A 72,089-nucleotide genomic window follows, 5' to 3' on the forward strand; every position below is an offset into this window, starting at 1 on the left:
TTTTCCCACATTGTAATTCATTGTTGGCCTTTTCTACAGTGAATTGTTGGAATTAACCAATAAATCAGCAAGAAAAGACATGCCAATTTCCTTCCCAGTTGATAAATTACAGGGTGGGCATGGCATAGTATATTTTATTTTGTGTTTGTATATATGTGTGTGTGTGCTTGTGCAGGTGTGTTACTTTCCCCACCTAAATTTACTTTTTAAGAAATATTGAAATCTTGGTGCTTCTAAATTACTTGCCAGTTTTAATAGGTAACATAAATATAGTATTACATTCTAACATGTGTTATAAAAGTCTACTTTATCAACTGACAATTTGAAAATATTATCCCAGATTTGCTCATGTGCATTTACCATAGAAGGCTTTGCTTTTCGTTCCTATATTCAATTTGTGTTTGTTCATCAGGATTTCTCTACCTCCCAGTTTTCAGTTTTCTTAGTAATTAATATGTTAACTGTATATTTAAAGAGCAATGTTTCTCATTAATCTATACATCGGTAACTCCCATAAATAATGCTGTAATAGTCTTTCTTTCTTTAACAAAATATTAATGTGGTAAAAATAGAAGTCCCTTTAAGGTGGGGAATATTTAATTATCCACTCTTATGAAATATAAGAAATGGGCCCTCTCTCCAGTAAGCTTACCATTAAGGCACTCTGACAAATATAAAATGACTATGCTGGTCAGTAGTAACTACACAGGTGGCTTAGTGTCTTGTTGGGAAGCCACCATACCATCCATGTGTACAACATGCTTCCTTCAATTCATCTCAGCAGTGTGGGCAGGAAGGCTGTCCAAGATCCCCCAGGGCAATCTACCTAAATGTTACTGAACCAAACTTGGGTCCACTTGCCCACGTGCAGTAAAGCCAATCTACTGACACTGGGTTGTGGTGAAGGAAAGTGCAGCATTTATTGCAGGGCACCAAGCAGGGAGTCCAGGTAGCTAGTGTTTAAAAGACCCAAACTCCCTGAAGGCTTTCAGGGAAAGGTTTTTAAAGACAGGGTGAGGGAGGGGATTGTGGCATATGTGATCAGCTCATGGACATTCTTCTGATTGGCTAGTGGTGAGGTAATTGGGAGTCAACATCATCAACCTTCTGGTTCCAACCAGTCTGTGGTCTATGTGCTTGTGGGCAGCATACAGTTAACTTCTTCCACCTGGTGGGGGTTTCACTATCTGCAAAACAACTCAAAGGACATGGCTCAGAATATTATCTATAGCCCTTGAGGAGGAACTAAAGGTCCTTGACTTTGTTTAATGGCTAAACTATTACTATTTTGTCTTGCTTGACTGTTTTCCTTTGTTTCTGCATTTTCTCACTTCTATGATTAAACTTATTCTTTGACTAAAGTTTTTCTACAGACAAAAGGCAGGCAGAGGACTTGGGGTGGAAGGGTCCTGTCCTGGGAAGGCCCCATAGGGTCCTGCTTGGTTACATTAAGGTACTACCTTCTACATGTTCTGGCCTGTCTCTAAAAGGCAGAACTTCCCCTTGCTTAACTTCTTTAGTGTGTATATGTCCAGTTCTTCATTGATCCAATAAGGCCACAGATATTTCAAAAGGGTTTTGTGAGGATTGATTGCAAAGTGACTTACACAATGGTTAGCCCAGAATAGGCCTTCAGTAGATGTGTCTTCACTGATTTGCAAAGAAAGAAATGATAAAGGCCTTAGAGAGAACCTTGCAAGACACTTAAAACTAGAAGAGGAGAAAAAGAAAAACTAGTCAACAGAAATGAAGAGCATCAGGAAAAGGCAGGTAGTGGCCAGGACAAATAAGGCCATGGAACCCAAAGGAAGTTAAGGTTCATGAAAGTTTTATGATGCAGTCTCTGAGAGCAAATAGCATCTAGGACAAGATAATCTAAAATGTTCTTTTCTAACAGTGTTTTTAAAATATTGTGCCCTGTGCTCTGTGTCCGTTTGGGAACAACATGTTAATACCACAGCCAGGTCTATTCAATAATTCAGTCTCCTGACAAGGAGTAAATTATATAAGATGAGGGAGACCTGGCTTAAGAGAAAAAGCACGTGGAAAAAAAATCTAGGAGTTTACTTGAATGAAAACTCCACGTGAAGCACCAGAGTAATATAGCTGCCAAAAGAAACAGACAAAAGGAATCACAGAAAAATACAGCATGGATCAACAGAGAGAAGGTACCATTAACAGGGGTGGTTAACGTGATGAACTAACAGGTTAAATCTGGATTGTTCTGGCCAGCTAGGGGTTAAACTCTTTAGGATAGACTTGACCAACTAGAGTGTATCCAGAGAAAAGCAACCAAAATAATGAGAGTGTCAGAAAAGTATATTAATTGAGGAGAAGTTCAAGAAACAGAGGCTGTTTCTTTAACCTGGGTATTAACAAAAGTCCAAGCAGGGAAGAGAATCCAGATGGCTCAGATGGCCCAAGGACTTTAATGAAGTGACTGAATACAGAGGTGTGGATGGAGTTAGGGGATTCATACAGGAGGGGCAGTTGGACAGGAGTTGTAGTCACAAAGCATGTAAACACAACCAAAAATGTAGGTCAGGAAGGTACAGGAAAGAAATTGCTAACCTCTCTTTCCTTCTGACCTCCAGGTTCCTCTTGGTCCTTCCCTTTGACCAACCCAAATGGGAATCAACTGGTAAGAAAGCCCTGCATTGCATTCTGTAGGGTTCAGCTTCCCAGGACCCAAACTAGGGTATGTAAGGCAGAGAAAGGATCTTTGACAGGTGGGAAAAGGGAAAACCAATAGAGAAAACTCAGCACACCCTGGAAAATAACAAACCTCAAATATGTGTAGGGCTGACCTATGAAACAACAACTATACAATGATCATATTGGCACACTATACTGATGAACATTCCAATAATCCAACTTGTGTGACAATGAAAGTCTTGCCACATATATCAGTGTGCTTCCTGTTCCTATGAAATTCGATCAGTAGTTGGATGATTATCTGTTGGGGGGGTTGGTGTTGTAGATGGAACTTCTGCTTATGGTTGTTTGGTTCCAAAGACACTTTTATTCATGATCTTTTCCCCAAGATCATACCAGTGTTTCACTAAATATTACAATCTGTTACCCTTTTTTTTTTCCCACTTGACTATTTTCTGGGGTTTTTTTTGATGGCTGAATAAGTGGGAATTGATATCTCATACTGAATCATTGATAAATAATATGATCCCAGTAAATTCTCAGTCACCCAAAGCTGAATTATTCTTCTTCTGGATTATCCATGATGTTTGGTTGCCTTCCTCCATTGCTTAGTGTATGCAAGAGGCCATTTTTAAAAACCATTATCACTCCCCCAAGGAAGTTCCAGCAATTGTGCCCATTGTTTCATGTTGGTCATAGAAACAAACCTGACTTCTCATTTCTCTAGAAAATACTTTCAGCCAGTACAGTATTAGAAGAAAACAGCCAAAGTGTCCATGAGGTTTTATAGCAGAGCTACAAGAATTGGGAAGGAGAGAGTCATTGGCTCCTGTCTTGGACCTGACACGAATTAGCTTAACTTGTTCAAGTCATTTTAGTTCTCTAAATGGAGTGGAATTTGATGATCCAGGAGGAAAAATGTTAAAGTCTAGGGTTCCAATTCTATTGTAAAATGTCAGACTGTGGGGAATTGTCTTTCCAATTCCCTAACCTCATCACATTTGAACCCCCTCTCAATTCAGGGTTTGCTAAAACAAGAAAATATCCCTCAGTTTACTGTCCTTGTATTATTCATGCTAATTAATCAACCCTTCAGTTCACAGGGTAGATGACAGAAATTTCCTTTTTACTTCCATAAAGTCAATCTATTATTGAAAATTATCACTGAGAATTTATTTTTAATTTGCAACGATTTGCCTTCTGAGCAAAGAAATATATCTAGGCAACACATTGCTCACAGTATGGTACCCAAAGTGAAGTGACTCTTTTCTCCCTACTTTCAACCCCAAGAAGGATCTGAATAACCTGTAATATAAAACCTTAGTTTTTGAATCTGTACCATGACTACCTCCTCTGTCCCAAAAACTACCAAAAAGATGTTTGGATTTCCACGAAGCATAACAACTTCTTTTGTTGAAACAAAGGCACTCATTCCACAAGCCATGTCTGTCTGTGACACGCAGTGGTATAATGAGGACAAAGCAATAAGAAGAGGCTCAAATGAGCTGTGAAGGGGAATATTTCAGCAGAGATTAGGAAACATCAAACTGTGGTCACTTTGTTTTGAGATCAGAGTTAATTCAAGAAGTTTGAGCTAAGGAGCATGTCTTCTTTGCATACTTTGCCCCAAATCCTGGGGCCTCTACCCAGGATGGCAGTCTGCCTGGGATGCTGATTTATTCCTCTTTTCTATCCAGCTCCCTTAAACTGTACTATGTACATTTAGAATTCTCGATGGCTATCAGTGAGTTAATCTAATAAATCACACCTGTGAGGCTTAATTAATGTTTCTAAAATTCCTCAGGATCTCAGGATGAAAGGAACTAAATACTCAAATTGGAAAGTATAACTATTATTATTGTGAATTTTTTTTCCATTGAACCCAGTCCTCAGTTATAAGGTATTGATGGCCGTGAGACTCTTGAGATTCATTAATTTCAGTTCATTCTTAGGAGGACTTTTCGAGACTTTGTAAATGATCCCGGGAACACCTCATTTCAATGTCTGAACAGTACATTATCTTTACTAATTAAAAAATTATCACAGTGATGGATTCTGCTTAATTTAAATTGACTTCTTTGTGGGGTAAAAAGGCAATTAAAGTTAAGAATATTTGAAAGGATTCCTAAGTGGGGGACATTATTTCAGTGGGAAAATAAAAATGGCACCTGAAACACACAACATGATTCTTGTTTTCTCTGATTAGAGAAAACACAGTCCCTCTGAACATTCTCTCTGAAGCCTTTGAGGCCAAAATTGGTGAACTTGAACCATCTGGAAAAGCTGTTTTACCAGCCATATGAAAATAACCAAAATAAATACTTCTCAAAGGGGGAAATCAACAGATAATGTCTAAAATTGATAAATTAAGCAAAAATAAGGGATATTATTTACAGAGATAAAAATGTCTCTGAAGTAAGATATAACATGACCAATGAGTAGTCCCAGTTTGTTTGGAACTGTCCTTGTTTATTTTTACCGAAAATACCAAGTCCTTCAAAATCCCTCAGTTCTGGGAAAACAGGGCCAACTGGTCACCTTAGAAATAGATGCCAAGTTTAAAAGTGGCTCCTGAAAGGAGTGAACCAAGAGGTGGAGAAAAAGACAACAGCTTTTATTTTTATATATAAACCTTTGGTAATCTTTGAGTTTTAAATCACCTACATTTATGGCTTTGATTTAAAATTTAAAACAAATACAGTTCTATGTTAGTAAAGAAGAAAAAGGTAACTGTGCATGTCAGAGAAATAAGCAGTGGAGAGGAGCTTCAAGATGGCGGGAAAGTAAGTTGCGAGATCACCTTCCTCCCTACAAATACATCAGAGCTGCATCTACATGTGGAGCAACTCCTACAGAACACCTACTGAACACTGGCAGAAGACCTCAGACCTCCCCAAAGGCAAGAAACTCCCCACTTACCTGGGTAGGGCAAAAGAAAAAACAGAGACGAAAGAATAGGGATGGGACCTGCACCAGTGGGAGAGAGCTGTGAAGGAGGAAAGGTTTCCACACACTAGGAAGCCCCTTCGTGGGTGGAGACTGCGGGTGGCAGAGTGGGGGAGCTTCGGAGCCGCGGAAGAGAATGCAGTAACAGGGGTGTGGAGGGCAAAGTGGAGAGATTCCCGCACAGAGGATCGGTGCCAACCAGCACTCACCAGCCCGAGAGGCTTGTCTGCTCACCAGGCAGGGCTGGCAGGGGCTGGGAGCTGAGGCTTGGGCTTCAGTCGGATGCAGGGAGAGGACTGGGGTTGGCGGCGTGAACACAGCCTGAAGGGGGCTAGTGCACCACGGCTAGCTGGGAGGGAGTCCGGGAAAAAGTCTGGAGCTGCCGAAGAGGCAAGAGACCATTGTTTCAGGGTGCACAAGGAGAGGGGATTCAGAGCGCCGCTTAAAGGAGCTCCAGAGGCGGGTGCCAGCCGCGGCTAACAGCGCGGACCCCAGAGACGGGCATGGGACGCTAAGGCTGCTGCTGCAGCCACCAAGAAGCCTGTGCACGAGCACAGGTCACTATACACACCTCCCCTCCCGGGAGCCTGTGCAGCCTGCCACTGCCAGGGTCACGTGATCCAGGGACAACTTCCCCAGGAGAGCACGTGGTGTACCTCAGGCTGGTGCAACGTCATGCCAGCCTCTACCACCACAGGCTCGCCCCGCATCCGTACCCCTCCCTCCCCTCGGCCTGAGTGAGCCAGAGCCCCCGAATCAGCTGCTCCTTTAACCCCGTCCTGTCTGAGCGAAGAACAGACGCGCTCAGGCGACTGACATGTGGAGGCGGGGTCAAATCCAAAGCTGAACCCTGGGAGCTGTGCGAACAAAGAAGAGAAAGGGAAATCTCTCCCAGCAGCCTCAGGAGCAGTGGATTAAAGCTCGACAATCAACTTGATGTACCCTGCACCTGTGGAATACCTGAATAGACAACGAATCATCTCAAATTGAGGAGGTGGACTTTGGGAGCAACGAAATATATATATTTTTCCCTGTTTCTCTTTTTGTGAGTGTGTATGTGTATGCTTCTGTGTGATTTTGTCTGTATAACTTTGCTTTTACCATTTGTCCTAGGGTTCTGTCTGTCCTTTTTTTAATTACTTAAAAAAACTTTTTTTCTTAATAATTATTTTTTATTTTATTTTAATAACTTTATTTTACTTTATTTTATTTTATCTTCTTCTTTCTTTCTTTTTTTTCTCCCTTTTATTCTGAGCCATGTGGAGGACAGGCTCTTGATGCTCCAGCCAGGCATCAGGGCTGTGCCAATGAGGTGGGAGAGCCAAGTTCAGGACACTGGTCCCCAAGAGACCTCCCAGCTCCACGCAATATCAAATGGTGAAAATCTCCCAGAGATCTCCATCTCAATGCCAAGACCCAGCTCCACTCAATGACCAGCAAGCTACAGTGCAGGACACCCTATGCCAAACAATTAGCAAGACAGGAACACAACCCCATCCAGTAGCACAGAGGCTGCCTAAAATCATAATAAGGTCACAGACACCCCAAAACATACCACCAGACGTGGATCTGCCCACCAGAAAGGCAAGATGCAGCCTTATCCACCAGAACACAGGCACTAGTCTCCTCCACCAGGAAGCCTACACAACCCACTGAAACAACCTTAGCCACTGGGGACAGACAACAAAAACAACGGAAACTATGAACCTGATGCCTGCGAAAAGGAGACCCTAAACACAGTAAGTTAAGCAAAATGAGAAGACAGAGAAACACACAGCAGATGAAGGAGAAAGGCAAAAACCCAACAGGCCTAACAAATGAAGAGGAAATAGGCAGTCTACCTGAAAAAGGATTCAGAATAATGATAGTAAAGATGATCCAAAATCTTGGAAATAGAGTGGAGAAAATATAAAAAACGTTTAACAAGGAACTAGAAGAACTAAAGAGCAAACAAACAGTGATGAACAACACAATAAATGAAATTAAAAATTCTCTGGAAGGGATCAATAGCAGAATAACTGAGGCAGAAGAATGGATAAGTGACCTGGAAGATAAAATAGTGGAAATAACTACTGCAAAGCAGAATAAAGAAAAAAGAATGAAAAGAATTGAGGACAGTCTCAGAGACCTCTGGGACAACATTAAACGCATCAACATTCGAATTATAGGGGTTCCAGAAGAAGAAGAGAAAAAGAAAGGGACTGAGAAAATATTTGAAGTGATTATAGTTGATAACTTCCCTAACATGGGAAAGGAAATAGTTAATCAAGTCCAGGAAGCACAGACAGTCCCATAGAGGACAAATCCCAGGAGAAACACAACAAGACACATATTAATCAAACTATTAAAAATTAAATACAAAAAACAAATATTAAAAGCAGCAAGGGAAAAGCAACAAATAACACACAAGGGAATCCCCATAAGTTTAACAGCTGATCTTTCAGGAGAAACTCTGCAAGCCTGAAGGGAGTGACAGGACATATTTAGAGTGATGAAGGAGAAAAACCTACAACTAAGATTACTCTACCCAGCAAGGATCTCATTCAGATTTGACGGAGAAATTAAAAGCTTTACAGACAAGCAAAAGCTAAGAGAATTCAGCACGACTGAACCAGCTTTAAAGCAAATACTAAAGGAACTTCTCTAGGCAAGAAACACAAGAGAAGGAAAAGACCTACAATAGTAAACCCAAAACTATTAAGAAAATGGTAATACAATTATCAACATACATATAGATAATTACCTTAAATGTAAATGTATTAAATGCTCTAACCAAAAAACATAAACTAGCTGAATGGATACAGAAACAAGACCTGTATATATGCTGTCTACAAGAGACCCACTTTAAACCTAGGGACACATACAGACTGAAAGTGAGGGGATGGAAAAAGATATTCCACGCAAATGGAAATCAAAAGAAAGCTGGAGTAGCAATGCTCATATCAGACAAAATAGACTTTAAAACAAAGACTATTACAAGAGACAAAGAAGGACACTACACAATGATCAAGGGATCAATCTAAGAAGAAGATATAACAATTGTAAATATTTATGCACCCAACATAGGAGCACCTCAGTACATAAGGCAAATACTAAAAGCTAAAAAAGGGGAAATCAACAGTAACACAATCATAGTAGGGGACTTTAACACCCCACTTTCACTAATGGACACATCAAGAAAATGAAAATAAATAAGGAAGCACAAGCTTTAAATGATACATTAAACAGGATGGAAATAGGACATTCCATCCAAAAACAACAGAATACACATTCTTCTCAAGTGCTTATGGAACATTCTCCAGGATAGATCATATCTTGGTTCACAAAATAAGCTTTGGTAAATTTAAGAAAATTGAAACCATGTCAAGTATCTTTTCTGACCACAACTCTATGAGACTAAATATCAATTACAGGAAAGAATCTGTATGAAATACAAACACATGCAGGCTAAACAACACACTAGTTAATAACCAAGAGATCACTGAAGAAATCAAAGAGGAAATCAAAAAATACCTAGAAACAAATGACAATGAAAACACAATGACCCAAAACCTATGGGATGCAGCAAAAGCAGTTCTAAGAGGGAAGTTTATAGCAATAAAATCCTACCTTAAGAAACAAGAAACATGTCAAATAAACAACCTAACCTTACACCTAAAGCAATTAGAGAAAGAACAAGAAACACCAAGTTAGAAGAAGGGAAGAAATCATAAAGATCAGATCAGAAATAAATGCAAAAGAAATGAAGGAAGCAATAGCAAAGATCAGTAAAACTAAAAGCTGGTTCTTTGAGAAGATAAACAAAATTGATAAACCAATAGCCAGACTTATCAGGAAAAAAAGGGAGAAGACTCAAATCAATAGAATTAGAAATGAAAAAGGAGAGGTAACAACTGACACTGTAGAAATACAAAGGATCCTGAGATTACTACAAGGAACTGTATGCCAATAAAATGGACAACCTGGAAGAAATGGACAAATTCTTAGAAATGCACAGTCTTCTGAGACTGAACCAGGAAGAAATAGAAAATATGAACACACCAATCACAAGCACTGAAATTGAAACTGCGATTAAAAAGCTTCCAGCAAACAAAAGCCCAGGACCAGGTGGCTTCACAGGCAAATTCTATCAAACATTTAGAGAAGAGCTGACACTTACCCTTCTCAAACTCTTCCAAAATATAGCAGAAGGAGGAACACTCCCAAACTCATTCTATGATGCTACCATCACCCTGATACCAAAACCAGACAAAGATGTCACAAAAAAGAAAACTACAGGCCAATATCACTGATGAACATAGATGCAAAAATCCTCAACAAAATACTAGCAAACAGAATCCAACAGCACATTAAAAGGATCATACACTATGATCATGTGGGGTTTATCCCAGGAATGCAAGGATTCTTCAATATACGCAAATCAATCAACGTGATACACCATATTAACAAATTGAAGGAGAAAAACCATGTGATCATCTCAATAGCTGCAGAGAAAGCTTTTGACAAAATTCAACACACATTTATGATAAAAACCCTCCAGAAAGTAGGCATAGAGGGAACTTACCTCAACATAATAAAGACCATATATGACAAACCCACAGCCAACATCGTCCTCAAGGGTGAAAAAATGAAACCATTTTCACTAAGATCAGGAACAGAACAAGGTTGTCCACTCTCACCACTATTATTCAACATTGTTTTGGAAGTTTTAGCCACAGCAGTCAGAGAAGACAAAGAAATAAAAGGAATCCAAATCAGAAAAGAAGTAAATTTGTCACTGTTTGCAGATGACATGATACTATACATAGAGAATCCTAAAGATGCTACCAGAAAACTACTAAAGCTAATCAATGAATTTGGTAAAGTAGCAGGATACAAAATTAATGCACAGAAATCTCTTGCATTCCTAGATATTTATGATGAAAAGTCTGAAAATGAAATTAAGAAAACTCTCCCATTTGCCACTGCAACAAAAAAAGTAAAATATCTAGGAATAAACCTACCTAAGGAGACAAAAGACGTGTATGCAGAAAATTATAAGACACTGATGAAAGGATTTAAAGATGATACAAATAGATGGAGAGATATACCATGTTCTTGGATTGGAAGAATCAGCATTGTGAAAATGACTCTACTACCCAAAGCAATGTACAGATTCAATGCAATCCCTCTGAAACTACCACTGGCATTTTTCACAGAACTATATCAAAAAACTTCACAATTTGTTTGGAAACACAAAAGACCCCAAATAGCCAAAGCAATCTTGAGAACGAAAAATGGAGCTGGAGCAATCAGGCTCCCTGACTTCAGAGTATACTACAAAGCTACAGTAAACAAGACAGTATGGTACTGGCACAAAAACAGACATATAGATCAATGGAACAGGATAGAAAGCCCAGAGATAAACCCATGCACATATGGTCACCTTATGTTTGATAAGCAGGCAAGACTATACAGTGGAAAACACAGCCTCTTCAATAAGTGAAACTGGGAAAACTGGACAACTACATGTAAAAGAATGAAATTAGAACACTCCCTAACACTATACACAAAAGTAAACTCAAAATGGACTAAAGACCTAAATGTAAGGCCAGACACCATCAAACTCTTAGAGGAAAACATAAGCAGAACACTCTATGACATAAATCACAGCAAGATTCTTTTTGACCCACCTCCTAGAGAAATGGAAGTAAAAACAAAAATAAACAAATGGGACCTAATGAAACTTAAAAGCTTTTGCACAACAAAGGAAACCATAAACACGATGAAAAGACAGCCCTCAGAATGGGAGAAAATATTTGCAAATGAAGCAACTGACAAAGGATTCATCTCCAAAACATACAAGCAACTCATGCCGCTCAATATCAAAAAAGCAAACAGGGCTTCCCTGGTGGCGCAGTGGTTGAGAGTCCGCCTGCCGATGCAGGGGACACGGGTTCGTGCCCCGGTCCAGGAAGATCCCACATGCCGCGGAGCGGCTGGACCTGTGGGCCATGGCCGCTGAGCCTGTGTGTCCGGAGCCTGTGCTCCGCAACGGGAGAGGCCACAACAGTGAGAGGCCCGCGTACCGCAAAAAAAAAAAAAAAAAAAGAAGTGGAGATTCTTAATGGAATCCCATTTAAAAAAAAAAAAAAGCAAACAACACAATCCAAAAATGGGCAGAAGACCTAAATAAACATTTCTCCAAAGAAGACATACAGATTGCCAACAAACACATGAAAGAATGCTCAACACCATTAATCATTAGAGAAATGCAAATCAAAACTACAATGAGATATCATCTCACACTGGTCAGAATGACCATCATCAAAAAATCTACAAACAATAAATGCTGGAGAGGGCATGGAGAAAAGGGAACCCTCTTGCACTGTTGGTGGGAATGTAAATTGATACAGCCACTATGGAGCACAGTATGGAGGTTGCTTAAAAAACTAAACATAGAACTACCATACCACAGAGCAATCCCACTACTGTGCATACACCCTGAGAAAACCATAATTCAAAAAGAGTCATGTACCACAATGTTCATTGCAGCTCTATTTACAATAGCCAGGACATGGAAGCAACCTAAGTGTCCATCAACAGATGAATGGATAAAGAAGATGTGGCACATATATACAATGGAATATTACTCAGCCACAAAATGAAATGAAATTGAGTTATTTGTAGTGAGGTGGATGGACCTAGAGTCTGTCATACAGAGTGAAGTAAGTCAGAAAGAGAAAAACAAATACCGTATGCTAACACATATATATGGAACCTCAAAAGAAAAGAAAAGAAAAAAAATGGTCAGAAGAACCTAGGGGCAAGACAGGAATAAAGATGCAGACCTACTAGAGAATGGACTTGAGGATATGGGGAGGGGAAAGGGTAAGCTGGGACAAAGTGAGAGAGTGGCATGGACATATATACACTACCAAATGTAAAATAGATAGCCAGTGGGAAGCACCCGCATAGCACTGGGAGAGCAGCTCGGTGCTTTGTGACCACCTAGAGGGGTGGGATAGGGAGGGTGGGAGGAAAGGAAACGCAAGGGCGAAGAGGTATGGGGACATATATATATATGTATATATATATATGTATATATATATACATATATATATATATATGTAACTGATTCACTTTGTTATAAAACAGAAACTAACACACCATTGTAAAAGAATTATACTCCAATAAAGATGTTAAAATAAATAAGCAGTGGAGTAGGAAGGGCAGGTGGTGAATGGGACAAAGGAGGAAAAGACAGTGAGCTGAGCATTATTTTGCAGAGCTCACACGGAGAGAGGAGAGACTTCCACACTTAGAGTCTTGTCTTTCTGCCTCCCACTCTTCGTTTCTTCCGTTCGCATCTTTCTTTCTTTCTCTCCTTCCTGGTTCTTAAGCTTCATGTTACTTCTTTGCTAGCCAGATTTCTAACTGAACACTTTCAAATCTTTTTCAGAAGGTAGAAATTTTAGCATTGTTTGATTTAGGCTAGGTTTGCCAGTTAAAATCCAGGATGCTCATTTCGATTTGAATTTTTTGATAAAGAATGATTATTTAGTGTAACTATCTGTCCCAAATATTGTCCTAAATATCACATGGGATATATTTATACTAAAAAGTATTTATTTACCTGAAACTCAACTATAACTGGGTATCTTGTGTTTTTATTTGCTAAATCTGGCAACCCTAAGTTAGACTTTTTTCCTCCAAAATTACAGGTGGTGTGGGGAAAGGGTCAGAGACTAGAATTAAGAGGAGCTGGGCTTGTTAGTAACAGCTCTGGGTTTGAGTTTTCACATTTGCAAAATGAGGGGGTCAATCCAGATCATCTCTCTACTCATCTCCAGCTGTAGTATTCATAAGTTAAATTCATCTTGTTTGAGAATGTCCTTGACATAACCAAAGACATGTCATGAGCCACATTTGGGAACTGTTGATCTGATCTTCTCCTGCCTCTGTGGAGAAAGCAGTAGTCAAGAAAGTGGGCCTGTTTCCACCCCATCTGTCTATGGCCAGACCCTATGAGGTAATGGAGAGATTCCTGAGAGGCTAAGAGTGCAGATCACATTTTATGGCTGTTTCGGAATTTGGCAGCAAGAGAATCTGAACTAGACTTAAAAGGTCAACAGTATGTCCCACAGTGTCAGTGTGAGGAGGAAAGACAAATCAAGTATTCCACGGCAGCTTCAGCCACAAGGTATACCTGATATGTCGTGTTTACTTCCAGAAACCTGCACCCAATTCCATGGCCCAACACGGGGGATCCACCTCATGTGACTAGGCTTGGAAATTTTGTATTTTAATAGATTGGGCAATTTCCATACATGAGCTAAACACCACCATTTCGAATTTATAGCTGGGGGTCAGTCTAATGCCATGGAAAGTTCACAAGCTTTGAGGTCAGTCAGGCTGCAGTGTAAATCCTAGTTCCACCCCATCCTACGGTATGACCTTCAGCAAGTCACTGCATCATCAGTGTAAAACATGGCAGGGCTCACGTTTAATGAGTTCTTACCATGTTCTTGTGTTACATGCTTTCTTTGCTCACTTCAATAAACCCTCACAATGTCTCTGAAATGTAGGTGATGTTATCAAAAATAATTACAATATAATTTCATCATATTTTATATGTTCAATTATAAGTGAGGAAATTAAAGTTGAAAGGGACATGAGATCTAGCCAAGGTCACATGGAATATTGTGGTGAAGTCAGGACTTAATATCAAGTCTATCCATCCAAAACTCACTGCCTCACATCTATAAATTTTCTCTTTCTCACTAAGCTCTTCTATCTCTAAACATGTATCTTTCTTAGGGTTATAGGGAGAACTGAAGACTGCCGTATAAATAAAGCACATGTGGTACTCATTAAATTGTTATCTTCATACTCTCTTCATTTGACAAGGAAGAATAATTAGAGTCAATACGAGCCAGAGAAATAGTCCATAGGACTCAAGATATTTGCTTTTTTATGCCCCAATCAAATGATCTGACCACTTAAAACCACTCAAACCTAGGCAACAGAAATCTCACAGGTTTGAGATGTCTGCCCAGCACCTTAAAATATCATTATTTTAGGCAAGCAGTTGACAAACCACAGCTTATGAGCCAAACCAGCCAAGGCTGCTCCGGTAAGTAAACTTTTATTGAAACGCAGCCATGCCCATTGGTCTACCTGTTGTCTGTGGTTGCTTTCACGCTACAACACTATTGAGTAGTTATGACAGAGATCATATGGCTCACAAAGCTGAAAATATTTATTACCTGGACTTTACAGACAAAGTTGCCGATCCCTGTTGTAGACAATCACGATTCAACAACTGGGATAACTGGAAAGCTGGGCAAGAATTTGGGCTTCAGCATCAGTTGGGGAGGGGGGTGTTTATAGAGTTAGCTCCTGGATTTGAGAATCTGTACATGAGGCAAGCTTTGCCATGAACTAAGCCAGTACATTTATATGTGACTATTTTCCAAACGCACATGAATGCCGTGTGATAGATAAAATAAAACTTTATTTAAAAGCTTTATTAAATTCATAGGAGCTTTGGGTCATCCAACCAACACATAATAAATATAACTTCTGTCCTGAAAAGGCCCCCAGAATTACTTTTTTAAAAGGGAAGCCTAATGATATAACAGAATACATTTTAGCCATCCTAAGGAGTAAATCTAACAAATTCTTGAAACTGCATTGAGCAGGGCCCTTTGTACTACAACAATGACTAATGGTGTCAGTTATAAGTGATTCTTAGTCATTTGCTTAAAAACGAAATAGACATAAGTTACTTAAGATCCACAGGATGTCTCCCTTTGCCATTAAATACTTTTTTAGTGTATCCCCAAAGTTAATGAAATGGAGTTCCTGCTGTTCTGTTATTGTTCTCGCTGTTGAATAATGATAAATTCAGCCTTTTAAAAATATTTATTCAAGTATACTTGATTTACAATATTGTGTTAGTTTCAGGTGAATTCAGTCATTTTACTAATTCAGATTGGCCATCACCCCTTGAGTAGAAATAAATAGGTTATACCTCTTATAGAACATAGTGTATTTTATTGTTGCTTTTGTTTGTTCTGTTTACTTTTGTATGAGTTAAGAATCTTTTTTTGCTGCAAGTGACAGAAAAACCAACTCAAAATGGATTAAGGTGAAAAGAGGAATTAATTGGTTCAGGGAACTCAAAAGTCCACAGGTACCTCTGCCTGCAGGTATGGCTTGATCATGGTCCAAGCAAAGACAGGATCATCTGACTCATTGGCTTTGCTTCCTGTGGGTTGGTTCCATTTCAGGCTTTATGAATTTCAGTCCTGACCCAAGGAGTGTTAAGGTGGCTGCAGATCCAGGCTTCACATCCTTACTCTGCCAATTAGAGTGGTAAACAAAGAATCCTTCTTTCCCCAGAAACACCAGCTAACTTCTCCTCACACTGACTCCAATCCCCAAACCGATCCAAGGGAGAAGACAGGCTAGCTAATTTAAGGCAATCTGGATGTATTTTTAAAGCAGGCCCAGGTCAACCCCAATTCAAACCATGTTGGTTGAAGGTGAAGTACCTGGCGGAACCAAAGTACCATTGCTGAAAGCAAGAGAGTGTGAGGGACACCTTGCATGATCAGGAGGTGAGAAATCCATGTCCTCTACAACTCTGAAGTAGATTTTGTGTTGTCTAAATTGGTTTAAATTTTGAATTACCCAGAGGAAGTAGAGCTTTGTAGTTAAAAATAAGCATTTTGGAATCAGACTCCTAGAGTTCAAATCCCAGCTCACTGACTAGCAATGTGAGCTTGGGTAAGGTATTCAAACTCTCTGTGCTTAGTTTGCACTTCCTCTCACTCTCCTGCTGGGAGGCAGTGGTGGTAACAACAGAGGTGCTAGCTTCAGGAAGCACCTAAAAGCAGAGAGCAACCAGTACTTATTTGTCCCCAGAGAGAGCAGGCTCTTTCCTGGGGCCTTGGGGTCACAGCGGGTTGGAGGGAGTAGCTGATTTCAGACATTGCTAATAGGGCCTCTCCTGCTTCATCCACCTGGGAAATGTGGTCCAGTCTTGGAGCAAATGGCAGTGTGTCTGCCTAATGGAAGGGACAAGGGTAGTACACAGTTAGAACACTTGGGGCCTAAAGCAATTAGTTTCTGCTACAAATTGCTCTTCTGGGAGTGAAACTGAGAGATTAGTACCTTCCTTCCACCTAGGAAAACTATTACGGGGTTCTGTAGAAGCAGCAAGAATCAGGACCAACTGTAGGTTCCTAATTCAGGAGCCTAAGCTGGTTGAGGGTGGGAGGTGAGAGGCAAAGGGTCCAGGGCAACCGGCAGGGCAATTGGGATACCTACAGCTTGGCGTCTGGGTGTCTCACATGGGAGGGACATGAGACAAACGGCCAAAACACTCTTCGATTTCTAGGGCTTGTTACAGACCAGGGACCTCAGGACAAAAGAAAGACATTCTTTAAGGTTTTATCCTTATAAAATATGTGAAACTCAGAAATGTGCACAAAAGAATTTAAAAGACACACCATGTACCCATAATCCAGATTTAATACATTCTGACATTTTGACATATTTGCTTTACATCTTTGACAAAATAAAGAAAGAAAACATATCAAGTCAATAAAAGCCTATGTCTTTCCCTTCCTTCTCTCCCTAGATGAAGTGGTGCTGTAGCTTCTATATTTACTACAAATTCAGATGTTCATATAAAGTATGTAGTAATATTTTCTAGATTTTCATACTTTACATGAATGACATCATACAATATACATCCTCTGGCCACCTGATATTTTTATGTACGTTTGTGATGTATCCACATTGATAGATAAAGATCTAGTGCATTTATTTTAAGTGATGAATAACATTTCAATGAATGAATGAATGAAGGAGTGAATGAATGAAGAGATTATAATTTATTTATTCCCTGCCATATCAGAGATTATGGGCATCCTTGTTTCTTTCCTCACTTTAAAGGGATTATTTCTAAAGGGAACCCTCATACACTGTTGGTGGGAATGTAAATTGATACAGCCACTGTGGAGAACAGTTTAGAGGTTCCTTAAAAAACTAAAAATAGAAATACCATACGACCCAGCAATCCCACTACTGGGCATATACCCTGAGAAAACCATAATTCAAAAAGAGTCATGTACCACAATGTTCATTGCAGCTCTATTTACAATAGCCAGGACATGGAAGCAACCTAAGTGTCCATCAACAGATGAATGGATAAAGAAGATGTGGCACATGTATACAATGGAATATTACTCAGCCACAAAATGAAATGAAATTGAGTTATTTGTAGTGAGGTGGATGGACCTAGAGTCTGTCATACAGAGTGAAGTAAGTCAGAAAGAGAAAAACAAATACCGTATGCTAACACATATATATGGAATCTAAAAGAAAAAAAAATCGTCATGAAGAACCTAGGGGCAAGACGAGAATAAAGACGCAGACCTACTAGAGAATGGACTTGAGGACACGGTGAGTGGGAAGGGTAAGCTGGGACGAAGTGAGACAGTGGCATGGACATATATACACTACCAAATGTAAAATAGATAGCTAGTGGGAAGCAGTCGCATAGCACAGGGAGATCAGCTCGGTGCTTTGTGACCAGCTAGAAGGGTGGGATAGGGAGGGTGGGAGGGAGATGCAAGGGGGAAGAGATATGGGAATATATGTATATGTATAACTGATTCATTTTGTTATAAAGCAGAAACTAACACAGCATTGTAAAAGAATTATACTCCAATAAAAATGTTTTTTAAAAAAGATTATTTCTAAAATTTCAGCATAAGTATGATGTTGGCTAAAGGTTTTTGACATGTGCCCTTTATCGTGTTAAAGAAATTTCCTAACATTTCAAGTTCACTAAGAGTTTTTATTACTTTACCAAATGATTTTTTTGCACTAATGAGATGATCATATGTATTTTTTTCATTTAATTGTTAATATAATGAATTAATTTAAGGCAGACACAGCTAGTTGTCTACTCAGTATTCATTCTTCTTTTTCTTCCACACAGAATCCTGGTTCTGTTCAAGGTAGCAGTGATGGAGGCTAATTCTGATTATACCTTTCAGTGTTTGTTTTTTCATGCACCTAAAGTTTGTTTGTTTGCTTTAATTTTTATTGGAGTATAGTTGACTTACAATGTTGTGTTAGTCTCAGGTGTACAGCAAAGTGAATCAGTTATACATATGTATATATCCATCCTTTCTCAGATTCTTTTCCCATATATGTTATTACAGAATATCGAGTAGAGTGCTATACAGTAGGTCCTTATTAGTTATCTATTTTATATATAGTAGTGTATATATGTTAATCCGAATCTCCTAATTTATCACTTCCCCCCACATTTCCCCTTTGGTAACCGTAAGTTTGATTTCGAGATCTGTGAGTCTGTTTCTGTTTGGTAAATAAGTTCATTTGTATCATTTTTTAAATTAGATTCCACATATAAGTGGTATCATTATGATATTTGTCTTCCTCTGTCTGAAGTATTATCATACTTCACTTAGTATGATAATCTCTAGGTTCATCCATGTTGCTGCAAATGGCATTATTTCATTCTTTTTTATGGCTAATATTCCATTGTAAATATGTACCACATCTTCTTTATCCATTCCTCTGTCGATGGACATTTAGGTTGCTTACTCTTCACTGTTTTAGCATCCTCCCTTTCAGCTACAAGTGGACTTCTGGCCAGTCTGGCTGGCCTGGATGTGGAATTCTGCCAGGAAAACTCCGGGAAAATAAAAGGAGAAAACATGGCAGACCGATCCCTTCACTTTTCCTTCCCTTTCCTTTCTTGGACCTGGGTCCAGTGCTGGAGCTGGCAGCAGTACTCATATGACCATGAAAAAAAAAGGCTAAAGGATCACAGATCATCAATCCTGATATCGATGAGCCACTGATCCAATACTAGCAACCGTCTAACTCCAGATTCTCACAGCATGAGTAAAGAAAATGCGTATTTGTTTGAGCCATTCTAGACAAGTTGACAAGTTTCCTATTCTTTGAACCTGAATACACTTCTAACTGACAAAGTTTCAATTATAACCATTTTTGTATTCTTGAAACAGATTCTGCTTGGCCATTATGTATTTTTAATACAATAATGTATTTATTCTGCTAATATATTATTTAAGTTTTTTGCATCTGTGTTCATTGGTGAGATAGGTCTATAATTTTCCCATTAAATACTATTTCTGTCCAGTTTTGATAGACCCAAAAGAAATGGGTGGGCAGCTTTCCCTCTCATTCTAATATTTGGAATAATTCTATAAGATGATGCTTATATGTCAATATTGAAGACACCTGTCTGGGTCTGATACTTTATTTTGGTGAATAAAGTTCCCATTAATTTAGTTTCTTCAATAATTGTATGTACATTACAATAGTCTGTTTCTTCTTGATTTCACTTTGGTAATTCCTGTTTTTGGGGTGGTATATTATATGCTACATCTAAAATTTCAAAGCTCATGATTTTTTTTTTTGTTTAACCATCTTCAATGTCTAAAATTATCCTCTTTTTGTTCCTAATATTGTTTGTCTACGTGTTATTTCTTTTTCCCTTGATAAATCTTGTCAGTTTATATAGTGTGTTAGTCTTTACAAAGACACAGCATTTAACTTTCAGATCTCAAGTCTTTTTTTGTTTTCTGTGTTATTTTCTGCACTTATCGTTTCCTTTCACTTGACTTAAATGTATGTTGCTCTTTTCTTTTACCTTCTTGAGCTCAATGCTTTACTTATTTTCAATGTTTCTTATTTTAAAATTTGTGTATTTAGGGTTATAATGTCCTTTTTAAGTCCTTCTCTAGCTGCATGCTGGCAGTTTAGATATGGAACGATTTCACTATCATTCAGTTCCAAATATTTCATGAATCCCACTGTGATTTCTGCTTTAACTCATGAATTATTTAGAACCATATTTTCCAGTTTCCAAATACTGGGTTTTTTCCCTCATTTTCCTAATTGATTTCTGATTTTATTACATCACTGAGTGTAGTCTACAGTAAAATGACTCATTAATACATGTTTACATGCCTTTGCCAAGGATTACTGATTAATTTTTATATGTGCAAATGGCCTTGAGAGGAGTACATAATCTATGTTTGGTGAGTACAGGATCTACATATGTCCGTTAGATCAAAGTTGTTAATTGTGTTGTTCAAATTTTCTGTATCCTTAATTGATTTTTGTTTATTTCACTTAGTAATTTCTAGAAGTATAATTTAAAAATCTATTATGACAATGTATTTGGGTTTTTTGTTATGTATTTTGAAACTATATTTTGGGGGCACCCAGAAACAGGATGGTCATATTCCCCTTGGTAAGAAGAATTTATCAGAAATGATCATCTTTTTTCCCTGAAACTCCACTTTGCTTAATAATAATATTGTTACACCAGACTGTTTTATAAAAGGTGCATTTTTTAAAAGACACATGCCATAAAAATCCAAATATTGTTAAAAGATAGCGTGCATAACATAAGTGTCCTTTCCACTCCCACCCCCGTTCCCTAGGTTTCCCTTCTCAGAAACAGACTGTTGCCAGATTTCCATGGATTCTTTCACAAATATTCTATGAGCATTTGATTTCAATGAAAATATATTTATATATTAGGAGTTTTGTGAATTTATCTGTTCTTTTCTAAGTGCTGATTCTTTTGTTTGTTCCATTTACTGTCTCTATAATACTTTCATCTCATTTTAAATTTATGTTTTATCATTTTTAATTTATTTTTTAATTTTTATTTTTATAAATAAAATAAATTTTATTTATTTATTTTTTATTTTTCATCTTTTGAGGGAATATTTTTGTTGCTTGGTTGTGTAAATAGGCATCTGTGAATTCTGTGTTGTGAAAACGTCTGTAAAAAGATTTTATAATCACGTCTGCCAGAGCCCTAGTAATCTTAACATTCCTGGAATTAAAAAATTTTTAATTTCCATCTGGTTTTCCTTCACGGTGAAGGCACTGTGTATGTGTTCAACATACCAGGGTGAGGTGCAGAACTCGGGTTTTCCATCACACATGTAACATTTTTTTCTCACCCAAGTAAACCTTCTTGATCTAGAGATATAGAAACTATATTCTTAAGCTACATTCTTTTTCCTGAATGGAAGATTCTTTAGGACTCCAGGAATTCTTCAGGAAATGCAATTCTAGCTTCCATGACCTATGTCTCCATTATCCCCTAGAACATCAGAATCCCAGTCCTCAGCATTCAGGAACAATAAATGCATCCAAAGCTTCTGTTGATTGCTGCTGCATCAAAAAACTTATTATTGGGCTTCCCTGGTGGCGCAGTGGTTGGGAGTCCGCCTACCGATGCAGGGGACACGGGTTCGTGCCCCGGTCCGGGAAGATCCCACATGCCGTGGAGCGGCTGGGCCCGTGAGCCGTGGCCGCTGAGCCTGCGCGTCCGGAGTCTGTGCTCCGCAACGGGAGAGGCCACAACAGTGAGAGGCCCGCGTACCCCCTCCCCCCCAAAAAAGAAAACTTATTATTTGGCCTTTATTTCTTTTTTTCTGGCACCTAGGAATTTCCCTTCTTTCTTTCAAAATCAGCTATGAGATATTTAATTCTTCATTTATAAGTATTTTTAATAGGAAGGGGATTCTTTGTCCCTCGGTCAGTCTACCATGTTTCCTTGAAGTCTAGAATTGTGCGATTTGAATATTAAAATAAATCAATTACATTATAAGTATTATTAAATCTTTAAAACCATGACTATTTTTTAATGTGAACAGGCGACAACTGAGCTAAAAGTAAGCCTGTCTTGGACAGGGTTGAGTGTGTTTAGGATATGATTCACACCATGAAAACTCAGGTAAGCAAGAACTATCACATTCATTTTCTATAATTATACCTAAGTTTTCATCTCAGGCAAAGATTTAACCTCTATCCTACTGTTTTTCTTTCTCCTCTTCCTCTTCACTTTTTCAACGACCTACCTACTCCTCTCTAAACCCCAAACTGGGTTCCACAGTTCTACAATGCCTTGCAGTGCCAAGACTTTGGGGGAAGTGTGTGCCATGCTAATAGGTCATATATCCACACAGATTACCACTGAGATGTTCTTCACACCAGGCAGCATAATTCTTCAGATCTGGAAATTCTCTGATTTTATTTTTTTGGCCACAGGAACCTTTTTTTATAAGGCTGTCCATGGTTCCCTCTACTTACACCATAGCTGTTGCCTCTGTGATGATGTGTTGCCCATTTGGTGATATTTCTAGAAAGAAGGAGACAAGTTATTTCTTATATTGAGTTCCACAAACCTTTCTGAGGACTTGCACTATCTCTACCTCTCATAGGAGGTGAAGTGGAGTTCCACTTTACCCTGAGTCTTCCAGACCTCCCTCAATCTTTCTCTTTCTCTCTCCCACCTTCTGTTCTCTTAGCATGGAAAGTCATAGGGGCAAGAGGACAGGATGGGGAGACTGGAGTAAGGCGTTTCTTTTGAGACTTAGAGAACTTCTCCCTCATATCATTATATCTTGTCCATTTGCTTTTGGTCTAAGCCTATGGATATTTTTAGAGTCTTGATCTTCTAGAAATAAAATCTACGATGAAAAGTGTTTGAAAAGCAATTTACCTCATCCCTCTCCTGAAACAATAAACAGAATTGGTGAATACCTGCCTGAAACAGGGAGCAGGGAAAGAAGGTAAAGTGGAGAAAAGGAAAATGTAAGTAGTTTTTCAAACCAAGAACTCATCACAAATGACAGGATATATTTGTGACTGTCAGGATCTTGGGATCTCCCTTAGAAATCTTTCTGCAAGTTGCCCATAGTTCCTTCAATTGGTCTAATCATCACTGACTGCTGCCTACGAGGATCCTACTGCTCTCAACTTCCATCCCCCTGCCTGCCCCATGATCTTGCCAGAGAGCAAGTCCCTATATCCTACTTAAATGATAAATAAACTGAGTATAGAATTCTAGGTTGATGGTTATTTTCCCTTAGCACTTTGAATACATTATCCCATTGTCGCCTATGGAATTTACCCTTCAGAAAAACTTTCTAGAGAAATAAATTTCTCCTTATGTCCCTGTGTTATCTTTCCTGAACCACATAGTCTCTTAAAAAATGAACATATATACACTACCAAACGTAAAATAGATAGCTAGTGGGAAGCAGCCACATAGCACAGGGAGATCAGCTCAGTGCTTTTTGACCACCTAGAGGGGTGGGATAGGGAGGGTGGAAGGGAGACACAAAAGGGAGGAGATATGGGGATATATGTATATGTATAGCTGATTCATTTTGTTATACAGCAGAAATTAACACACCATTGTAAAGCAATTATACTCCAATAAAGATATTTTTAAAAATAGAAAAAAAATTCTCTACATGCTAAGATCTTTGAGTCTATAATTGACAAAATTTTTTAAAACATATGTATGGAACTTAGCCATTTAAAGCACTGGTTGATGACTTTTTAATTGGGAAGCAGTAACATTTTCCTTGCTCAAGCCATTTTAGAGACTCCTCTTCCAACACGAGGGCCTACATCTCATTCTTTTAAAACATTGCATCAGTGCCAAGTCTTGGTCCTTTTAGGAATTTTGCAAGTTGCAGTCATCTTAAAAGCTCTTGTCAAAAAGATAGATGGTCAAGTTGTGTGCAAAGAGGACCATAAACTACTGAAACATTATTTTGTGAATTTCATAAATAGATTCCAAATGTAGGATTCAAAGACAACTTCTAAAAATTATTCTAAACAATGGCATAACTGTTGGAAAAGTTAACAAACTCTGATTTGGTAAACAAGTTGTTTGTCAGACAAGCGTTGTCCCTATGATAACAAGATTTGAGAGCATTAGCTTTTGGAGTCTGACAGAAAAAGTTTGTACCCCAACTGTACTACTTACACAGATATATGACCTTTTGCAGATCATTAAAATTATTTGTGATTTAGTTTCTCGTATGGAAAAATGAGGATAATTATTCTCAACTTAAGTATTTGTGCCTGGAAAACCCCCTTCAAGGGTTAATTACCTGAAATAAAAATGAAATTCCTATTGATTTCCAACAAATTAAGTTTTATATGTTCCTGAACTCTAACATTTACACCCATTTATGCCAAGGCAATACCAAAACACATAATAATAGAATTTCTTCAATAGTTAATACTGATTATCATTATAAAATCTAACAAGGCATCACCTTCATTAATTATTTTATAATTTGGCAATTTGTTTCCTCCTCTAGTTAAGTTCTTCTATAGCTCTTATGTACCATATTATTAGGATTACACTCATACAATTACATGTAACACTCAATGTTTAAGTAATTCAATTTTAACACAGAAACAAAGCAATAAACAAAAGTATAACAGTACAAGAGAAATCATCAAAACAATGCAGTTTATAGAGCTCAATGTATGAGACTGACAGGGCTATTAAATCAGAGCTCTCTGAGGGGAGAAGGTCACAAGATCCACCTTTAGGACAGTAAAGAAGTCATAGTAGCTCCCCACTCAGCCCTCAGCATTGTGTGGGACACACAGAATCCACGTCAGTCTTTGTAAACGCCACTGACATAAATATCTTTTATGCTAAAGAAGTGGTATAAAATGAAATGGCTCTAATTTGAAAATGATGCACCCCTATGTTCATTGCAGTATCATTTACAATAGGCAAGATATAGAAACAACTTGGGCTTCCCTGGTGGCACAGTGGTTGAGAGTCCACCTGCCAATGCAGGGGACACGGGTTCGTGACCTGGTCTGGGAGGATCCCACATGCCACAGAGCGGCTAGGCCCGTGAGCCATGGCCACTGAGCCTGTGCGTCCGGAGTCTGTGCTCCGCAACAGGAGAGGCCACAGCAGTGAGAGGCCCGCGTACTGCAAAAAAAAAAAAAAAAAAAGGAACAACTTAATTGTCCATCGATGGATGAATGGATAAAAAAGATGTGGTATATATGTATATAATGGAATACTACTCAGCCATAAAAAAAGAATAAAATCCTGCCATTTCAACAACTTGGATGGACCTTGAAGGTACTATGCTAAGTGAAATAAGTCAGATGGAGAGAGACAAATACCATATGATTTCACTCATATGCAGACCTAAAAAAAAAAAAACACAAAAGAAAAGAAAAACAAAAGCAAACTCATAGGTACAGAGAACAGATTAGTGGCTACCAGAAGGGAAGGGGGTTGGGGGCAGGTAGAACAGATGAAGGGGTTAACTGTATGGTGATGGATGATAACTAGACGTGGTAGGCATCGCTTTGTAGAGTACATAGATGTCAGATTATAATGCCATACACCTGAATCATATATAATAAAAAGAAAGAAACTTTTTAACAAACAGAACTATTTTCTCACTCAAAAAAAAAAAAAAAAATGAAATGGCTCAAGATGTTGAGCTATAATCCCAATAGGCTCTGTGGATGTGTCTATATATGAGATAAACACTATATTTAGTACATACCTGGCACATAGAAAATGTTCAATAAATGGCAATTGGTGTTACCTTATTGTCACAGTTTTACTATTACATCTTTCTCATTAATCTAGTTCAATTTTTACATTTGATTCATAAAAGATATAACTCACCTCCTTTTTTTAACCTTGTCATTTACAACTGATTTCACATTTAAATGTCTTTTATTCTGTTTTCCCAATGAATTTTAAATATCTTCTATACACCCCAATCCCTATACCTGCATGGAATAAATCTACAGTATTTGGAAAGATAAGTAATTGTCTTGTGGCTTGGGCAAGAGTCAATATGTCATCAAGCAATCAGGTACATTTCCAAAAGAAGATAAATCAGTGAGAAGTTAAAAGACAGTGTTTTATGAAATAAAAGTTTACCAGTTAAAGAATTTTCTTTGACATCTTGAATTTTTCTCTAGAGAAAAAGTAGTCAAAACTCATTACAGTTATAAAAGATTTGTAGTTGTTGTTGCCATATTCAAATTTTCTCCCCAAGTTTTATATAACATGATTTTCTCTTCTTTAAGTGACCTTTGTCCTAAAACTCAGAGTCAGCGTATAATGAGCATGAGACCCTGAGCTGGGGTGGAAACTATGACAAAGCAGCATCAGAGATTTTAATGAGAAGAGAAAATACCAGGAGAAAAAAAAATGGTTGAGTCCAATGTTCATTTAGATAAAATTAAGTGTAAATATTTACTTTAGGAGCCATGCAGGATCAAATCTTCATCTCCATGGTACAAAAACTACCCTTTAAACGTGCCTGAGTCAATCATATGGAAATGTGAACAGTAACTCTTTTTATTCTTCTACCTCACCAGTCCACCAAACAGACTAATGAATAAGCCACCAAGTGCACCCAACAGTGCGTGCTTCGTGATTTTCACATACAGTCACTATTTTTCTTAAAAGGACCAAGTGCGGTCTGATTCCCCGGTAAATCATACGGTGATGATTTGGGCTGTGCCTGCTGGATTATAGCATGTGGGTGCCGCCACCAAACACACACTGGCTGCTGGTACAGCAGCCGTGAATGTCACCCTGTGAGCAAAAAGCATGCAAGCATCACTAAGAAAACACTCTGTATCTGAGTTTGATTGTAGAACTCATCTGTAAGATTTTATTCTTCAGTTCTTTTCTTATTTTATTTTTGCTCTATTGTGAGCAGATAGGCACTAGAATCATTCTAAAACAATGCTCAGAAAGTAATATGTCCCCCAGGAGCCAGGGACCTCTTATATTAACCAGAGATTTAAATTAAGATAACTGATGACAGCCATGAACATGAAGACATTCAGATTTGCCTGAAAAGAACAAATAATATTCTCCTTTCCAAATACTCCGACTCTTGTTAAACAGACATTTCTTACCCTGTCTATCCCCAGCCTGATCACATGCATGAAAAGGTTTTCTTTTTTTTAAGTTGATCATTAGTTTAAAATTAGGAAATACCATATTTTATTATGGTTTGTCTTAGATAATTTATGCTAAAAACTTATGCAAAAAGTGATATTTTTAAAGCTGCTGATAATTTCTAAAAGGTCACAGAGGGATATATACAAAAACAGAAACTTTATCTTTTGGGTATTAGTACACATCAAAAAGGAAACTGTATACATTCAGTTATTTTTAAGAAGCAATTACTGTCTCAATTGAATTATCTGGTGATTAACAGAAAAATATTTTAGAGGGCAGATAAGGCAGACCTGATATTGATCACATCAAGCAGATTGTTGGAAAGGTGGGAGAGAAAAATGAATACAGAGTTTCAACATTGTGACCCCAGCCTTTGATAGTCAGATAAGAATGTCCACCATAGAGGAAATGAAACTCAGCAAAGTCTGATTAGATCACAATGTGCAGAGAGAGGAGGTCTCATTTTATTTTATTTTTTTTATGATGCAAGAATCAAAGCATTGTTTTATTTCTCTCTCAGATGATATATATTTCACTATGTGTGAAAATAAAGAATTAGAATTGAGTCTGCTTTTATGTCCTACCGAATTTCTCCCCTGGAATGTGAAAACAAATTAAGAGAGACTTTTAAATCGCTATAACTTTACTTATATGATTTTGTGAACATTTATAATTTAAAAAACCCGTTTACATTCATCATCTCGTTTGATTCTCGTCACAACCCTGAGAGGTAAAACTAGCTGAGATGATGACTATCCCCACTTTCTAAATGGGAAACAATGTTCAAAGAGGTGAAGTGATTAGTCTGAGATCAAATCGCCCCTGTTTGAGGCAAGACACAGTCCTTTCTTTTTTAACATTTTTTTGGAGTATAATTGCTTTACAATGTTGTGTTGGTTTCTGCTGTATAACAGTGAATCAGCCATATGTATACATATATCCCCATATCCTCTCCCTCTTGCATCTCCCTCCCCCCCTCCCTATCCCACCCCTCTAGGTGGTCACAAAGCACCGAGCTGATCTCCCTGTGCTATGTGGCTGCTTCCCACTAGCTATCTATTTTACATTTGGTAGTGTATATATGTCCATGCTACTCTCTCACTTCGTCCCAGATTACCCTTCCCCCTCCCCGTGTCCTCAAGTCCATTCTCTACGTCAAGACGCAGTCCTTTTCTCCAGAATTCACAGCTGGGACATTGTCTCTGCACGCGCTCACAGGCTTTCCTTTCTTTTCTCACTTAACTCAGTTTTTGACTCCATCACTGCAGAGCTCACCGTGTCCCTTGCTGGCAAACTATTTTTATTGCATCAGATTCACGAACCTTTTAACCAGTATGACTTGTGTCAGTTTAGTTTAAGATTTACATCAAAGGAATACTGAAAACTTCTCTCTCATACCTATTTTTGTTTCCTACAAGCACTTCTCCAGCATATATGATAATTTGTGATATGCACGTATGGTCCAGAAAAAAAGCTCCAGATATGTTGTCACTTGTGCATATAGAAAAGCAATTGGAAATAAAGTCACAAGAGTCCTTTGCAAAATATAATACAATTCTTAGCTCCTGCTTTGCTTTGTTTTAGAGTCACATTTTGCTTGTATGTAGTTCTAATGACCGTAACAACAAAAAAGACGAGAGAGGAAATCTCCGAATTTCTCTATGCTCTAATGGTAGTGTTGAGAAATTAGAATGTTGCTGTTTTATGCTTTGTTTGTTTTACCTTAACAATGTATTTAAATGAAAACCCAGTAAATAGAACAATTTTCATAGCAGAAATAATAGCATTGTTTTTCAGCCAAGTTCATGATCCTACAAGACAAGACATACAAGGTTTCATTTTTTAAAAAACTGTTTCACTCTGCAAAGAGATAGGTGCAAATGATGGAAAGGCATAGCACATAATTGCAGGAGAAGAGTTAAAGGCAATTTATTCCCACAGTTTCTGGACAAATGAATTTGTGTTCTTATGTAAATACCCAGGAGGCAAGGTGAGTTTGTAAGTCGCAGAGAAGGAACTGCTTCCCACTCCACAAATTAAAAGGCATCTCTGCAGCCTTGAATTACATAGGTTTGCATCGGGTAATTTAAAATTGATAAGCAGAGTCCTGGCAAGGAACTTGTAAAAAAGGTTGGGGCTCTTTAATTTGTTCATTACAAAGCCTGAAGCAGAGATATTGTGGAAATTAGAATAATCAAAATAATAATAATAATAAATAGCAGATGTGTACAGAGCACTTGTTCTGGGTCAGGCATTATGCTTTCTGAGGAAGCACCCACATGATTTATGTAATTCGATATTCATTTCATGCACTAAAGTAATGAGGCTTACTGAGGTTAAGTGACCTGCCCAAGATCACACTGATAATAAAAGGTTTAGCTGTGGTTCCAGCTCAGCCCAGGAAAGAGCCTTAGAGGAAAAACCAGGCATTCTGGTTCCATTTCTAGCTCCTTTCTAACTCTGTGATTTGGATAATTAACAAGATTTTCATGCACTTTAATTTCCTCATCGGTTAAATTATGAGCTCAGTAATACCTAATTTGCAGTCAACAACCTCCTAAAGTGGAGAAGGGGCAGGAAATGGGTTTGAAGTTCATTACAAGTGACCCATGTTGTTAACTGAATAAGTGATATGTTTTGCTCATACACGTCCTTCTTTTTAAGAGGGGTGTAGATTTATTTCTGGAATATTGAAATAAACTTAAAAATTATTTCTGAATTTATAGACTCTTTGTCATGTTGCATGTTCTCAAACAACAAACTAAAAGAGTTATTACTATCAAATCAGGACTCCAGAAAATATTTTTAGATTAAAATTGGGCCTTTGCTTCTTCAAACTTAAGAAATCATAAGTCAAGATGATAATCTCAAAACACTCCCAGTTGTATATTTCTGTGATTGGAAGAGAGAAGATAATGACTTGACTATTAATTTTTAAAACTTTCAGGAGCAATGCTTTTTTTTTTAACATCTTTATTGGAGTAGAATTGCTTTACAGTGTTGTGCTAGTTTCTGCTGTATAACAAAGTGAAGCAGCTATACATATACATATATCCCCATATCTCCTCCCTCTTGTGTCTCCCTCCCTCCCCTCTAGGTGGTCACAAAGCACCGAGCTGCTCTCCCAGCGCTATGCGGGTGCTTCCCACTAGCTATCTATTTTACATTTGGTAGTGTATATATGTCCATGCCACTCTCTCACTTCGTCCCAGCTTACCCTTCCCTCTCCACATGTCCTCAAGTCCATTCTCTACATCTGCATCTTTATACCTGTCCTGCCCCTAGGTTCTTCAGAACCATTTTTTTTTTAGATTCTGTATATATGTGTTAGCATACAGTATTTGTTTTTCTCTTTCTGACTTACTTCACTCTGTATGAGACTCCAGGTCCATCTACCTCACTACAACTAACTCAATTTCGTTTCTTTTTATGGCTGAGTAATATTCCATTTCATATATGTGCCACATCTTCTTTATCCATTCATTTGTCGATGGACACTTAACGTTGCTTCCATGTCCTGGCTATTGAAAATAGAACTGCAATGAACATTGTGGTACATGACTGTGTTTGAAATATGGTTTTCTCAGGGTATATGCCCAGTAGTGGGATTGCTGGGTCATATGGTAGTTCTATTTGTAGTTTTTTAAGGAAGCCCCATACTGTTCTCCATAGTGGCTGTATCAATTTACATTCCCACCAACAGTGCAAGAGGGTTCCCTTTTCTCCACACCCTATCCAGCATTTATTGTTTCTAGATTTTTTGATGATGGCCATTCTGACCAGTGTGAGGTGATACCTCATGGTAGTTTTGATTTGCATTTCTCTAATGATGAGTGATGTTGAGTGTCCTTTCATGTGTTTGATGGCAATCTGTATATCTTCTTTGGAAAAATGTCTATTTAGGTCTTCTGCCCATTTTTGGATTGGGTTGTTTATTTTTTTGTTATTGAGCTGCATGAGCTGCTTGTAAATTTTGGAGATTAATCCTTTGTCAGTTGCTTCATTTGCAAATATTTTCTCCCATTCTGAGGGTGGTATTTTCATCTTGTTTATGGTTGCCCTTGCTGTGCAAAAGCTTTTAAGTTTCATTAGGTCCCATTGTTTATTTTTGTTTTTATTTCCATTTCGCTAGGAGGTGGGTCAAAAAGGATCTTGCTGTGATTTATGTCATAGAGTGTTCTGCCTATGTTTTCCTCTAAGAGTTTGATAGTGTCTGCACTTACATTTAGGTCTTTAATCCATTTTGAGTTTATTTTTGTATATGGCTTTAGGGAGTGTTCTAATTTCATTCTTTTACATGTAGCTGTCCACTTTTTCCAGCACCACTTATTGAAGTGTATTGTATATTCTTGCCTCCTTTATCAAAAACAAGGTGACCGTATATGCGTGGGTTTTTCTCTGGGCTTTCTATCCTGTTCCATTTATCTATATTTCTGGTTTTGTGCCAGTACTGTACTGTCTTGATTACTGTAGCTTTGTAATATAGTCTGAAGTCAGGGAGCCTGATTCCTCCAGCTCCATTTTTCTTTCTCAGGATTGCTTTGGCTATTCAGGGTCTTTTTTATCTCTCTACAAATTGTAAAAAATTTTGTTCTAGTTCTGTGAAAAATGCCCTTGGTAGTTTGATAGGGATTGCATTGAATCCGTACATTGCTTTCGGTAGTATAGTCATTTTCACAATGTTGATTCTTCCAGTCAAGAATATGGTATATCTTTGCATCTGTATCGTCTTTAATTTCTTTCATCAGTGTCTTATAGTTTTCTGCATACAGGTCTTTTGTCTCCTTAGGTAGGTTTATTCCTAGATATTTTATTCTTTTTGTTGCAGTGGTAAATGGGAATGTTTCCTTAATTTCTCTTTCAGATTTCATCATTAGTGTATAGGAATGCAAGAGATTTCTGTGCATTAATTTTGTATCCTGCTACTTTATCAAATTCATTGAGTAGCTCTAGTAGTTTTCTGGTAGCAGCTTTAGGATTCTCTATGTATAGTATCATGTCATCTGCAAATAGTGACAGCTTTACTTCTTCTTTTCCAATTTGGATTCGTTTATTTTTCTTTCTTCTTTGATTGCCGTGACTAAAACTTCCAAAACTATGTTGAATAATAGTGGTGAGAGTGGGCAACCTTGTCTTGTTCCTGATCTTAGTGGAAATGGTTTCAGTTTTTCACCATTGAGAATGGTGTTGGCTGTGGGTTTGTCATATATGGCCTTTATTTTGTTGAGGTAGGTTCCCTCTATGCCTACTTTCTGGAGGATTTTTATGATAAATGGGTGCTAAATTTTGTCGAAAGCTTTTTCTGCATCTATTGAGATTATCATATGGTTTTTATCCTTCAATTTGTCAATATGATGTATCACATTGATTGATTTGCATATATTGAAGTATCCTTGCATTCCTGGGAAAAACCCCACTTGATCATGGTGTATGGTCCTTTTCATGTGCTCTTGGATTCTGTTTGATAGTATTTTGTTGAGGATTTTTGCATCTATGTTTATCAGTGGTATTGGTCTGTAGTTTTATTTTTTTGTTACATATTTGTCTGGTTTTGGTCTCAGGGTGATGGTGACCTTGTAGAATGAGTTTGGGAGTGTTCCTCCCTCTGCTATATTTTTGAAGAGTTTGAGAAGGATAGGTGTTAGCTCTTCTCTAAATGTTTGAAAGAATTTGCCTGTGAAGCCATCTGGTCCTGGACTTTTGTTTCGTGGAAGAGGTTTTTTTTGTTGTTTGTTTGGGTTTTTTTGCGGTACACGGGCCTCTCAGTGTTGTGGCCTCTCCCGTTGCGGAGCACAGGCTCCGGACGCGCAGGCTCAGCGGCCATGGCTCACGGGCCTAGCCACTCCGCGACATGTGGGATCTTCCCGGACCGGGGCACGAACCCGTGTCCCCTGCATCGGCCGGTGGACTCTCAACTACTGCGCCACCAGGGAAGCCCTCTTGGAAGAGTTTTAATCACAGTTTCAATTTCAGTGCTTGTGATTCATCTGTTTATATTTTCTATTTCTTTCTGGTTCAGTCCTGGAAGTTTGTGCTTTTCTGAGAATTTGTCCATTTCTTCCAGGTTGTCCATTTTATTGGCATATAGTTGCTTGTAGTAATCTCTCATGATCCTTTGTATTTCTGCAGTGTCAGTTGTTACTTCTCCTTTTTCATTTCTAATTCTATTGATTTGAGTCTCCTCCCTTTTTTTCTTGATGAGTCTGGCTAATGGTTTATCAATTTTGTTTATCTTTTCAAAGAATCAGCTTTTAGTTTTATTGATATTTGCTATTGTTTCCTTCATTTCTTTTTCATTTATTTCTGGTCTGATCTTTATGATATTTTTCCTTCTGCTAACTTTGGAGTTTTTTTGTTCTTCTTTCTCTAATTGCTTTAGGTATAAGTTTAGGTTGCTTACTTGAGATTTTTCTTGTTTCTTGAGGTAAGATTTTATTGCTATAAACTTCCCTCTTAGAACTGCTTTTGCTGCATCCCATAGGTTTTGGATCATCGTGTTTTCATTGTCGTTTGTTTCTAGGTATTTTTTGATTTCCTCTTTGATTTCTTCAATGGTCTCTTGGTTGTTTAGTAGTGTATTGTTTAGCCTCCATGTGTTTGTATTTTTTACAGTTTTTTCCCTGTAATTGATATCTAGTCTCATTGTGTTGTGGTCAGAAAAGATACCTGATACGATTTCAATTTTCTTAAATTTACCGAGGCTTGATTTGTAACCCAAGATATTGTCTGTCCTGGAGAATGTTCCATGTGCACTTGAGAAGAAAATGTATTCTTTTGTTTTTGGATGGAATGTCCTATAAATATCAATTAAGTCCATCTTGTTTAATATGTCATTTAAAACTTGTTTCCTTATTAATTTTCTGTCTGGATGATCTGTCCATTGGTGAAAGTGGGGTGTTAAAATCCCCTACTATTATTTTGTTACTGTTGATTTCCCCTCTTAGGGCTGTTAGCATTTGCCTTATGTATTGAGGTGCTCCTATGTTGGGTGCATGAATATTTACAATTGTTATATCTTCTTCTTGGATTGATCCCTTGATCATTATGTAGTGTCCTTCTTTGTTTCTTGTAATAGTCTTTATTTTTACGTCTGTTTTTTCTGATAAGAGAATTGCTACTCCAGCTTTCTTTTGATTTCTATTTGCATGGAATATCTTTCTCCATCCCCTCACTTTCAATCTGTATGTGTCCCTAGGTCTGAAGTGGGCCTCTTGTAGACAGCATATACACAGGTCTTATTTTTGTATCCATTCAGTCAGTCTATGTCTTTTGGTTGGAGCATTTAATTCATTTACATTTAAGGTAATTATCGATATGTATGTTCCTATTACCATTTTCTTAATTGTTTTGGGTTTGTTTTTGTAGGTCTTTTCCTCCTCTTGTGTTTCCTGCATAGAGAAGTTCCTTTAGCATTTGTTGTAAAGCTGGTTTGGTGGTGCTGAATTCTCTTAACTTTTGCTTATCTGTAAAGTTTTTAATTTCTCCATTGAATCTGAATGAGGTCCTTGCTGGGTAGAGTAATCTTGGTTGTAGGATTTTCCCTTTCATCACTTTAAATATGTCCTGCCAGTCCCTTCTGGCTTGGAGAGTTTCTGCTGAAATATCAGCTGTTAACTTTATGGGGATTCGCTTGTATGTTATTTGTTGATTTTCCCTTGCTGCTTTTAATATTTTTTCTTTGTATTTAATTTTTGATAGTTTGATTAATATGTGTTTCAGCATGTTTCTCTTTGGGTTTATCCTGTATGGAACTCTCTGTGCTTCCTGGACTTGATTGGCTATTTCCTTTCCCATGTTGGGAAAGTTTTCAACTATAATCCCTTCAAATATTTTCTCAGACCCTTTCTTTTTCTCTTCTTCTTCTAGAACCCCTATAATTCAAATGTTAGTGCATTTAATGTTGTTGCAGAGGTCTGTGACTCTGTCTTCAATTCTTTTCATTGTTTTTTTTTTTTTTTATTCTGCTCCCTGGCAGTTATTTCCACCATTTTATCTTCCAGCTCACTTATCCAATTTTTCTGCCTCAGTTTTTCTGTTATTGATTCCTTCTAGAGTATTTTTAATTTCAGTAATTGTGTTGTTCATCACTGTTTGTTTGCTCTTTAGTTCTTCTACATCCCTGTTAAATGTTTCTTGTATTTTCTCCATTCTGTGTCTGAGATTTTGGATCATCTTTACTATCATTACTCTGAATTCTTTTTCATGTAGGTTGCCTATTTCGTCTTCATTTATTTGGTCTTGTAGGTTTTTACCTTGCTCCTTTTTCTGTAACATATGTTTTGTCATTTCAGGTTTTTTTTTTTTTTTGATGGGTGGCGCTGTATTCCTGTCTTACTAGTTGTTTGGCCTGAGACATCCAGCACTGGAGTTTGCAGGCAGTTGGATAGAGCAGGGTCTTGGTGCTGAGATGAGGACCTCTGGGAAGCCTCACTGTGACTGATATGCCCTGGGGTCTGAGGTTCTCTGTTAGTCCAGCGGTTTGGACTCAGAGCTCCCACCACAGGATCTCGGGCCCGACCGCCGGCCTGGGAACCAAGATCCTGCAAGGATGTGGCAGCGGAAGTAATGGTCTCCCAGAGGCTCGGACATCCCAATCCCTGGAACCGCCTGGCTGTTGCATGGTGATGGGGACCCAGAGCAGGGCAGTGACCTGAAGGTGCACAGGGCAGCCTGGTGTCCTCGGGGTCAGAGCCAGGCCATCTGTGCCACCCGCACTGCCCAGCACACCAGGGACTCTGCCTGGGCTTGACAAGTGTCTGCACCCCGGATTCATGTCCAGGAGCAATGCTTCTTGATTACTTTTTCCCACTCAAACATAGAACTATCATGTATTACTTTATTTGGGCAAGGACAGTGATGCCCCGATTCTTCATTAGGGTAGTCAGTGAGAAGCAGAAGCTGAGAGATTTAGCAATTGCTCCTCTTTGAGCCCTCAGTGATTTTTTCTTTTGCAACTGATCATCAGTTGCAAAAAGCTTAGGAACTCTTAGACCTTGTCTAGATAATGTACTTGAAGAAGACTGATGGTTGAATCAGAAAACAGCCATGTGAGCATTTCATTGGATGGGGTACCTCTCATTCTGTCCACAGAGAATGATTTGGCTGATTTTGAGCTACTTCAAATGGCTCAGGGCTGCCAGCCCCCGTGATTGTAGAAACAATTGTTAATGAAAAGTTGCTCATGGAGGCAACCTGAATGATGGCAGCTCCAATCATATTTGTGGCTTTGCTTGGAAGTAACTTGCACAATTCTCCTTCTCTTCATATGATACAAAACAAGCTAACTCTAATCAGGTGTCTAACCTCTATTATTGCTGCTAAGGAAACCCACTTACCTGTGCACAGCTCATGGGGCAGTAAACTGTTACAAACATTTTTTAAAGGGCAAATTGGTCAATTGGATTAAACTTTGACTCAGCAGTTTCTCCTCTAAGAATCTGTCACAAGAAAAATAATCATGTATGCACAAAATATTTAGAATTCAAGATATTTACCATAGAGGTTTGTTTAATCTATATTTATCATAGAGATTTGATTAAACTATAGCTACATCCATGGAAATACTATACAGCCCATAAAATTTTTTTAAACAAACCTATTGGTAATGAAAGATAAGTTAAGAAAGGGGAGTAGGGGATATATAGATATACAGTATAATTTTAATGACATTTCAAATTCATTTTAAAATATATTAACAATTTTGTTTGTTTTGATTTTCTTAAATATAAACCCTGCCATGGCATTTGGGAATAGAGCTTAGTGTATATAACTGACTTTTTTCCCATCAAATACATTGCAGTGGCTCCCACTCTGGGCCTTTGCAGTCAGGGTCTGTCTGACTGGAAAACTTTTCTCCCAGATTTCCACATGGCTGACTCACAGAAGTTTTCTCTGACCACCAGTCAGAGACTGTCATTCATCTCAACCATATCACCCTTGTTTTATTTTCTTTACAGCCCTTATGACGGTCTGAAATTACCTTATTCACATTTTTGTATGTTTGATTATTTTTTTGTCTCTTCTCAAAAGAATGTCATATCTATGAGAATTCAGGCCGTGTTGATCCTACTTCCTACACTTAGAACCATGATAGAAACATAGTAGGTGCTCAGTAAGTATTCGTCAAATGAATGATTTAGTGAATGTGTGAATCATATCTCTGTCTTTTCTGATGGGTCTTTGGGGTTCTTTGATTCTAATTTAGGGAGAAAAAAATGATATCTTGATATTCAGCAGAAATAATTCTATTTACCACTAACTGTCAAATATTCCTCCCCCATCTCTGTTATTCTTTTGAGAAACGTTGAGTCACTGCAATGTGTAAGAGATGTGCTAGGAGCAAATATAGATCTAAAATAAGAATTAGATTTGTTTGTTTGTTTTTTAAATCTCAGAAGGCCCATAGTTAATGGAACATACAGACCTATATGGTGGGATAGATAATCAACACACAGCGGGATAAGAACAAAGAGAGAGGTATGTAGGATGCTATAGGAGCAAAGTAGGTGGGGTGCTGAAACACCTTGCTGATACGGAAGACTTTATGGATGTCAGCTGGAAACACATTCCAGGCAGAGGGGATGGAATGTGTTTTGTTAGCTGTGCCATATTCCCAAGAGGATAAACAGAATGACTAGATGTAGGAGAAGAGGTGAGGCTGGCCATTTAAACAAGGGACTGATGGAGGCTGGCCTTATACTGCGCTGAGTGTGGATTTTTTTCCTACAGGCAACAGGGAGTGACAAAGAATTCTAAGTTTGAAGATACCAGAAAGTGATCTGGCCTCTGCTCATCTTTCCAGCCTATTTTGTTTGTCTCTTTCTGGCCACAGTTATATCTGCAACATATATAATATCCAAAGGCCCCTAGAAGAAAAAACATTCTTGCTACCTTAGTAAAATAAGATCTACCATTTATTAAAAGGAAACAAGCCACTGATACACACCAAAACATGAATGAATCTTGAAAAGATTATGCTGAGCAAAGTCAGACACAAAAGAGCACACTCTATATGCTTCTATTTATATAAAACTCTAGAAAAAGACACACGTAATCTATAGTGACAGAAAGCAGATCAGTGCTTGCCTGGAGGCAGGGGTGAAGGGGTAGATTGACTGCAAAGAGGAACAAGGGAACATTTGGAGGCGATAGAGATATTCCATATGTTGACTGGAATAGTCACATGACTGTACACACATTTCAAAATTCATCAAACCGTGTCCTTAAAATGCATGCATTTTATTATATGTTAATTATATCTCGCTATAGTTGATGAAAAAAATGTACAATTTTCTGAGCATTCGTGGGCCAAGTGCTTTACATAATTATCTCTAGTACCAAAGCAACAGCTCTGTGTTTTGAAAGTGAAAATTGAGCCTCAGAAAGATTAAGTGACTTCTTCAAGGCCATAAAATCCTAGGTCCAAACTTTTTGTTATAAAGAATTTTTTATGTCATCTAATTCAGTGATGGCAAGTTCCAATATTTTTAGGAACTTGGCAACAAAAGTGTATAGGGGAGGGTTGAGGATAAGACGACATAGAGAGGTTGGGATTCTGTGTTTCTTGGGGGATGGGGGAGACACTAGTCAAACAAACCACAGGGTCATAGTCCATCTTTGGACATTTTACAGATGAGGACCCTGGGATGAAAGAGATTAAATAAATCACTCGCTCTGGTCATCCAGCTAGGAAATGGCAGATTTCCTGATGGGGAGAGACACGCTGATGTAGGTGGAGAAGAGAAAAAGATGAAAAGTGGGAAGGCTAATACTTAAAATAAAATCCCAGCATGTGAGAGATGATTGCACTTATGCATTTATATAATATAAACCAAAAGTTTAGTAGGGGGCATATATAGCATAGCTTATCTCAGTTTCGATGACTATTTCATTCGCCTGCTCATTTCTCCATCCACACAGCACTTATGGAGCCCCCACTGCGTGCAGAACACTACACTTGGGGCCCCACCCATCCTGTGCGCGAAATGCACCAGTGCCTCTGAATCTTCCACAGCATCAGCTCCCATTAGCCTCCGCCGAGTCAAGCCACTCTTTTATGACCTTCATCCATACTGCACTTGTAGAACCTTGCTCCACTGCCCTTGTCTCCAATTATCTATAAAACACACTTTACACTTTGTTATAGCCCTATATAATTCTGTCTGGCCCACTAATTGTTTTAAATTTGTATGTCTTACCTTCCAAGCTAATTTGCAAGGGATTTCCGAGCAGCATAAGTGTAAATATCTTAAATGGCTTAATAACCCCATGGTACCTGGCACAAGGTTAGGCACACAGGAGACTCTCCGTCATTTCTTATCAATTGATTCCCCAGGTCACCTGGGATAGCAGCATGTCTTAGATTGGGTTTCCCAGAAGCACAACCTGAGATAAGACTTGAGTGCAGGTAGTTTATTGGAGATGCTATTCCTGGAAGTACTGGTAGAGGCACCATGAGGAGGTGAAACAAGAAATGAAAGGAAGTTTTGATTTGCATTTCTCTAATAATTAGTGATGTTGAGAACAGACTTGTTCTTGCCAAGGGGGTGGGGAGGGGAGGGAAGGACTGGGACTGTGGGGTTGGCAGATGTAAACTATTATACACAGGATGGATAAACAACAAGGTCCTACTGTGTAGCACAGGGAACTATATTCAACGTCCTGTGATAAACCATAACGGAAAAGAATATTTAAAAAAGAATGTCTCTATGTGTATAACTGAGTCACTTTGCTGAATAGCAGATTGCCACAACATGGTATATCAACTTGACTTTGATAAAATAAAATAAAATTTAAAAAAAAAAGGAAAGGAAGTGACAACAGGGAATGTTCATGAGCAGATTGCTGTGTGGGTAACTGAAGTTCAGTCCTACTGGGGACTTCTGGAAAAGTCTGTAAAATACACCTTGGAGTTGTCCAACCTGAGGGGTGGGGGGGGGATTTATTCAGCAACTCCCATTGATCGCTGGTTGAGAGTAGCTTCTTGAGGCACTAATTCCTTGAGGCAATCCCAGCTGGCCATTGTCCCCACCCCCATCCCCCAGTGGAGCAGTGCCCAGTGACCAGAGAAGGCCCCCGGCAGAGAGTTCTAGGTGCCTGAAGTAAGACTCCATCGGTGGGCACAGGGATGAGGACCACTAATGGGATATGTCAGGGCACTAACAGCTTCTGCTACACAGCATATTTCAGGAAGGAAGCCTTTTTCATGGCAACCTTTATTTAGTGCCAACCTGTGATGTTCTTTGAAATTCAGAAATAAATACAACATGTTCCTTGCCTGCTAGAAACTTAGCTCTGTTACTTCTCATTGAAGATTATGGAGAGAAGCAGAAAAAGAAGGAGGAAGAGAAACTAGTTCAATCTCCATTCCCATTCAGTCTATATTCTGATGAGAATTTGATGCTGTTCTACCCATCAATTCATTCCTGTCATGGTTCCCAAATAGTCATCATGTTGAATGGCTTGCAGTCACAGTCAAAGTGGCCTGGAGACAGAACAGAGTTTGGAAGATGAAGGCTGTATCTTTGCTCACCTGAACTCCCCCGTGTACCCCAGCTCTGCTTCAGTGAAATTTCTACATCGTTATGTCATTAACCTATACCAAATATGCACTATGATTTTCTGTTCAAATTAAACTAATATTTGAAATAAAGAAAAAAATAATGGGAGGGAGAGGCATTTACCACAAGGACCCTGCAAAAGAAGTTATGTGGGAAAGGTGGTTGTATTTTGTGCTTTTGCCATAAAATGAAGCAGACAGTCTGTTCTGTGAAGTACTATAATCATACAGCAATTTGCAACCTCTAATGGGAGAACTTTTCTTTCATAAAATATTAACTAAGTATAATATCAGTGCAATAGATTAGGAACAGTCTTAGTTTCTCCATAAAAAGTCAATTTGTAACCACTGTGACTGTCTTCTTCAAGATGATGGCATCCAAAAACATCCTCTGTGCCCATAGTCACTTGGCCTTGAATTAAGAAAAACACATTTCCTCTGTCCTCTCTAGCTGATTTGATGCTAAGTGCTTTTCCCTGTAAACATGTTCATTTACAATGCTTTTCTATCTTATTGCTGAACGCTTCTCCACTGAATGCACTGCTGTTACGCGGGGAGTTTTCTTGTAATGATTGTGGCCCCCAAACCTAAATTGTCAACAATATAAAACTCAAGTTTAGATTGAGGACTTATTTTGCAAAACCTCAACCTATTTGTACTGTGGGATTACCTGTGCCTTTTCTTTATTTTTAAATTTATTTATTTATTTTTGGCTGCATTGGATCTTTGTTGCGGTGCACGGGCTTCTCATCGCAGTGGCTTCTGGTGCTGCAGAGCACGGGCTCAGCAGTCGTGGTGCACGGGCTCAGTTGCTTCGCAACATGTGGGATCTTCCCAGACCAGGGCTTGAACCCGCGTCCCCTGCATTGGCAGGCAGATTCCTAACCACTGTGCCACCAGGGAAGCCCTTGCCTTTTCAAATTACGGAAAGGGATGGTACTTTCTGTGAGATGGGTGTTCCTTGGGCAGAATTGCTACCCAGACTGCAAACACAAGCAGAGCCACCTGGAATTATCTAGGTGGATTCTGCCGGCAGGGCAGACTGTGGTTGCCAAGTGGGGAAGTTAAAGACCAGCTTCTTTTTTTTCTCTACTTCTTTTTTCTCCTTCTATCATATATCCTTATGTAAAATTTGGTAGTTTAGTTTTATGCTCTGAAATGTCTAATGGCTTCAGGAACTGTTTCCCCATGCCCGTTGGTTATTATGATTTTCCACTGGAGGAAGCAACCACTCTCTAACTATCCTAGACAATTTGTTTTTCTAGGGAAAAGAGGCAATCTAAAGTGAAAAGTGAAGATGTTTATCTCCCAGTATTACTTTAAGCCACTGGGCCATTTTTCACTGTCTTCTCAAGTTAGAGAGGGGAAAAACCAAACAAAAACACCCGAATAACAAAACCCCAACAAATCCTCAAACAATGCTGTTTTTAAAACCTTTTTTGTTAGAAGTAATGTATAGAAAATCCATACTTGCTCATTTAGAAATTGCCTAAGGGCTGTATCCATTTCTACACATTCCTGCGTTGATTTACACTTCTTAAATGAATCGTCAAACTCTATTGATCTTAATCAGCAAAATCCTCTTTGTTTTCTGGTTCTTAGGAATCTCCAAATTACCCAGGAAGTTTTGCAAGGAGAATGTATGGTTTCAAAAAATTAAAACCGGGAGCAGAAACATTTATTAGATAAATGCTAATGCAAACTGGAAGTAGACCTCTTGCCCTATGCTCTCATCAAGGTTTGCATATTTTGCTGTAGGTTAACCGTCCATATATTTTCTGAATGAATGAATGAATCCATGAGTTTAACCAAATAGTCACATTTAAATATTAGAATGTTGTTAAAGCAAGTTGCAAACGGTGTTCAACATGATCTAATATTTAAATATATATTATTTTGTATATATTCAACTATTATGTTGAATATATTATTTTACATATTACTGTATTAAATGGATTGCTTATATATTATTATATTGAATATATTATTTTTGTATATGTACATATATAGGAAAGAAAAATAAACTAGAGGGATATACAAATACTGATAAAACCGATTCTCTCTGGGAGATGGGATTCAGTAGGTGGGGGAGACTTCATTTTAGTTAGGAAAATGGGAAAAAAATTTAGTTGTGACTATTTCAAACAAAAAGCAGGGATAGTACACACAGTAACATAAGAAACACCCTAGAACCACCTCTCAGCTTAGTCAAATCCTAATATCGTGCCACACTTCGTTTCAGATCATTTTTTAAAGAAATTAAACATTTCAGATACGATAAAAAGGTTTTCATTTTTCTACATCATGTGTTTCTATAATGAAAATATTTGTGATCAGTAAAAAAAATCAGTACCAATTTTAAAATAAATATTAGCCACACCACACTGGAGGGAAGTGAGTTTCAATGCATCATCTGCATTTGTGTTTCCAAAGAGTTTTTCTGCATCTGTTTTTAACAGGAGGGGATCTTACTGTCTGTCTGTCTGTCCACTCACAGCCGTCTGGCAATTGGAAGTGGCAAGCTGGCGCTGAAGAAACACAATGTCAATTTATGTGCTGGCGGGTTGGCAAACCCCGTGCTCTTATTCATCTCTGTCAGCTGCAAGCCCTATTAACTATTTTTAATGAATCACCACTGCTTTTACTTTTGCCATCAGCCATGACCTTCACCATTTAGAAACACATGGTCTCTCATAAACGATAGCCCACGACATATAAACTTGAGAAGGATTCTATCACAGCTCAAACTACAATATCTATCACTAAAACAAACGGCTCATTCTAGCTGAAGAGACACTCATATATATCACGGAACCAACCTTCCATATTTTGAAATTTACTGCCCCGTGTTGGCTGGCTTTTTTTAAGGAGGCCAGGCAACCTTGCTCACTTAATACTTTTGATAAACTTCTGCTGACAAGGAGTGTGATTAATGATGGTTAAAAGAATTGAATCAAGAGTAGGAAAGACAGAGCCAAAAAAGCAGACTGCTGGGCTGATGGAAATGAACGTCTCTACAGAAATATATGATGGACCCTCCTTTTTTACCATGCCAAGTAATTACTTGCACAGGCCTGTTGTAATAATTCCTATTACAGCCAAAACGGAAAAGTCAGTAACTCACCGCCCTGGGACAAGGTGGAGGCAAGGCCAGAGGAGCATGGATCAATATTTCATTTACTCACTGAGGTTAGTTTCTATCCCTGTATCAAATTCTTTTACAGAAAGCCATGAAAGAAATGAGATTTGCTGCAAAACACCAGTACAGGGGCCTTGTTTCCTTGGGGTGCTTATGAAGGAAACAGAGCAACAAACCCTTTCAGGAAAACAATAGGCACTCAAGGTCACCCACTACTTGCTACTGTTGGAAAATAAAGTACCATTAGCCTGATATGAGTAATGTACATCAATCAACTGCAGACTCGAAAAAATATGTTTTCAACTTGGTGGTGCTGTTGATAATGAATAAGCCATCTGAACACTGTCTACACAATTTGATAATTGTGAAAAAATTTTCTCTTGACAGTGTATCATTTGTTTAAAAAAAAAAATCCCATTAACATTTATCTCTGATTACCTCCGGCCTTAAAAAAAAAAAAAAAAAGAAAGAAAGAAAAGAAAAGGGGCGAAAAGGCCATAATGGCATAATGGTTCCCTCTGCCTCCAAGAAGTTTTTCATTCCGTACTTTTCCTAAAGAGACATTACAGTGCAACCTCCAACTGCCCTAGAAAACAAAAAATAAAGCATATTGTTTCAATAGGTTTTCATTTTAAAGAGTTTAAAATGTGTAATTCCCAGTTTTCATTTTCTTGATGCTTTCTGGAGAAAGGATTTGGTACTGATCAATTTCAGGTCCCATGTGAATATAATGGAATAGCTTATTGTTGACACTGAATTCTTAGAATTTCACCCTAAAATTAGATTTATTTTAAATAGTCCCAACATATATGAACTTACATAGGATGCAAAATCTGAATGTTATTTACTCATTACATTTATTGTTTAGTGTTTTGGCTAGAATAGACTCCAATGTGGCGCTGTTCTCTTCTTTAAGAATTTATAAGAACCTGTATTTATAAAGCAAATTTCCACTATGCCACACACTTGCATGTGGAATGGTGTTAGGAAAATCCTCCTGTACTTGCTTTTCTCCCTCACATCTATATTAATTCCCAGCTGCTTTTCTTATGATTCCAGGAAATAAGAAAGCATAGAAGGATTGATTTACTTGCTTAGAAACATAGGCTACTGGCAGTAACGACTGGTAAGCTTGAATGTTTCTTACAGTTCATTTTTTCTCTGAAATAAATCTAATCCCCTTCCCTGGAACTTCAAAGCCATCCTCTATCAGATCTCCCTAGCTCCATGCCATGGAATGAAGTTTAAATCAAGGCGGGGAAGTCCTGAGCTGTCATATGGGCCTTACATGCATTCTAATCTCCAGAAACAAAGGTCAGCTGGACTCAACATTGATTCAGGCCAGCAGGACTCTTGGCCTGGCCAGTTGACATCTTGGAAGTATTTTCAAGTGCTTGGGGTCTGCAGAACAATACGTTAAATTTTCCTAAGAATTTTCACCCCTCCTCCACTCCACCCCTTAAACTTGGACCCCAGGAGTATTTCGAGGGAAATTCAATCCATATGTGCCTGATTCGTGTTCACTTAACTCATTGACATGTTGTTTTCCAGGAGCTGATTGATGTACAAGGAGTCTTCTGACCTTTTTTCCTGAACCTTGCAGAACTGCCTTTCTTTGAGCTGGAAAATTGCCTTTTACGTGGGGTAAGTAGCACTTTTGAGAGTTGAAAGTTTTGAGCTCAGCTTGAAACATAGTTCCCCAATCTGCGTGGGATCCTGGGTTTGACAAATGTGGCCTCGATACCTTTGTATAAAGCCCTTTCTTGCCTCATTTTTTTTCATGTGTGACACCCGTAGCTAGAGAGAAAAAAATACAAAGCTGATGATAACTTTCAGAGCATCCAAGCAGGTATCTTTGGAAGTGACAGCCTCACTCCGATGGTGTAAGATGTCCAAGTCCATCTGTTCTCTTCAACCACCCTTCACTTGCCTTGATTTCTTTCATGTGGTCCCAGCCCAAAGAACTTCATCTGCCAAGTTTTAAGTGTGTAATAAAGGCAGCAGCTGACTTTAAACCCTGCTTTGATTCTGTTAGGCAACATCTCAGCTTGGGTTAGGTTCCCTGGCAAAGTATTTCAGTAGACTTTCATAATGCTACCCCTTGGAACTCATCCTAAATTATGCCACTAAATCATAAAAGTTATAAACTACTCTCTCCATTTTTTTTGTTAGGTTAAGAGGGAGCTGTGACTGGGGCCATGCCTCTGCCCATGGACAGCTGGTTAGTTGATCTAGAATAGCTGGAATAACACCATGAACAGACAGTCTCTTAGCTCTTCTAAAACTCTGCATAGAGAGGCTGAATTAGAACCTATAAACAAGAATCTACAAGTCCAAATGCCACAGGGGACAAAGGAGAAAGGTAAATAAGTGGAGGAGAGTGAGTGGGGACTGGTTCAAATAGGGAGCTCACGTCTAAAGGGACAACCGATGTCCAGGAGCCGTCAGTGTAAATTGTTGCAAGCTTGGTGTTGCCAGACCTCTTGGGATTTCAAGAGAATCCAGAAATCTTATAATTAAAAAAAAAAAACGTGTATATAAGTCACATATGGTAAAGTCAGTTTATGAGCCAAATTTAGCCTACCAACTGGGAATATGTGCTATACCATGTGACAAAGGGAAAGAGGAGTAACAGCAATCGGTAATTTAGTGGTAAAAAGTGCCACGTGCCAGAAACGACACTAAGTGCGTTACAGATGTAATTTAATTTGCTCTTCACCTTCATCCTACTGCACAGTCTAGGAAAATACTTTTTCGAGTTCTAACGAGAGAAAGCGAAGATTTGGAGTCTTTGTTAAAAATGCAGATTCCTGGGCCCTTCCCAGACCTACTGAATCAGGATCTCTGGGCATGGGACCTCCAGGTGATTGGGAGGTAACCAAACTGCAGAACACTGTATCCTGACATATCACAAAGTGCCTGCACTGAGCTTTAGAAAGAATCTGGTCCAACTCCCCGCTTTACAAATGAGGCTCTCAGAGGCTCTCAGCTCAGGTAACAGAGCCAGGACTCAAACTCAAACCTCCTGGAGCTAATGATAAAAATAGCAATAATAATAGTGCTCCCAGGTTCCATTTACTGAAGGCCTACCATGCACCAGGCACGAGTGGTTTTGCCCCCATTTAAGCCTCCTAGGAACTCTAAAGCAGATGTTATTGTCTCCATTTTATACACAAATAAACAGGCTCAGAGGAATAAAGTAGCTTTCAAGGTCACCCAGAGGAAAGTAAAGGGTTGAGTCTGTTTTTAAATCCAAGTGTGTCTGTTTCCAAATCCAGAGCTCTGGACTTACCTGGTGGCGCAGTGGTTGAGAGTCCGCCTGCCGATGCAGGGGACACGGGTTCATGGCCCGGTCCGGGAGGATCCCACATGCCGTGGAGCGGCTGGGCCCGTGAGCCATGGCCGCTGGGCCTGCGCGTCCGTGCTCCGCAACGGGAGAGGCCACAAGAGTGAGGGGCCCGCATACCGCAAAAAAAAAAAAAAAAATCCAGAGCTCTTTTTCATTACACAAGACGGACAAATGCAGCTGGGTCCTTGCCACTGAATACTGATGGACCTAAATAAGAAGGTATGGAGAACAAATTAAAAAAAAAAAAACCCAATATGTTGATGATGGTGATGATAATTAGGAGGCAGACAAGGAGGAGAAGGAGGAAGTCAGAAATTGTCAAATTGCCCAAAAGGAAACCAACTGGTAGAATCACTACCGTGGTAAACAAGCTAGCCTTTTAGGGGACTGCCGCCGTCATCAAGCGAAAGCGATCTTGATAGGTCATCTTTATGCTCCTTTCCAGTTTGAAAATTCAGTAAATACAAACTGAGAAGCAAGTTGAGTCATAAGTATTTATGCAAACCTGAAGGCAGGAATGAGCGCTTTGACCCTGCTGAGGCAGCCAGGCGAGCTGCCCTTGCCACAGCCCCTGGAGGGCTCACAAGGCCACTGTGAGAAGACTTACCTGCAGCCTTAAAATCCTCTGCGAAACATCCTGAAACAAAACTGCAGCTGGGGTCAGGTTATCCAGCTCCCTCTTAGGAAGGCAGCCTCATCTGGTCCTTGAAAGTGGCCTTTTACCTTCAGGCCTAGGGAGTGGCTTCTACCGCTCTTTCTCCAGTCTCTACTCCATCATCCTTTCTTCATATACAGGAAGTTGGCTTCTTCCATGATAGAGTAAACATTCCACTTGAGGTTAAGGTACTTGGACCTCTGCTGTACTTAGTTCAAGATGCAGCCAAAGGCCAGAATCAATACCACAAATCACAACCAAGTGACAGCAGGGAGGTTCTTGTCCATTTTCTCCCCTTTTAAAAATGCCATTCCTAACACTTGGCAATTTCATTGTCAGTTTCATTAGCCCATGTTTTCTTAGGGGACCTGCGCTAGAGGCTGTCTTTGGCACCAGAAAGACCTGGTCCCTGCACCATTACCTGTGCAATACATAGCTCCTCAGGGGCTCCTACATGTTTACAAGTGGCTGTGCCTCAGACAAACAGCTCTCGATATTCAAAAACACTCTGTACAGAAAGAAGATCAAAGGCATTATGGGGAAACATCTGTCTCTGCTAAGTGCATCAGTCAAAGCAGTACAATACAAATGCGACTTGTCATAAAGTTATCTTTTGTGGAAAAGAAATGTTGCCATTCAAAAACACATAAAACCCCCCTGCTTCAAATAGTGCATACATGTTACATCTTCAGATTCCCACAACTAAATCAACTCAGGGGTGAGGCAACAAGACTGGCTCAGAAAAGTTTAATTTCTGTGCGTACTGCATGGCAAAATAAAGGGAAAGGGCTTTAATCTTTCAAAGCTTCTGGGTTTAAAGAGTAAAAGAGGGCTATTCATCCCTCTCAGTTTCTCAAAAGGCTTATTTTGATTTTGATTTTTAATATTTCTGCTGATCAGTGTACACACACACACATGCAAGAGTTCAGGAAGGAATTTCTGACGCTAAGTATAAGATTTGAAATAGATGAATGATTCCATTAGACTCATCTGGACATTTTAGCTATTATAGCTTGTACAAAGATATTCATTAAAGCATTGTTGGTAATACTGAAACACTGGAAATAACCTGTGTGACCATTAATAGAGAAACAACTAGATGAGCTGTACTACAGTCATATTATGTAGACAGGGCTGAGAGCTGCCACAAACAGTTGTGCAGGTTGTTCACTGCACAATTCCACAGCTGCCATGTGTGAAAAGTAACCCTGTTGTGACCACCATTGTAGCATCTTAAAAGAATGAGATAGATTAAAGGGTACTAATATTGATAGATTTCTAAGACATGTTGTTGAGGGGAATAAAATTTAGAAAGACTATACATGCATGCTATTGTTCAAATTAATGTACACTTGAAAAACAATAATGTGTGTGCATGTGTCTGTTTGTGTGTGTATGTGTACATACATACATACAAAGTCTCTGGAAAGATATGGGCTAACATCATAGCAATAATTACTTGTGGTGGATAAAGGACCTAGACTGGGGTGACTATTAAAGTACTCTCTCCATATATGTAATGTTATAATTTTGAATGAGATGAATAGGAATTCAAAAGAAATTTTTAAAGAATTTAAGTGAAAATTGTGGGGCAGCTTAAACTTAAATTTGTGCTGATTTCTACTTATTATTTTATTATTATTATATTTATATATACTTATATAAATATATTTATACTACTTATCTATATTTTGTATTTATATTTCTGTTTTATTATTATGTTTATATTTTATTTATTATTATTTGTGATTCTTTTCCAAAAGAATCAGTAAGAGCAGGATCATGGGACTTATATGTTATTTTATTATATATTTTTGTGCCTGTTTCCTTCACTAGGCTAGGCGCTCCCAGAGAGTAGCAGCTGTTTCCATAGTATTCTTTCACCTCTGGCAACTAGCACAATGAAGAGCAAAGAAAATTGTAGGTTAATAAACTCATTAATTCATCAACTCATTCATTCCAGAAATATTTCACAAGCATCTACTCTGTGCCCTTAGAATAAATTAGGGAACACAACAAAAAGAGTTTACATTCTAAAAAATGAAAGAATGAATGAATGAATAGGCTGAGAGAAACCAACCAAAGATCACCAAATCCATTCCAAAAAGATCTCCCAAATATATAATTCATCTATTTTTTAACTGAAGTATAGTTGACTTAACAATTACTTTGGTTTTTTCCTCCCAGTTTTATTGAGATATAATTAACATACAGCACTGCATGTTTAAGCTATACAGCACAATGATTTGAACTAAATGTATCATGAAATGATGACCACAATAAGTTTAGTGAACATCCATCATCTCATATAGATACAAAATGTAAAAATATAAAAATAATTTTTTTCCTTATGATGAGAACTCTTAGGATTTACTCTCTTAACTTTCATACATAACATACAGCAGTGTTAATTATAGTTATCATGTTGTACACTACATCCATAATAAAGTTCTGTACCTTTTTACTGCCTTCATCCAATTCCCCCAATCCCACTCCCCACCTCTGATAACCACAAATCTGATCTCTTTTTCTATGAGTTTGTTTGTTTTTGAAGTGTAATTGACCTACAACACTAAGTTAGTTCCTGTTACACAAGGTAGTGATTCAACATTTCTATACATTTAAAACTAATAACTGGGGCTTCCCTGGTGGCGCAGTGGTTGAGAGTCCACCTGCAGATGCAGGGGACGCAGGTTCGTGCCCCGGTCCGGGAAGATCCCGCATGCCGCGGAGCGGCTGGGCCCGTGGACCATGGCCGCTGGGCCTGCGCGTCCGGAGCCTGTGCTCCGCAACGGGAGAGGCTACAACAAAGAGAGGCCCGCGTACCGCAAAACAAAACAAAACAAAAAAAACTAATAACTGTGAAGTCTAGTTACAACATGTCACCATACATAGTTATTGACGATATTCCCCATTGCATACCCTCGACTCATCTATTTTGCGACTGGACGTTTGTACCTCTTAATGTCCCTCACCTATTTCTTTCCAATTAAGCTATTTTTGAGAATTTCATGGCTTAGAAATTCCACTATTTGGTAATAATTTCCATAGATAGCATAACTTTTCTCAATTTTGTGTTCATTTTCTTTCTGTGTTTTTTTTAGTATAGACTTTCTGTACATTTATATTTTAAATTCAGAAACAGTTTAGTAGTTTCTCTTCTGGGTTGTTCTTTCACTGTAAAATATATTGCTTAACATATCTGTCCCTTAATATTGTCTCACCACATTTCTGCAAAGTTTTATTTAATTATGCTAATAATTTCTCACAACAGTATTGCTCTTTACATTTTACTAAATATTTTCTATATATTTTTTTGCATGATCCCAACTATGATTTTTATTCACTTCTAACAGAAATCCAGACAAGTACGCTAGGCAGTATCTATTTATTTAATAGATACACTAATGAAGGCTTGGAGGTGTTGAGCAACTTGCCTGAGGTTACACGGCTAGGAACTGGTAGTACCGGGACTAGAACACAGATCTTTTTAGTTCAAAGCCAAGATTTGCCCAGGCATCACGCCTACACACTTAGTCCAAAAGCTCTGGGGCAAAAATAATTATTTTAAGAAAGCAGGTTTATTTGAAAGTTGAGACAAAGGCAACTCAAGATAAAGCACATAAAGCAGTAAATTTACATGCTTTCTCCATGCCAAGGTGTGTTAAACATCTAAATTGGAGTTATGCACGCTCGGTTAATATCTATGGCTTCTTTATGCTCACCATTGAGATTTCAATGCATGAAGGCAGTAACGACAACAGCGAAGACAGTTTCTTAAGGCTTTTCCTGCACTTCTGTGCCCTCTATTTGATCATCTGCCAAGGTTTGTGAATAGTGCCAAATCAAACAGCACAGCATCTCTATGAGGCTCCTCCTGGGAGTTGAGGAATTCTGCAGTTGGAGCACATGGTAAGATATAAAAGGCACAATTACAGTCTTTTTTTAGGAGTTTAGAAGCAGACAACGTTAATGTGTTCCTTTGGAATTTCAGGTGGTAACCTCCCTTCACTGAGTATCCTCCTCACTTTCTTGTGCTTTCCTGACTAGGTTATCCTGCATTCATTCAAACATTTTAAAACGAGGAGGGATACAGTGAGTTGATGCTTTTGAGCTTTCTCAATGAGAAGACCATATATAAGCATCAAAGAAAGCAGCACACTATTTCCATTTGCAATCGCATATATCTAAGAAAAAAATCTTAATTTCCTCATTCTGATCTTGTATATGAATCTTTAATGATCTCCTCTTTCTTGCTTCTGTTTTCCTGGCTTCGTTGTTAGGAAGATTGTGTTAACATGTCAAGTGTGATATTATTTTTTATTTAATGGTGATTAATCGTAGAAATTGTTTTGACAAAATTTAAATTTTCTCTTCAAAGATACTTCTTTTTTTTTGCCATTTAACGTACTGATTTTCTACTTGGCTTCACTCAGTGAGGAAAACCAGTGGCTAAGTCTTCTTACTCGAGAAAATTAGCAAAATTTGGGATACTGTTATAATAGCATGTGGCCAGTTACAAACGCAAAGATACACTTTAATATTTTTAGTGTAAGGACCCCCTCAAAAAACCACAAAAATATTTATAGTTTTATCATCAGCTATCTATTTTTTCTTATAGAAATATACATGTTATATTCGTGTTTATTAGCCAATATTTTGTATAAAAGAGTACTAGTCTTCACCATACACATTAAAAGGACTTCAAAAAAAGTCCTGCAATCTGGAGGTTAAATTTTAGTTATGTGGTGAGACTGGCTGGTTGTTCACCAAATCCATTTCTTTCCCCTGGGCGTAGGGCTAACCTACATTTCTGTCTCTCTCCTGGGTGAAGCCAAGTGATGTCATCCCCAGTGGGATAGGAGCAGAGGTACTGTGTCACTTGCAGGTTCAAACAGTGAAGGGAATGTCCACCTTCTCCACACTGTGGTTCACCCATTGCAAGGTGGATTTCGATGTACAGGAAAAAGATGAAATGAGGATGGTGCAGTTTTGACAGAGTCTGTCCTTCAGTGACTCCACAGAGAAGTCACCAAAGACCTGCACTGGACTGAAGCATGAGTGAGAAATAAACCTTTACTGTATTAAACTCCTAAGAGTCAAGTCTTGATTGTTATAATAGTTAACTTACCCAGATTAATATTATCCATGTATGTTCAACTTCTGGTTGTGGGTCCCTTAAATTAGGTGTTATAGTGGATTTTTAATGTTCAACTTTAAGAAAAAAATTAAATGACATGCAATAAAAAAACCCTCCTATTTGTTGAAAAACGTTTTGAACCCACAGAAAATAGATATAAATATCCAATAAATATCCAAGTACATTTTAAAAATAGTAATTAAAATAAATCAAAATAATGAGATATCACTAATTATTAAATTATTTTTTGATTGTAATCTATATAAGTGAATGCATAGAGAAATCAGGACTTTTACTCTCACTTAGTACAAGTATAATCTTTGCAATATTTTGGGAGAGAAATTTAGTAATGTATATCAAGAGCCTTAAAATTTTTCATCCCCTTTCACCCATAATTCCCTAAGAAGTGATTTTAAAGAAATAATTATTAATGTCATGTGCAAGGATGTTGATCTTAGCATTGTCTATGTCAAAGTTGAACAAATATAGGCCACAAGCCAAATCCTACCTGCCACCTGTTTTTGTAAATAAAGTTTTATTGGAACACAGCCATTACTATTCATTTACACATTGTCTATGGCTATTTCTGCAACAGCACAGTTGAGTAGTTGTTACAGAGACGTTATTGTCCACAGAGCTGAAAATATTTTCCATCTGACCCTCTATAGAAAACTTTTGCCAGCCTCAGATCTGTAATGAAAAATATGAAATGTACCTAACATCTAATAATAGAGGAATTGTTACATAAATCATGGTACATTCTTATAATGAAATTACCACGTAGATTTTTTTTAAATTTTTAATGGGTGAAGGGGGTCAAAAGGTAAAAGGAAAAGAAAGAAAAAAAATTCATGAAAAAAAAAATCCATGAACTATTTAAGGATGGAATGTATTCTTCGTATAATACTAAGTGAAAAAAAGCAGAATTCAAAATTATTTTTACAGTATGATCCCAGTATGATTTAAAAATATACACACAGATACCCAAGATGAAAAATCAGGAAAAACAGAAAAAATGAGGGAAACTAAACACCAAATGTTAGTGGCTGTTATTTATGAGGGGTAGAATTTCCAGAGGTATTTATTTTATTCTTTCTAATCTTTCTGTATTTTCTGAATGTTCTACATTAAACAAGTTTTACTTTTATTATTGGATAAGTATTCATTTTATTTTATTACTAAGAAGAAAGAATTAAGTGGTCAAATTACTGTGACAAAAGAAGCCTAGAACATGGGTAGAATTCTTTCTCATATTCCCACCTAAATAATAAACGTGAGGGATGAGACACACACGTGAGGAGACCCCAGATATGACTTGAAACCAGACTGTCCAACAAAAGAAGAATCAAACAGTACAGTATGTTTAGCCCTAAAGCTGAGACCCTAGAGAAATGAAGTTAAACTGGCAAGGTGTTCATCATCTCCTACCGACTTTAAGAGGCAGAAGTCTGGACAGATATCACATCCGGACAGAAACTTCCATATCAGTCACTAGCTGCAGTGGGTACGCCCACTGCCCTGGACAAGCTTTACAGAAGCCAGGTGTACGACAGAGTAACTGTTTTCTCCTTGGATTCCTTTGTCTAGATTCATTTTAATCTTTCTGCTTAGTTGTGTTGCCTTTGCAAATACGTCTTTCTGATTCATCTACACACAGATCAACTATAAGTGTCTGTCAATGGTAAAATTTTATTAGTCTAGATATGCTACTCCAACTCAACAAGTAGGTTATGTAACCTCCATGTAATTGTTGAGGAGGGAAAATTCATGTTCAATGTCATGGATCCAGAGAGAGGAAGGAGACTATTTTCATGTGAACTTAAGCTGCCCAAACAGAAGGAAGCAATTCGGAATCTCAGGTGTGGAGCCAAGAATTCAAAATCCTAGAAAAAGAGTTGATTGGGGAGAGATTGAGGGTGACAATGAGCACATTAAAATGAGATCTATAGCCAAAAGCGAAAAGAAATAGTATGTACTATTCATCTTTAATAAAATATACTTGGTGATATTCAGACCCCCTTACCTATATATATATATATTTTTAAAATTTCAGTGCTTACTTAGTGCCAGGCGCTAAGCTAAGCTCTTTACTTGCATAATTTAATTTAATTTTCACAACAATATATATGGGAAAATAGAGGCAGAACAAAGGTAAGTCATTTTCCTGTGGTCACACAGTTGGTTAATGGTTGAACCAGGAACCCAACTCAGGTCTTGTTCACACCAATGCCCACAGTCTGTGCTACAATCAACCCAAGATGCCGACATGGTGATAAGATCATTCCTCTGCGTTGTATGGTCCAGGTAACCTCATATTCTCTCTCTTTTGTGTGTACATTCAGACAAACTGATCAGAAGCATCTTCAACATTTTATTTAAGAAGGTCAGCTTTTATCTTGGGATCACCAAATCTGATAAGGCAAACGCGCTTTATTTTTTAATCACATTTAATCTTAATGGTTTTAAATGGAATACTTTTAATATGTTATTTTATTTTAATCTTATTTATTAAGATAAATGCCTGCATGCTTTGCACACCATAAAGTGCCAGAGGAAATAAGTGGAGAGTTAAAAATCATGATGCTTGATATTAATAATAACCATGGGTGCATTCTCTAACATTCTTATTGTATTCTAAATGAGAAATTAAAATATAGAGCTTAAGAGAGAGATTGAAGTACAAATCAGTGCATAAATCTATTGCATACCTGGGTGGCTTTAACTTCTCTGAGAATGATTTCCTTCATCTGTGAATTGGGGACCCTCTGTATAGCATCACAGGAGTGTTGTGAGATTAAGTGAAAAAGTAGATAAAAATCACAATGCCCAGGTACAGAGTTCATCTTCAATAAAAGGCAGCTCTTTCCTTAATAAATAGTGAACAATTGTAAAAACTGGATCAACCTCTTCAAAACTACATTTTACATTGTTTGCTCTGTTTTCACATGTTACACTGTTTTCTCTGCTTCTCTGTTTTAAGAGAATTACCCTTAGCATAAATTCTCTGTTCTTTACTTTTTGCCCCCTTGCTCGTGAAAGAAATGACATGCTACAAGAATACCCTGAAGCAGGTTCTCTACCGAATGGTGGAATTGAGTGGCCCATGGTAAGAGCTTTGTGTCAGCTCCTACCTGGAAATAGTTTAGCACTTTAGAGGCTTTAGATATTCAAAGGGTGAACTGCAGACCAGCCATGAAGGCACTACCTGGGAGCTTATTAGAAACACAATATTTCGAGCCCCACCCGAGACTCACTGTATCAGAATCTGCATTTCAACAAGATTCCCAGGTGATTCACATGCACTTCCAAGTTTAAAGTACCCTACAACAAGCCTGTCAGAAGACAGAGACTACTGGGACAACAGACCAAGAAGTAGGTTAGTTATGTTGCTGTTATAATGGCTATTGGATAGGAAGTGCATGGTGTGACTCCTGGCATGTATTCATTCACTGAACAAGCGTTTATGAGGACCTGTTACATGCCAACTACTGTGTTGGTTACTGGGGATAGAAAGTTCAAGAAGAATTGGTCATGCTCTCACATTTCACATTCTTGTTTAACTTTTAATCAACCAGATTCTCCCCTAGTGTTCTCTGACTAGTCAGCATCTGTATTTTTCTCCAGGAAATTGATCTCATTAATAAGAGCAAATATTCATGGATGGTTTGATCCATGGTCAGGCACTGTGCTGAATGCCTTAAGCACTGTAGTGGACATCTGTTGTTTTGTCTACCCCCAATTTTTCTTGCAGCAATACAAAGCCCCACTGTTTTTTGATGAGAGGAGGTATCCTTCATCCACTTTCCTGTCCATGTTGTTTTGGGTGGGGTTGGCATAGCCAACTGGCTCCAGGATCAGGCCTATCTGAGAATCCATTCCCCTGGCCTCAGTCTGGATCACATGACTCAGGACCCAGAAAGGTGATTCAGTCTTAGGACTTTTGCTGGAACCTTAAATAAAGAGGTACTTGCTAAGCTGTAAGATGTAAGTTTGGAGCTTGCTATTGGTGACCTTTGCCAACACAAAATCTCAAAAGTGGTAGAGAGACTACTTGAGAACAAAGCCAAACCAAAGAAAAGCAGAGCCAAAAGTTGGAGAAGAGGTAGATTTTGAATATGTTCATTGAATGTCTCCATCCAACCTTGCCTAAAGTCAGCCTTGCACTTCCATTTCCCTATCGCATGAACTAATAAATTCTCCTTTATGTTTGAGTTGGTTTGAGTTGGATTTTTGTGACCTACAACTGATGATAACCTGACAGTACACAAAAATGTTTTCATTTATCCGTACAACATGCTCTTAGATGCTATTAATGTATCTATTCTCCAGGTGAAGAAACAAGTTCAGAGAGGTTAAGTAGCTTGCTCAACTATACATAGCTGACAAATGGTGGACTAAGGATTAAATCTCAGAATCTCTCATTACAAAGATTTACAATTCATCATTACCATCGTAAATATTGCTTATTAGCTGGAATCATTAAACCCTGCATTTGAGAAAGATTGAAAAGAAGTAAATATTCTAGAAACTCACTCTAATGGCCTCTATGCTATTAAAATACAATGCTGAAGGACCGTTGGAATAACTGGTCCATTGATAACTTCCCATAACTGAACCTCCTTTCAAAGGGCTTATTAAAGACTTCATCTTAATTCAGTCTGTGCAATAACAGGTTGCAGGTTTATGGCTACCACAGTGGGTAATTTACTCTAAAGTCAAAGGCAGCTCAAGGTGAACTTGGAAAATAAAAAAGGTTTGTCTTCATGAATCTTTCAGCTTCATAGTTCTACTTCTCCCATGTTCTTCTGTGTCACTTTTCCCAACAATGACATTTCACTCTAGCACTCTTTTCTGGAACCTGGTTTTAAAACATCAAAATCTTTTTCACATTAAGATGGTTATGACTGAAAGCAACCTTCATATCTTGGAACATCTAGTTCAAATGGAAAATAACTAGATTAACAGTGGAAATCTATGTTCAGGGAAGGCAACGTTTACCAAAATTTCTGCAATTGTAGCACTGACTCCATTTATACTTGAGGTTAAATCTGAGGTGGGCTGTGAACGTTTTGGGCCTGTGAATAGTCATTGCTAAACAAAGCAACCTTCATAGCGTCATGTCCATTGAAAGAAACTAGAATGTAATTTTGCTGTTTTGCGGGGGAGGTGGGAACTCAAACAGGGGAATGCCCTGGAACTTTCACAGATATTATGGAAAGGCAAGATGGACAGAGATAAATAAATAAATAAATGCAAAGTGCTATTTATTAAAATGACCTACCGAAGTAGCTCTGACCTGTAGAAGGAAGAAAAAAGCACTGGAAACATTGAAACACCAGCATGTTGTTGCCTTGGCTCCAGCACTATCCCCCATCCCAATCTCTCATCTTGCTGCCACTCCACTTCTAAGACAAATTGTTAATTTGTCGGTTCTGCAAACCAGCTTTGCATTTGCCAGACTGAATCCTCAAATGTTTTATTCACAGGTGAGGTTAGTTGGAAGTACATGAGAAAAATCAAATCTCATCTACCTGGTCCAAGTATACTTGGAGAAAAGTTCAATGTATAAAAATGTCCCTCCTTGGGCTTCCCTGGTGGCGCAGTGGTTGAGAGTCCGCCTGCCGATGCAGGGGACATGGGTTCATGCCCCGGCCCGGGAAGATCCCACATGTCGCAGAGCGGCTGGGCCCGTGAGCCATGGCCGCTGAGCCTGGGCGTCCGGAGCCTATGCTCCGGAACGGGAGAGGCCACAACAGTGAGAGGCCCACGTACCGGAAAAAAAAAAAAAAAGTCCCTTCTTAATAGGGAGGTTCTTTTCTCTAGTTGTAGTCCTAGCCGTGTAGAAAAGAATGTGTGTATAAATATATATTATTTCCCCTTTAATTTTATTCAATATAAATATGCGTTCATTTATTTATTTAACAAGCATTTATCAGTGCCTACTATTCGTGAGACATTGTGTATGATACATTATGTAAAGACATGAAAATTAAGGAGCTTCAGTCTGTGCCTGATTTTTACCTAGCAAATATTTACTGAGCACATAACTAAGGGCCAAGAACTGTTGGATAGTGCTATGAACAATTTATCTGTTTTCTGCTCTCATAGAATTTATACTCTAGTGGTAGACACCGATAATAAAAGGAAACCTAAATAAAGTAAGAAAATTCCAGAAAGTGATATGAAAATAAAACAAAATAATAGAATATTAAGTAACCTGGGAAAGAGGGATGAGAGAAGGTGCAGGTGGTACAAGGAGATTCCTTTAAGAAGGTTTCCTGCCAGCTGAGTCTTACGGTAGTTTGCATTATTGTTTCCCAATTCTCTCCCTCTTTCCTATAAGAAGATTAGGCATCCCCACCATATGACTTGCAGCATCTTCTGTAGGAGGAGTTTCCTTCTCTACCACGTTAATATCAAGCTTGGCGATGTGATATGCTGTGACCAATGAAATGGGAGCACGAGCAACAGTGCGCCAACTCCATGGTGAAGCTCTGATAACCAGCATTTGATTTCATCAGCTTGCTTGTTCTCCCTCTGCCGTGAATTTGACATTTCCAGATTGGGTTTGCTCCTTGAACCTGGATCCCAGAATGAAGAAGATATGGGGGAGCAGATCCACAGTTAACTCACAGTTCATGCATCAGCCATGCAATGAGCAAGCAATGAGACTTTGTCTTTTTGAGACAGTATAATCTGGTAAAAGCTGACTAATCTATACTGCTGAACAATGAGAAAGAGCCAATTTTTAGAAGATCACGGAAAGATCGTGTGCATGTGCGTGCGTGCATGTGTGTGTGTGTAGCTGAGCATTCATTCGGCATGCTCAAGGAACAGAAAGAAAACTAGTGTAGGTGGCGCAAAATTGGAGATGACAAAGCAGAGGTAAGAAAGAAAGGGTCAGATGGTGTAAATTTTTGCAAGCCATGGTAAAGAGTTTGGACTATATAAGCTCCTGAAAAATTGGATAAAGAAAGTCAAAAAGTACATACTTCCAGCTATAAGGTAAATAAGTACTAGGGATGTAATATACAGTATGATAAATATAATTAACATGCTGTGTTATATATGAAAGTTGTTAAGAAAGTAAATCCTAAGATTTCTCATCACAAAGAAAAAATTCTTTTTCTTTTATTTTGTATGTATATGAAATGAGATATGTTCACTAAACTTACCATGGTAATCATTTCATGATGTATGTAAGTCAGATCATTGTGCTGTACACCTGAAACTTATACAGTGTTGTATGTCGATTGTATCTCAAAAAAAACTGGAAAGAAATAAATTTTAATAAAAATTATTTTAAAAATTTGAAGGACACAACAGTTGTCATTAAACAAATTTTCACTCATCATCTTATATTACATGTTTAAATTTTTTTATTTTTAACTTATTTTACACTTACAGAAAGGTTGCAACAACAGCATGAAGTTTCCATGTACCCCTCCCAGCTTCTCCTGTAAACATCTGACATGACCACAGTACACTAATCAGAACAAGGAAATTAACATTGGTAGAACACTATTAACTAAGCTACAGGCCTTATTTGAATTTCACCCATTTTCCCACTAATGTTGTCTCTGAGTTCCAGGATTTCATCCAGGATCTCACTTGAAATACCACACTGCAATTCTTGTTTCTCCTTAAGTCTCCTGCGTTCTGTAACATTTCTTCAGTTTTTTTCTTGGCTTTCATGACCGTGATATTTTGAAGAGTAGTGATCAGTTATTTTGTGTAATATTTTGTAAAAAAACAAAAACAAAAACTTGGGTTTGTCTAATGTTTTCTTGTGATTGGAGTGAGGTTATGCATTTTTGGCAAGAATACCACAGAAATGATGTTGTGTCTTTCTCCTTGTGTCATATCATATCAAAAGTTCATGATATGGATGTGTCTTTATTGCTAATGATGTTGATCCCGATTGCTTGGTAAGTTGGTGTCTGCTGCATTTCACCACTGGAAATTTACTATTTTTCCTTTTGTAGTTAGTAAAAAAACACATTTTGGTGATTTTCTATTTCCTTCCTCCCTTACACATTTATTAACTATAATTCTACAGTAAGGAAGAGTTCTTCCTTATCCCTAATTTATTTATTTAACCAAAGACTTATTTATATCAGTGTGGACACCTAAATATTTATTTTATTCTACAGATTATAATCCAATACTGCCATTTATTTCATTGCTCAAATTGTTCCAGCTTTGGCCATGAGGTACTCCTTCAGGTAGGCTCTTGAACAAAAGGGAAATTTCAATAGGCTCCATCTTTCATTGAGCATTTCCTTATATACCAGTACCATAAGATGTCCAGGTTCATCTTGTGTTTTTCTTGACTCGGGCCTGGAATCAACCATTTCTCCTTGGAGCCCTCATTCCCTTCATTGTCAAATGGTGCTTAGAAACCAAGATCTCTTTTGTACTTTGCTTTTTAATGTAACAGTATGCCCTGGAAATCAACAGTATATTTTAAAATATGGGGGGAGGGGGAAGATGCCGTGTCTTATCAATCAGCTTAATCCTCTGCACCTACAACTTAAGTACATGATAACTCTGAATTACAGAAAAAATGTTTCAGTAACATGTGTCCTTTAAAGCACACTGTTGAAATTTAAACCTTTAAAATGTTCCTATTTTACATCCATCTGTATTTCTGGCAGAGGAGCAAGTATTTGAGATGAGACCACAGACGTGCATACCCTGGGCAGTGTTCACCATTGTCAAGCTCAGCTTTCCTTGAAGGTCAGCAGGCCTGACATATGACTTGAAGTCAAGCAAATTGTCTCTTTATTTCCGCAGTTGGAAACTATGCACACTGATGGAAAAAACTGGAAATGACTGGCTGTGTTTGGTTTGGACAACTCATTCGAATGAGAGAGAGCCCAGCACGAGTTCTGCCTGAGTGATGTCTGAAAATCTGGCTCTTGCGTCTACCTTAACAGCCTACCTATTTCACTTTGACTGAAGTTCAGATGCATAAACCAAATATTTTTGCTTTGGCTTCTCTTGAGTCATATCAATCTACACCTCATCAAGAGTATGAAGTTTGGAAGAACAAAGAAACGATTGAGTGTCCTAAATGCAGCTGTTAACTTTGGCCTCTGAGAATGTCAACGAAAGGACTTCTAGTTGTTTGTTTAATGGTTTTTCATTGGTACTTTCTGTGGTTAGAGGAATTTGAGTAAAAGGAGATGTCTTTTCTATTGTCAATATGAAGAAATCACATCTACAAGTGTCAACTTTTAAATTTAGGAGTTTAAAAATTACACTTTTATAAAAGAAAACACTTATCCATAAAAGTAGATGTCAATTAACATTTTAGGAGATTGATTTGTTTGAATATTGAGAAAGCCAATTATACTTTTATCTGTCAGTTAAAGAAATTTTTCTGTGTTTGTAGGAAAATGTTTCAAAACCCAGTTTTAGCAGTGTTTCTGCAAATGGAAAGATGAACAGCTTGAAAATTACATCTTCACGAAGAAAGAAAAAGTAGAGTTTAATTTAAGAGTTACAGCTTTTCAACCAAATCTGGAAATACTATATTCTTGTCTACTTCCATCAAGAACAGGGGAAATTCTCTCGATAGAAAGGCCTTATATAAAATATCTATATCTCTAAGGAAAGAGTGTTAGGAATTAGAAAACCAAATTAACTGGATGATCTCCTTTACTCTCCACCTGCCCTTTGCATGCAAATACCTTGGTGTGGTCAAGCTCTGACTTCTAAACCTATTTAAGATACCGGTTTTGGCTCCAGAACAAATTTATTGTGCGTAAGAAGAGTTTGTGAAGCATTAAAAGGGCAAGTGCCTGGCTCCATCCCCAAAAACTTTGCCTCAGTTGTGTCCTGAAATCTGTATTTTTAACCACGGCTAGTAGTTAAGAAACTGTCTTATTTTGGAAGATGCCAAAAAGATCATCTAGCTCACCCAGCTCATTTTACAGATGAAGATGCTGAGAGTAAGACAGAAGTTATTGCCAAATGCAATTTTTCAAAAAATTCATTCATTCAAAAGATATTTATGTATATGTATGGCTGAGTTGCTTTGCTGTGCACCTGAAACTATCACAACATTGTTAATCAGCTATACTCCAATATAAAATAAAAAAGTTTAAAAAAAAGACATATTTAAGGGACACATGCTCAGCACAGTAGGCAGTGGAAATACAGTGGCAAAGTAGATAGGTTTGGGCCTTGCCTAGTGGGAAGATAGGGTTAATGGCAGAAGTAAGATTATGAGGTCTAGATTATGTCCCAAATCAGTGTTCCTGCCATTATGACACACAACTTTTACCTTAATTTGGGTTGCCATTACAATCCCAGTTACTGAGAGAGACATAACATCATTGAAATGAAAGAGAGTTATCTTTCAAAATTTTCCTGTGTTTAAGAAAGATGTTACATTTCCAACAGCTGTATCTCCTTACCCACTCTCACCCCTGGAAAGTTTCAGGGTTGCATTGAAATGTTAAGATCTGGAAAACATCTGCCTCTTACCCACCTTCAATTTCTATAACCCACACTGGGGCTAAACTAATGTGAGCCCTAAATCCTAATGACGAGTTCATAACCTTTGCTGATAACCTTTGCTTATACTAAGGAAGGCAAGCCCTTCTGTGGTCAATTTTATGTAACTTTTACTTACAGAAAAATACCTTGTTTTGTTTTGCTATCAACGGGATAAGTAATGCAGAAACTGATGCTTAAAAGAGTTCCTTCTCATTTTCCTTTGGAAGATGGCTTGGTTGATATATTCTGCATGGACTTGAAAGATTTGGGAGTGAAGTAAATCTCAAAATGAAGATTTTGGCATATTAAACCTCTGTTAGATTCAAAAGAGCTAATAACTAAAAGCTGATTGTTTGGAGATTAGTTTAAATTCCAAGGCTAAATATATGGTCTCACTATTGTTAACTCTAAAATCTGGACTAGGGCTTCCCTGGTGGCGCAGTGGTTGAGAGTTCGCCTGCCGATGCAGGGGACACGGGTTCGTGCCCCGGTCTGGGAGGATCCCACATGCCGCGGAGCGGCTGGGCCCGTGAGCCACGGCTGCTGAACCTGCACATCCGGAGCCTGTGCTCCGCAACAGGAGAGGCCACAACAGTGAGAGGCCCGCGTATCGCAAGAAAAAAAAAAATCTGGACTAAATAAATATCCACTTTAAGGGTCTTTATCAAGATTCATCAGGTCCCATTTGTTTAATTTTGCTTTTATTTCTATTGCCTTGGGAGATTGACCTAAGAAAACACTGCTACGACTTATGTCAGAGAATATTTTGCCTATGTTCTCTTCTAGGAGTTTTATGGTGTCACGTCTTATATTTAAGTCTTTAAGCCATTTTGAGTTTATTTTTCTGTATGGAGTGAGGGTGTGCTCTAACTTAATTGATTTACATGTGGCTGTCCAGCTTTCCCAGCACCACTTGTTGAAGAGACTGTCTTTTCTCCATGGTATATTCTTGCCTCTTTTGTCAAAGATTAATTGACTGGGACTTTCCTGGTGGCGCAGTGGGTAAGACTCCGCGCTCCCAATGCAGGGGGCCCGGGTTCGATCCCTGGTCAGGGAACTAGATCCCACACGCATGCTGCAACTAAGAGTCCGCATGCTGCAACTAAGAAGCCTGCCTGCCTCAACTAAGACCCGGAGCAACTAAATAAATAAATAAAAATATAAATAAAATTAAAAAAAAAAGATTAATTGACTGTAGGTGTGTGGGTTTATTTCTGGGCTCTCTATTCTATTCCATTTATCCATATGTCTGTTTTTCTGCCAATACCATGTTGTTTGGATTACTGTAGCTCTGTAGTATTTTTTGAAGCCTGGGAGGGTTATGTTTCCAGCTTTGTTCTTTTTTCTCAGGATTGCTTTGGCAATTCCTAATCTTTTGTGGTTTCATATAAGTTTTAAGATTATTTGTCTAGTTCTGTGAAAAATGACATGGGTAATTTGATAAGGAACATATTAAATCTGTAGATTGCTTTGGGTAGTATGGCCATTTTAACAATATTAATTCTTCCAATACAAGAGTATGGGCTATCTCTCCATTTCTTTGAATCATCTTCAATTTCCTTTATCAATGTTTTATAGTTCTCAGCATATAAGTCATTCACCTCTTGGTCAGGTTTATTTCTAAGTATTTTTTTATGGGATTTTAAAAGGGATATTTTTTTACTTTCCCTTTCTGCTATTTCATTCATAATGCAAAGATTCATTTCTTAACGTGTATCCCTGTCTTCGAGGCATTAGGTACCCAATCAAATACTGTTGAATGAATGGTGAATTACAGTACCACAGTTTTCAGCAAATTCTAAACAAAATTTTAACAAAATTTCTGTTGAATGATTAGTTTAACATCTACCATTTAAGTTGTAGATTTCATTGTATGCTTATAGTGGAGATTTCTCAAGCATACTAATAATGGTATTAACATTTAATTTCATATTAACTTAATAGATAATACAATCTATTAAAATAAATTTTAAACTTCAGATTGCTTCACTCTTTCCAATTAAATTGTCATTTGTACTTGAATACAATTTAGATGGAATTTCATACAAAATTTTTAAAAGGCCAAAGGCATGAGAAAGTATTCCTTTTGGTATCATAAAGTTTCCATATTTATTCAGATCTTCTTAACCTTGCAAGTCTGATGAAAGTGGTATGGAAATTGTTCATGAACAGGCTTTCTCATTAGATTTTTGGCATCTCTACCTCAGTCTCAGCCAGAACCCTGAAGAGCAAAGGCAAAATTGGAACACATTATCCGAATATTTCAGAACCTCCAATGAGGTTACTTCCAAAAGCTAAGGAAGGGTCATGGGGATTCTATTTTCCCTGCTTCTTCTTCTTCTTCTATGAAAATCTTTCATTATCCAAATTCATTATGAAAAAAATCGCTATCTCCAAATGTGCTTTATTTGTAGAATGTCGATGCAAAAACTTTTTGGTTGAGTTTCAGGTCCTGAAAACAATTGTATTAAACACAGTGGCCATCCAAGTGCAATTTAAAGATCCCATGGAAATTTTCAAAAGGAGCAAGGATTAATCCCCAATCCTGGCCAATATCAATAAAACTGCCTCTAATTTCCACAGTCCCATTTGAGCTACTGTCAAGAGCATAATAGGTTTTTCCCATTAGCATACATAGTTTCTCATTACCAGCGTTTAACTCATTACTTTGTAAAGCACTTTAAAGTCCTTTAAAATACCCCAAGTATGAAAACTGCTATTTAAAAACAATTCTCCACTGTTCTGCACTATATCAGAATAACCTAGCTAACCCACCTGAAATAACACTAATGACTCTTAAACTTGGGGTTTTACAAAAATCTTTTTTATCTCCACTAATTCCAAATAAAGTAGATGGCACCATGTAGATTACTTTCAACCCATATCTAATTAACATGCTATATCTTACGCTTTTGTTTGAAAATGACCATGGGTGATGCAAGTCCCCTCCTTGACCACAAACATCTTGAGAGCGGGATCCACTTTTAATTTGTCTCCCCCAGAGCCAATCATGGTACCTTAGGAAAGTAGATAATAAACATTTGGTATAAACATTATCATTTACTTGTTAGTCCTTTCAAGCGTCTGTCCATTCATCTATACTTCATATGTGGAAGTCATGAGTCAGGCACTAAGGATAAAGAAATTTTTAAAATAAGTCAATACAAGATACATAAATTGGTTGATTGATTTTGTCCTCAGGAGCTCTTAGAATAATGTTGGAAAACAGAGAATAAAGTACAATCAAATTCATAAGCGTCCTAAGCAGAGGGTCTATGGCAACACAAAGAAGGAGTAACTGGAGCTTTACAGAGGATTTCCTGGTTGAGAGACACCTGAGGTGAGTCTTTAGGGGTGAGTGAATAGTAGCGATTCCAAGTAGAGGAAGAACATCCCATGCAGAGAGAAGAGAATAAGCGAAGGCTGGCTGCTCAGAAAACTGCAGGTACTCAGTATGACTAGAGCAGTATTCTCAGTGGTGGCAGGACCACCCCCTAGGGGACACTTTGAAAAAGCAATGGGGATACTTTAGCACTAGATCCCAGTGATTGGTGGGTACTACCAGCCTATAAAAGATAAAGAACCAGGGATGCTAAATGTTCTGTAATGGTCAGGACAATCCCACATAATGAAAAATTGTCCCAAGTTCTACACAGGTATGGAATGTCCCTTCAGACTTTCATGTCAATGAAAAATTTATAACTCTCTTGGCTTAGAGCCTAACCCCACATTACATATAATACAAAATATGTTTTGCAGAGTTTTAATGTACATTGAAATTTATAGGAATGCAATCATCATGTAAATCAAGGAAAGATTATATTTTACTTTGTTTGGAACTTTATCAAGAGTCATTCACCATTTCAGAAAATAAAAAATGATGCAGAACACTTCTTGGTATCTGAGTTGTCAATTCAGCAACGTGTATCAATCCATATCTGTAGTTATCACAGTCAGAGTGATGTTATTTATAAGCACAAGCATCCGATGACTTCATTAAGTCCAAGCATTTTATACTATTTTATTATTTATTACTTTCTTTTCATTTTTCCTTCATGTTATAACTAGGGCATTTAAAAAATTATTTGCACAGATAGATTTACTCTATGAGTTTCATTTCAGGATAGTAAAAGTGCGTTACAAAATGCTTGTTGTAACAAAGGGAGCTTTAGATTGCAGAGAAGAGAATGGGCTGATGTGTTGATAGCATCTCTTTCCCCAAAGACCTCAGTTGTTGCACATGAACCTCTAATTGCCATGAGATGTTCCCAGTTGTAAGGGTCTGATTATGGTTTAATGCTTGCTGGAAAAATAAATGAGCAAAATCAAGTTAGGGGACCACTTATTTTTCCCTGCATGAAACATTTTAATGTGATTTTATACTTCTATTTACCTGGCTATTTCAGCAACATAAAAAGCCTATCCCATCTCAGGGCCCTAGTGAATAAATTCAAGAGCTGTTTTTATCTTAACTTTCCTAATTGGTCCTTCAGCATCATTCAGAGATGGTAGCAATAATACCAATACAAATAAGCTAGCATTTATTAAGCACTTACTACATACTAGGTACTATGCTAAGTATTTTCCATAGGTAATCTCCTATCCTCACAATTAACCTGTAAAGGTACATAATTTTATCATCTATTTTATAGATATGCAAGCAGAATTAAGTGACTATTCTGAAGCCACACCAGATTTAAGTGGTAGAGGCAGGATCCAAGGCCAGATGAGTTGAAATCCAGAGCTCATATTCTTTCCAGGACAGTAAACTTGGCATATGCAAAAACAGTTTTTCTCTTCTGGATTTCTGTGGTTTCTCACATTTTAGACAAAGAAGATTTCAAACTGACAAACTGCAGCACACAATTCGAGTCTATTCCCGCTTGAAGCTGTGGTGGGAAAATACCTAAGAAAGGAAACTTGACTACTCAACAATTGCTATATGACATCATGAGAAAATGACAAAATCACAGGCCACTCTCTGAAATGTCATGAAAGCATATCAGATATGAATATATTGGTGTTGGATTTGTCAATGGATAACTATTATTACTCAGAATTTGGAATCACTGAATAGGTGTTATTAGGTCTAACTCTGACATTGCCCATTATTGGCTGAAATATGGGACACGATCATGACATACAGAAAGAAGAGGTAGTGCCTGAGCATATTGTCCTTGGGAAGATAGTACTTTTTTCCTGATCTCTCTTTATTAAAAATGTATTGTAAAAAGAAAATGTGGCAGTAAAATCTTACCATGTGAAGTGAGGGATTCCTTTACACCAGGAGTAAGTTACCCAACACATAGCCACTATGATAACTACCTCCCTCTTCTTGTCAATAATGCTTCAAATAAAGATTTCAAGTTAGCTATGAAAGAGATCTGAGCAGTACTGGCTTTAAATTTGCTCTAATATACAGAATTTAAATGCTTGCTAAGTTTTACTTTGATTTCGTTTTCTTTTGCTTTAAAAAGAAAAAAAGTCTCCTGGTTCATCTTCCTCATGATCATCACCACTATTCACATGTGGAGGCAGTGGCACTGAATAGAAAGATGGCTGGTTTTGGAGCCAGAGAAATTTAGATTGCAATTCTGAGTCTAGATGGGAAGCCTGGAGCAAGTCACTTTTTTTTCTTGCACTTCATTTTCCATAGCTGTAAAGGGAGGATTATGCCACATATATTTAAAAAAACGTGCCAGGCATATAGCATGTGTTCGATAAATAGTAATCATCACTGAATATGGTGAGTGCCAAGGAGGGGAAGAGGTATAAAACATGGTCATTGCCCTTGAGCAGCCTAAAATCTATTTGGAATAAAAGGACTCATACATAAAAGATAAATGATAATAGAATGTGGAATACACTAATTGCAAAATGAGTTAGACAGTAACTATTGAAAAAATTCCCACAGACAGGAGCAGGAGGGCTTCATGGAGGAGGGGGGCCTGTGATAGGACTTAGAACATAGTCGGGAAAACAAGAAGGTGTTTCTAACAGCACGGCTGACATCCAGTACTGGGGTCTAGAACCCCCAGTACTTTTAGGGATCCATGAAATCTTTTCATCTTAATTTCTTTTAAAATCAGAAGGAATAAATGAATATAATAACAATGAATGTATAATAATCAACCCAACCTGGATTATATTTGTCTTTATACGAATACAGTCGTAAAATATAATTATTGAGTTGTTGTTGTTGTTGTTGTTGTTGTTTGTGGAAGAAGGAGCCCATGAAGGCAGATATGCCCAAGGTCCATGTAAGTCATAATGCAGCACTGCCAGAGAGGGGACTGGGAAACTTTTGCCAGAAATTTCTCTCATTCTGTTATTAGTTTACTCTGCTATAAACTGAATGTATCCCCCCAAAATTCATATACTGAAACCTAAGCACAACATGTTTGTATTAAGAGGTGGGGCTTTGGGGAGGTGCTTAGGTGATGAGAGTGGAGTGCTCCTGAATGATATTAGTGCCCTTATAAAAGAAACCCCAGGTTTAGCTCCTTCTACAAAGTGAGGTTACAGTCTTCTAGAAAGCAGGCCCTCAGCACTCACCAAATCTTCCAGCACCATGGTACTGGGCTTCCCAGCTTCCAGAACTGTGAGAAATAAACTTTATTTGTTTATAAACCACCAAGTTGACCCACAACTAACATAATATTCAGCAGTGAAAAGCTGAAAGCCTTCCCAGTAAAATATGGAACAAGACAAGGATGCCCACTCTCACCACTTCTATTCAACATAGTATTGGAAATCCTAGCCACAACAGTCAAACAACAAAAAGAAATAAAAGGCATCCAAATTGGAAGAGAAGAGGTAAAATTGTCTTTATATGCAGATGACATCGTGCTATATATAGAAAACTCTAAAGACTCCACACAGAAACTACTAGAACTGATAAAATAATTCAACAAGGTAGCAGGATACAAGATAACATACATAAATTTGTTGCATTTCTTTACACCAATAATGAAATAGCAGAAAGGGAAAGTAAAAAAAAAAGCAATCCCTTTTCAAATTGCATCAGAAAAATAAAATACTTAGGAATAAATCTCATCAAGGAGGTGAAAGACTTCTTTGCTGAAACCTATTGATAAAACATTGATAAAGGAAATTGAAGATGATTCAGAGAAATGGAACGATAACCCATGCTCTTGGATTGGAAGAATTCATATTGTTAAAAGGCCTAATCTGTCCAAAGCAATCTACAGACTTAATGTGATCAAATTACCCATGACTTTTTTCACAGAACTAGAACAAATAATCCTAAAATTTATATGAAACCACAAAAGACCCAGAATTGCCAAAGCAATCCTGAGGAAAAAGAATAAAGTTGGAGGCATAACCCTCCCAGACTTCAGACAATACTACAAAGCTACAGTAATCAAAACAGCATGGTATTGGCACAAAAATAGACATATGGATCAATGGAACAGAATAGAAAGCCCAGAAATAAACCCACACACCTACAGTCAATTAATTGTCAGCTAAGGAGGCAAGAATATACAATGGAGAAAAGACAGTCTCTTCAGCAAGTGATGTTAGGAAAGTTGGACAGTTGCATGTAAATCAATGAAGTTAGAACACATCCTCACACCATATGCAAAAATAAACTCAAAATGGCTTAAAGACTTAAATATAAGACATGACATCATAAAACTCCTAGAAAAGAAAATAGGTAAAACATTCTCTGATATAAATCACTGCAATGTTTTCTTAGGTCAATCTCCCAAGGCAATAGAAATAAAAGCAAAAATAAACAAATGAGGCCTACTCAAACTTATAAGCTTTTGCACAGCAAAGGAAACCATAAGCAAAACACAACCTATGGACTGGGAGAAAATATTTGCAAATGTTGTGACTGATCAACAACCCAATCGAAAAATGGGCAGAAGACCTAAATAGACATTTCCCCAAAGAAGACATACAGATGGCCAATAGGCACATGAAAAGATACTCAACATTGCTAATTATTAGAGAAATGCAAATCAAAACTACAATGAGGTACCACCTCACACCAATCCAAATGGCCATCATTAAAATGTCTACAAAAAACAAATGCCAGAGGGGGTATGGAGAAAAGGGAACCCTCCTACACTGTTGGTGGGAATGTAAATTGATTCAGCCACTATAGAAAACAGTATGGGGGTTCCTTAAAAAACTAAAATTAGAGTTGCCACATGATCCAGCAATCCCACTCCTGGGCATATATCTGGACGAAACTATAATTCAAAAAGATACATGCACCCCAATGTTCACAGAAGCACTATTTACAGTAGCCAAGGTATGGA

This window comes from Stenella coeruleoalba (assembly GCF_951394435.1).
Source record: "Stenella coeruleoalba genome assembly, chromosome: 8".
In the NCBI taxonomy this organism is placed as follows: Eukaryota; Metazoa; Chordata; class Mammalia; order Artiodactyla; family Delphinidae; genus Stenella; species Stenella coeruleoalba.